This window comes from Monodelphis domestica, chromosome 5, assembly GCF_027887165.1.
Source record: "Monodelphis domestica isolate mMonDom1 chromosome 5, mMonDom1.pri, whole genome shotgun sequence".
Lineage (NCBI taxonomy): Eukaryota > Metazoa > Chordata > Mammalia > Didelphimorphia > Didelphidae > Monodelphis > Monodelphis domestica.
This window is the reverse complement of record NC_077231.1, coordinates 321,820,054-321,892,142: the sequence shown is the minus strand read 5'-3', so window position 1 is coordinate 321,892,142 and position 72,089 is coordinate 321,820,054. Positions and strand designations below refer to the sequence as shown.

Sequence of the window (72,089 nt, the reverse complement as noted above, 5' to 3'; positions counted from 1 at the left end):
TTTCTTCATTAAGTTGTCACTTATTGGAACAACTGTAGCTTCCAATTGCATTTCAGAACTTGCTTTAAATAGTCCATTCAAAATTACTTCTGGAAGTCATTATTCAGAGTGCAGGCAGTTCCAAATCCCCAAACTCCCAGAGAAGTTTAAAACATCAAGCCCACAAATCTCCAGCAAGGCTTATGACAAATAAAACCCATTCATTCCCTATGCTGGTCAAAAAGACACATGCAAACACATGACTACAACCTCTAGAATATGTGGCCAAAAAAGCTGTCAGCATCTGGTCAGCCAGAAAAAAAAGTACCTTCTTCCTAGTTCCCAACCTATTTGTATTTCCATTAGGGACCAGAGCCATAACAAAGGGTGGGAATATCATAGATTTAGAGCTGGAAGGAACCTTAGAGGTCATCTAGCCCAGCCTCCACATTTAAAATTGGAAGAAACCATCAGCCTTTCCTAGGGCCATCAGGCTGTACATCTCTTCCAGGTCACCAAGAGGCCTCCTCTTGCTTCTGGCAAGGCAGAAACCCAACAACCAATGCAGACTCCAACATATAATCCCGAGATGATATTGCCCATCCATAAACATCTTTCAACTTCTTGCTCTCAGGCACTCATCACCTCACAAGAGGAGATCCTTCCATAGTGAAAAAGGAGACTGTCAGCAGCAAGGAGCTAGAATTGGCAAGAAGACCCTAGAGGTCCCTGGGAGAACATGAAAATGGTAGCAGTGTGGAAAGTTTAAAAAGAACTACAGGGCACGAAGAGTTTAAGAGATAAAGATAGATAATGCTGCAAGCTTTTCAGCGTTGCTGGTTATGGTTAAAGGGTGATGTTTCTTGGGATCTTCTTTATTTCTGCTTGAAGATGAAATTACTAAATGCTTAACTTCTTGAAACATTTTGATACTGGTGATGTTTTATGCCAGTCTTTGTCTGCCCCTATTTAACAATTCCCTAGTAACAAGGAAAATCACATAAATAATAGTGAACAATTGCTATATGGTACAAGTATTTGATGGTGTGTGCCACATTCAACACCCATACTCCTTCACCTCCCTACCTAGGCTTCATCATCTGCCCCCTGGAATGAAGATACAGTGTGTTCTGGTTAAAATGTCCTGATATTCTACGCTAATGCACGAGCATTAATAAATTTAATAAAATAGGGAAAAGTGGGTCCATCACATGGACAGCTGCCCTGCTAACCTGAGCTCACTTCTTACCTTCCATCCATTCATTCCTGCTACTGAATGGAACAACCTGCTCCTTGTTTGGTTAAAAAAGGCCACTGATTGGCCAGGATAAAAGCCCCATGAGCTTCCTTGATCCATCATGTATATTCCATGACCACACCTTTCCTGCATCTCCCTAGTTGGAGAGACTTGACTTCAGTCTGGACAGGTGGCCAGAAGTCACATGAGACAAGAGGCAAGTATCCTCCAGGTTGCCAGGGAGTCATGAGGCTTCTGGTGTCCTTCTAGAGTTCTGCACATGCCTCCCTCATCCAGGTAAACTTCAGGACTTCTTTTAATGTGATCAAAGGATGGAAGCTGTACAAAAACTGAATTTATTAGAGAAACACCCCAAGAATGATCTCAGGGTACTAAAAAGGGGGTGCAAATTGGTGTTCAGTTATTGCCAGTGTAATTATAATTTACTTCATTATAGTATGTTATGTACATTATGACATTCTTTATTATAACATACACAATTATGAAGCCTACTTGATTCTTTATAATTTCAGAAGAATGTTCAGGTTTCTCTCAATCCCCGTATTCCTCATTTCTTTATTTTCAAAGGGATCTTTTGGATTTATTAGAATAGGAGACCTCCAGGGGAAGAAATTTCCTCTAAAAAGATAGGCTAGCACCTTTTCCAAAATTCAAAATCTTAGAGATTTGCCTGGAGCTTTGAGTATTTAAATGACTTGCCTAGGGTTTCCTAGAGAGGCTACAGCAGAGGCAGGACTTGAGTTCAAGTGTTGTCTATGCTAAAGATGCATATTTTATATTAAAAGAGAATACCTTGTTTAGACATTTCCAAATTGAGCCACATCCCCTTGCTTCCACATTTTTGGTACTATAAAAAATGGCTTCTGTGGATGTTTGAAATTGGCGATCCTCCTTGCTTCCTTTGATTTTTTTTTTTAGGTTAGATGGCTAGTAGTGAGATACTTAGTTGAAAAGGTCCAAACAACTTAGACATTCACAGAAGTTTACAGAAGGAAAAGAACATTGGCGCAATTTTGTTTAGCTTCCTTTTTATTGAAGAAGAAATGGAGGATCCAAGAGGTTTCTCTAAGTCTCATTGGTGTCATGGCAGAATTGGTACTAAAAATTCAAGCTTCAGTTCTTCCAGAAGGCAAGAACAAAGTTCCAGAAAAGATTTGATTAACATCTGCAAGTGAAGGGGTGTGTGTGTGTGTGTGTGTGTGTGTGTGTGTGTGTGTGTGTGTGTTTGTGTGTGTGTTTCAACCTGGTTGGGAGGAAGCAAAGACAATGATTTCAGCTTCTGGTACATGTAGATATGATTCAAGGAGGAAAAAAAATGATTGCTAGTCCTAAACCAGCCACTTAAGTGCAGTATGACCTTGGGAAAGTCTGTTCTACCTCTGTTTACTCAACTGTCAAATAGATACATTAATATCTTGCCTATTTTACAATGGTATTTTAAGAATTGATTGTGTTATCATTTGTGAAAATACTTTGATCATTATATCATTCTTCAAGGAAAAATATTGCATTACTGAAGTAAAAAATTAGGGACAGAGTTGTTCATCGATAGTTGTCAAAATAAAGTAGACAGAAAAGACAACAATAACAAAAAACAGTTTTAACAATAAAGAGATCTAAGAAAATTCAATTGTCTCTAGCCATGAAAAAAATCTCTACATCTCTCTTATCTCTTCTGGCAGCTTGGTGGCACAATGGAAGCATTAGAACTACAGTCAATAAAACCTGAGTTCAAATCTAGCCCCCCCACCCCAGACACTCATTTTCTGGGTGACTCTGGACAAGTGACAACTTCTGTTTGCTTCAGTTACCTCAATTGTAAAATGAGCATATAATACCACCTACATGCCAGTGTTGTTGCGAGAATAAATGATTTAAGAATTGCAAAGCACTTAGCATAGTGTCTGGTACATAGTCAATGTTAACTAGTATTATTATTACTATATTCATTATTTTTATTGTTATTATGCATCCACAGTATTCCTTGAATTCCTTTTCAGCCACAAGAGTTTTATGTGCCCGGCTCAGGGCCAAGATAGAAAGGTCACCTCTCTCATGAAAGACACTGTAACTGGTTAGAGCACAACCAGCCTCCTTTCAGAGCTGTGCCAATCAACCTTAATTAAAATCTTAATTGTGGGTGTCTCAAGAATACCGGAGGCATTTATGATATTTCCTTTTTTTACTTCTAGCAGAAAAATACTAACTCACTCAAGTCAAGCCTTTTTAGAATGGTGCTAACAGTAAGAAGAGAAGGAAGACTGGAAGGATCCCATGCCAGGCCAGTCATCAAGGCAAATGGGCATCTTAGTGCCCCTGCAATAGAAAGGAGAGTGAATGGTTCCAAGTCCTTGGGTGGTATCATGATAGACTCTCAGGAATAAGAAGGTTCTTTTCTTGAAGCTCAGTTCTAATGGATTCAATGCCTTTTCCTATTAAACATAACCATTTTTCCCCTCCAAGAGATGCTGGATTTGGGTTCCTTTGTTGGAGAATGGAGAAGAACAACACATGTTTGAAATAAAAGAAATGGACTGAATATAGAATCCATGTGGCATAATGGAGAGAGTCCTCAATTTGGCAACACGGGCAGCCAAGATCTAAACAGAGCAGCTGGCTGGCACAGTGGATAGAGGGCTGGACCCAAAGACAAAAGTCCTGAGTTCAAATGTCATGGTAGACACTTATCAGCTGTGTTCCCCTGGCTGAATCATTTGGCTCCCCCACTTTCCTCATCTGTAAAATGAAAACAAAGAAGACCAAACTTTCAAGATTGTTCTAATGATCTCATGAGATCATTGTGCAACACTCTGCAATTCTCGAGGTGCTACACACGTGGTCACCAGTACTATTACTCCAGCTTTAAATCCTGCGAGGTGTGCTATAGCAGAGCTGGGCAGAGAGTCAGGAGAAACAGGGTCTGCTTCTCAGCCATGGTCACTTACAAGCTGTGTGATAACAAGCAAGTCACTTGGGTTCTCAAGTCGTTTTAAAAGTAAAATCCTGAGCACTCTGCAGGCATTCAAGCTATAGACAAAGATCACAGTCACCCTATGAGTCTTACCAACTTCTGTCTTCATGGCTTTAGGACCATATGCCAGCAGTTCAGATGGAAGGGAACGGGCATGGATGGGAAGGGACTGATGCCTGACTGTGTGTCAGGCATTGTGTTAAACTCGTAAAATGTCATCCATTCGATAGTCACAACTATGAGGTAGGTACTATTATGGTCATGATTTTACAGTCAAGGAAAATGAGGCAAACAGGTTAAATGACATATCCACGGTCACACAGTCAGGATCCAAGGCCAGATTTGGATTCAGATTTTCCTCACTACAGATCTGGTGTTCTTTTCACTGCTGCATTTAGCTCCTACATAGGGTCAGAAAATGTTAAATTCTTGTCATTTGAAGAGACCCCAGAGGCATCTAGCCTAAGCTAGAAGTGGAAATGATCGTCCTCCATGGCATGGCTAACAAGTAGCCTTCTAGCTTTTCTGAAAAATACACCAGGAAATCGTGCCTTCTACTTCTGGAGGTAACCCCTTCCATTGGCACAGAGCCCTCGTTGTTAGGATAGTTTTCCCCAATTCCAAACTCAACTCTGTGTCTATGTAACTTCTACCCTTTCCTCCTAGTTCTGTCCCCATGGGGGGGGGGGAACCCTCTTCCAGATGACAGCCCTTCAAAGGTTTGGAGACAGCTACAGTGACTCCCTAAGCCTCCTTTTCTCTAAAGGAGATGCTCCAATTCCTTCAGACTTTCTTCATAATCCCAACTCAAGGCCCTCCACCATTCTGGTTGCTTTCCCCTGGACACTCTGCAGATCTCCTTTCCCAAGTGTCATACCCAGAATTCAGTGCATGGCTCCAGATACGGCTCCATGACTAGATGGGAACATGGTGGTAAAATCACCTCTTCCTTCCTGGATGGGACAATTCACCACTGGGGGAGTTGGCTTCTAGTAGCCAAGAGAAGGGTCTGACTCAAACCTATCACCACAGACAGAATCAGCAGTGGCCTCTGTCTTTGGTTGTCTCCAACAGTCTCTTACAGTCACTGTTGTAACAGAATCCCAGCATGCTCTAGCAGGGCCAAAAAAAGAAAGAAAGAAAAGAAAAGAAACTATCATAAATAGAGGACAGGTTTGCAGTTGTTTGGTCGGGGATTTAAGGAGCAAATATTGCCCCCCCAGCCCACTCTAAGGGGGGAAAAAACAACATATGTCGTACTCAGACACATAATCTACAGCTGTTGTTTGAACCACCGATTCTATTTACACTCCTCTTCAGGCAGCCTTTATGAAAGTATCGTTTCACCTTGATTACCTTCGTCCTCCTGAGGGGAGCAATTGCGGTGGAAAGGCACTTCCCCGAAGATGTCGCCGCAAGTGTTGAGGCAGGTCAAGTGATCTCTGAGAACTAGAAGGAAGAAGTTACTGCTGAGAGTCTGAGGAGGGAATTACCCTCTTTCACTCTCTTCTCTCTTTAAAACCCACTTTGAGCAAGTTCCAGAAACACAAACAGGTCTTTGGGAGACAGTGGAGGGAGAAAGTTATCAGTCAGAGCTGATTTGGGGGGAACCTATGGAAAAACTGGCAGATTTTCACTGTGTGTGTTTGTGTGTGTGTGTGTGTGTGTGTGTGTGTGTGTGTGTGTGTGTGTGTGTGTGTGTGCGTGCCCGTGATATCAGTACAACCCTGGACAAGTCACAAACAACAGGCTATGCTGGCAACTCCCTAAGATTGTCACGTTTTGGCAGGATTGTTTTCATCAAGTGTTCGGTAACCAAAGGATCTTTGTGCCAATTTCTCTGACCTTCCTGTCCCTCACATGTGCTTGTGTCAGAAACCCCAGCAGTCAGAGGTTTTGAGGCAGTCAAAAAGGGAAAACCTTTCCAGAAATATCCATTCCCCATGTTCATATGAACAACAGAGAACTAACTGCAAGTTTCAGGTTGCCACATGGAAAGATTTAAAGGTAATTTTACATTAAAGAATAATAATAAGTCTAGGGGGCAGCTTGGTGCCTCAGTGGCCTAAGAGCCAGGCAAGAAAGGGGAAGTCCTGGGTTCAAATCTGGAATCAGAAATTGCCTAGTTCTTTGCCAAAGTACTTAACCCTCATTGCCTAGTCCTTACTATTCTTCTGCCTCAGAACCAATACACAGTATTGATTCTAAGATGGAAGGTAAGGGTTATAAAAATAATAATATAATAATTCTGTATTATCGAAATGGTCTTGAATTGTGCTCAGCTCCTGTTGCTACAAAATACATTCACTCAAAATGGTATTCTTTCTAAAATAAATGCTATTTCTATAATAAATAACATGATAACATTAATGCACTGCTGGCGAAGTTGTGAATTGGTCCAACCATTCCAGAGGGCAATTTGGAATTCTGTGCAAAGGACTTTAAAAGACTGTCTACCCTTTGATCCAGCCATAGGACTGCTGGGTTTATACCCCAAAGGAAAAAGACTTGTACAAGAATATTCACAGCCACACTCGTTGTGGTGGGAAAAATAAGTTGGAAAATGAGAGGAGTCCATTGACTGGGGAATGGCTGAACAAGTTGTGGTATCTGTTGGTGATGGACTACCATTGTGCTGAAAGGATTAATAAACTGGAGGGATTCCATGTGAACTGGAACGACCTCCAGGAACGGATGCAGAGTGAAAGGTGCAGAACCAGGAGAACATTGTACACAGAGATGGATACATTGTAATACAATAAAAAGTAACTGACTTCTCTACAGCAATGCAATGGACCAGTACAATCCCAAGGAACTTATGAGAAAGAATGTATTCACATTCAGAAGAACTGTGGGAGTAGAAATATAGAAGGAAAACATAGGATTGATCACGTGGTTCGATGGGGATATGATTAGGGTTTTAATTTTAAAAGTTCACTCTACTGCAAGTATGAATAACATGGAAGTAGGTTTTGAATAATAACACATGTTTAACCCAGTGGAACTGTTTGTCAGCTCTAGGAGGGCAGAGGGAAGAGGTGGAGGGAATCATGAATCATGTAACCATGGAGAAATATTCTAAATGAATGAATAAACTTAAAAAATAAACTAAGTAGCATGGCATAGATGACAAGATCCAAAGGAAAGCTGGCCAAGAGAGACATATTTTGACAAATTTAAATTGTGCGATCATGGGGAAAATCTCTTCTATTTGCTACGCCTTAGTATCCTCATCTAGAAACTACGGATTTCTGTTGTTCCTATGCCATCAAGGCTTAGAAAAACTCATTTGAGCCTTGTTTCCTTTAAAATGATGTAGGTGAATCAGATTGCAAAGTTTATGTATCTTAGGCATGTTGATAATGCTTAACATACTCTTCAACTTTCAGCCCTCTAGATGAGAGGGATGAGAGGCATCAAATGATCCGGAGACAGTCTGCCAAGGACTCAGGCCCAGTCTTCACATGAGTTGTTCAGCTCTATTCTTCTAACATAAGAGGCAGTCTGGAAGACCGGAACTCAAATCTCATCTCAGACAATGAAAGGCTGTGAAAGATTGTTCTACTCAGAGCCCCCAAGCCTGCCTTCCAGGCCTGACTCAGCCATTAATTCATTTCGTAAGGTCATACAAGTCTTCATTCTTGCCTCAGCCTCAGTTTCCTTCTCTATAAAAGGAAAGAGTTTTGGTTGGTGCTTTCTAAAGCCCCTCTCTCATTCTCAGTTCATTTGAATGGAATTTCTCCGAGGGAAAGAACTTTGTAGGATTTTTCCATGGATAGGCCACAGCTTACATTGAGTGCTCAATCCATGTGACTAGCCGACTTCTTGTTCTATCTGCTATTCTTTATGGACCACCAGTCTAGTTTATTCTAATATAGCCCAACGAACATCTACTAAGCATTTACTATCTACATAAGGGCAGCTAGGTGGGACAATGGATATAATGCCAAGCCTGGAGGCAGGAAGACTCTTCTTCCTGAGTTCAATATAGTTTCAGACAGGTATTAGCTGTTTGACCCTGGATAATTACTTAACCCGCTTTGCCTCAGTTTCCTCATTTATGAAGTTACCTGGAGAAGGAAAAGGCAGACCACTTCAGTAGAAGCCAAGAAAACCCCAAATTGGTTGTGAAGAGTCAGACAAGACCAAACAACAACAACTACTATGTTCAAAGACATGTTCTAGACTTAGACAAATAAAAAACAGATCTTGCCCTCAAGTTGCTTCTTTTCTATTGGGGAAGAGGAGAAAGATAAAGAATCTCAGAAACTCAGCATAGACAGAATCATCTGAGGAAGAGAAAGAGAGCAATCATAAAATGGAAAAAATCAGGAAAGGCTTCTTACTTGTGGTCATATTTGAGCTAATCCTTCAAAGAACCTGGAGATTTCATATGATGGAAGTGATGACAAAGGACATTTCACAGCAACAGATGCCACCTTTATAAAGAAGTAGAGGTTAGAAAATTTAGGGCATAGGAAATTGAGTGGTTCGGCTGAAAATTAAAGAGAAATGAAGAATTCTCCAATCGTAGTGAATAGCAAGAATGCCCATAAATGCCAGACACCCAGTGGACAAAGAAGAATATTAAAGAAAGGTGGATGAAGGTAGAAAGTGAATACACTCCCTCCAAGATAAAGGAAGTAGATAGTATTGTGGCCTTGTGAAGAGTGATCAACCTCAGTGTCTCTGATATTGGTAAGGAAAGGAAAGTCACAAGGAGAAGGATGCCCAAGGAGAGTGAAGAGAATCAAGTCTTGCCAGGACACATAAACTTCCATGGATGTGAGGTAGAGATAAATGCCTCGTTTCCGTCCTCCCATGAAATGTCCTAAAATGCCTTTTTATGCTGGAGATACGTGACGTGGTCTACCTGTCATCAAGGAGAGCTGGTAATATTTGGAACCAGCTCACTGGGCACTGATTGATGCTTCTCAGGACCAGAGACCTACAATGACTCATTTTATTTGTGATTCTTTACCTCTCCCTGGGCCTGAAACCTCCTTGAAACAGGATAAAGTTTGAGGGGTTTCTGTAAAGTTAATTAATGTTAATTATATCATGAATTCCTTGAAGGGATCTGGTGAGTGATGGGCCTTTTGAAGGGGGTCGATACAATTTAATGTCCATGCGGGGATAATGCTGGTCTTGGGCACCATTTGGCAATCATTAGGACCATCCAGAAGCCTGTCAGGAAAGGCTTTGAAGATCAGTTCCTCATAGCAATTAAACCTATTGGAGATGAGGGGGTGTTACATTATACATGATGCTCAACGACTCCCAGTATGAACGAACTTTCAGGGCCATTAGTGAATCTCCACTTTCTCCTGGACTCGGCAATTTATTTTTCTTACTTACCTTCCTCTGGCTGTCTGTACACTTTGAACAGGATATTATTAATATTTATCCTATTAGCTCATAGAATGCTTCATCCTTAAAGCACTTTGCAATCTTAACTAATTAATCTTTATATCCTACCTAAGAGGTTGGTAAATACCATTTTAGAGTTAGGAAAACCAAGAGAGGGTTGGGGAAAGATGGGCTCGAGAGGGAGAGAGGGGCAAGAGAGGTTTCAGGAGATGGAGTTGGGAACGGCTTTCCAGTTCATCGAAGATGAAGTATTTCTTAGAGCCCACAAATCTGTGAAATATGCATTTTACCTGCAAAGTGTAGACAGTGAAATTACCCTCCAGGGTTCTTCTCCTTCCATGTGGGATCTTCATTGACTCAGGGAGCATTTATTCAATTCCTTCTGTCTGAGAGGGACCAAAGCTAGATATCTAAAGGGGGAGCTGCCCCCGTCCTCCTGAGATGCTACTGGGGGGCAACGTATGTGCAGAGAAGTAAGCAGAAACCAGACCCCAGTTACAAAGTAAATCTGAGAGGCATCAGCAAGAGGGCAGCTTCCGGAAAGGACTCCCATGGGATGGCACTTAGGAACATGCTGGGAACATGTGACATATGTCGGCATGTGTTTGTAGACAGGCAGGTGATCGCTGACTGATTGGCCCCCCACAAACACATAGTTGAAGTAGTCCTATATTTATATGATGGACAGATAACGAGGTATCAAAATAACTGGAAAATGAGTCAGTCAACAAATGCTTATTAAAGTGTGTTGCTTAGTCATTTCAGGCTCTTCCAACTCCCCGTGACCCCTTATGGAGGTTTTCTTGGCAGAGACACTGGAATGGGTTGCTCTTTTCTTCTCCAGGTCATTTTTCAAATGAGGAAACTAAGACAAATGGAGTTAAATGACTTATCCAGGATCACAAAATCAGTAAATCTCGGGGAGTAGATTTGAACTCGGGAAGGAGTCTTTCTGATTCCTAGCCAGTGATAGGTGCCTTGTACTTACTACATGCCAGGCACTGAATGCTAGGAATAAAAAGAAAGCTAAATAGGGTCCCTGCTATCAAGAAGATTACAGTTTAATAGGAGGGGCAACAAATAAATAAATAGGTACATATAAGATATATAATAGCTATATGTGATAAAAGGCAGCCTCAGAAGGAAAAGCTCAAGCAGGCTTCCTGAAGAAAGTAAAATTCAAGCTTAATCTCAAAGAAATCCAAGAGGTAGAGGTAAGGAGGGATGACATTCCTAATGTGAGGGATAGGTCACATCATACAAATGCATACAAATGGGAGCTAGAATCCTGTGTGAGGCACAAATGAGGATGCCCAGTACTAGAGTGCTGGCTTGACAGGGCAATAGAGGGGAGGAAGATAATGGGGACTGTTTGGGACATCTTCAGTTTGAAATGAAGTTCTTAAAGCTGTCAAGTTAGAGTCATCGGGCTCATTTCATGATTTCAGATTGGTTCCTTGTTTTAGGTGAGCTTGGGAGGAAAGTGTTGAGGAGCTTCCCACAGCATCTACTGGTCAGGAACCAGAATGAATGTCCTTCAGCCTGGATGGCTCGATTTCGGTCTCACACCTTTCAGTATCTTTTCTCACAACTCCTACTTCATTTCATCTCTCTACCAAATTATGAGAAAATCTTGGCTGCACTGGGCAGCGCTGGTGTCCTGAGGACATGTTGACCTGGTCTCAGATTGCCACATACAGATCGATTGTCATATAAAGACTGATGGTATCTGAGCTTGCTGGCTTCATCAAAATCTAGGCCAAGAATAAGGAGAGATCAATTCTTGAGCAAGGACATGACTGTGTCCTCAAAGCCATCTGCCATCTTCCTGCTTGGATCTTAATCCCTGTTTCCAGATCTCTTGTACTCTCTGATGTCCAAATCACCTCTAGACTCACAACGACATTAGAAATTCTGAAAAGTGTGCTTGGCATCATCAATCAGCCTTTCATTTGATGCCATGATACTGTTGGTCATTATATGGAAAGCCCCTTTGCCCTGTGGGGTGGGAGTCACCCTTTGTAAAGCCAGGGTCGCCAATCACCAATGCAAGTTACAAAAGACAAACTCTGTGTAACTCGTGTTCTGGCCAAAATCGGAACCAGAGAGTTGGTCCTTGAGCCATCCCTAATAACACGCATTCAATTCTCTATTAGATTATTCCCCAATGTTATTTTGTAAAGAAATTTAATAGAATTTAGTACTCTGCAATCCACTGAGCACTTCCTAACTTGATTTTCATATTCTGCATTTCCTGGGATTTACAATTAAAATGGTGATGAGCCAGACAGACACACAAGTGTTCATGTGACAAGGCTGAGTGGGTGGGTGGGTGGAACTTAAAAGCCAAAGGTACTAAAGTTTGCTTCTTTAAAAAGGAAATTATGCTAAGAATGGAACTTAGTAATATAAGAATACTGATTTGGGGAGTTTCCCCCCAAGTTTTAATCCTTTAACCCCACCCAAACACACACAAAGAGAAATAATTGATTTTATAGTCTATGCCAAAGCCAGATACTGTTAATAGAAAATAATGGTTCTGACATTTTGTATTCTCTGAAGATGATCAAATAAAAACAAATTCTACAGGATGACACAAACATTGCCATGAAAATGATCTCAGCCACGTTGGTGCTCTGCACAGGGGTAGCCTGTTACTATTTACCAAATTCTCCAAGTGATATTAGTCAGTGCAATAACTACTTAGTGTCTAACAAGTTCAAGACCCTTGCTCGTGAAAGGCTGACATTTGCTGGTGGAAATTGCTATTGATTGCTTGGCGATCTGTGTGCTCATATTACTAACATAGTCTTGGTACTTCCTTAGAGCATTAATTTTGTGTCTGAAAACAGGAAATAGTTGGAGACTGGGGATAAGATTGCTCTTTATTTCATTGTTACTGGACATTCTTTTTTGCTAAACCCTCAAGTCCCCATATTTGGAAGTGTCCATTGGATGTCCAAAGTTCATACAATTTTTCAAGACAGTCTGGGATGTATCTAATGAAGTCCTCAATAAATAAATATTATTGGCAGTGCCGTCCAAAATCTCTCTGTATCCTCATCGTGGCACGCAGGGCAAACTGGCTTCTCCAAGGCCAGACTAACGGAACACAACTTGGCCATCTAAGTGAGTGAAAAAAGACTTTGATTATGACGGTGGGTCATGGGTTATACCCAAGGCCAATCCATTAAGCAATTAAACACATATTACTCACAAGGAAAGCTTTAGGATTACAAAGCTGAGAACTGAAAGAACATTTGGCTTCAGTCTGGGCCAGGCCTCCGTCCTCCCTCCCCTGGCCTCAGTCACCCTCTCTCCAATTTCTAGAATGAATCCCTTCATAATTGGCTTGATAATTTAATGCCAGAAATTGGTAGCACATATCAAATAGACTATTCGGCTAAAAACAACCAACTTTTATTAAATTCTAGGTGCTAACGACCCAAGTTTGCTTTATTTTTGTGAAACAAGCACTCAAGAAATTATCCTAGTAACTTTCAATAGCCTATTTGGATGATCCAATGATCCAATGACATAATGAGTAAATGCAAAGTATATTTTTGAAAAGAACTTCATGGAGGAGAGACACACACAAAGACAAAGAGAAAGACAGAGACAGAAACAAAGGCGAGGTTTGATGAGTAAAATGACCCTTGAGCTGAGCCTTGATGGAAGGAAGGGATTCTAAGAGAGACAGAAATACATTCTAGTCTGAGAATAGCCTATGCAAAATCACAGAAAGTAGAAGATGGAATGTTTTACATGAGGGACTACAAGAAGGCCATTCACTAGGAAAAGAGTTCATAGATATGATGGTATAAGATTGAAAATGTCTGAATGGATGTGGAAGTCAGATATGACTCTTTCCTTTTTGTATTTCTATCCTCTACCCTTAGCACAGTGCCTAACACAGAGTTGGCACATAATAAATGTTTACTGGCTGAAGAAAAGTACAAAAAACAAATTATGGAATAGAGAAATAGATGTTATTAGGATTCTGGAAATCAGTTACTCACTGCAGTTAAGCACTAAATCTTTTAGGCAACAAGGCCCAAGAGGTCTTGGTGATTTCATAATAATAGCAATATCAGGTTCCAAAAAACCAAGAAGACACTCCAGATGAATGAAGCACAGCCTTCATCACCATGAAGTAGCTAGAGAAGATGGAATCTTTTTCATCAGAAATATAGGAGACGATTGATAAATGTTCCTCCAAAACAGACAGACCAGGTTAGAAATGTGCACACAGATTTTGTAATAAAAAGGCCACACAACAAAACAGTAGGAAAACTTCCCATAAAGTAAAAGGATTGACTTGATTTATGCTGACGTAATTGACTTTTGAGATGTACCTCTGCAGTAAGGGAGAGGCACACAGAGCCTGGCTGTATAGGTTTCTGGGAGATATAGTCCCAGAAAGAGAGTCATTTTCTTGTAATGTGAGCAGGAAGGGGCCAGCAGAGGGTGAACATTAGACTTCCATTGGGGCAAGAGGTTTTGTTTTTTTAATTAATTATTTATTTATTTTTAAAATATATTTTCATGTTTACATAGTTCATTTTCTTTCCCTCCCCTCTTCCCTTCCGCCTCCCGGATCCAATAAGAACTTCCACTGGGTTATACATACAAATGTTATCACTTATGCCTATTACCATATTATTCAGTTTTGCAATAAAGCAATCTTTTTAAAAACTAAAACCCCAAATCATATATCCATGTAAAAATGTTTTTCCTCTGTGTTTCTACTCCCACAGTTCCTTCTCATGAGTCCCTTGGGATTGTCTTGTATTGTTATACAATGTTTCACTTTCTGTGTACAGTGTTCTCCTGGTTCTGCTCCTTTCACTCTGCATCAGTTCCTGGAGGTCGTCCCAGTTCACATGGAATCCCTCCAGTTCATCATTCCTTTGAGCACAATAGGATTCCATCACCAAGAGATATCACAGCTTGTTCAACCATTTCCCAATCAAGGGACACTCCCTCATTTTCCAAATTTTTTGACCACCCCAAAGAGTGCAGCTTTAAATATTTTTGTACAAACATTTTAAATTATTATCTCTTTAGCATATAAACCTCGTAGTTGTATTTCTGGATCAAAGGGCAGGCATTCTTTTAAAGCCCTTTGGGCATCGTTCCAAATTGCCTTCCAAAATGGTTGGATCAATTAACAACTCCACCAGTAATGCATTAGTGTTCCAATTTTGCCACAACCCCAACAACATTAATTACTTTCCTTTACTGTCATATTGGCCAATGCTACATGTGAGGTGGTAACTCAGAGTTGTTTTGTTTTGCATTTCTCTAATTATGAGGCATTTAGATTACTTTTTCATGTGTTTATTGATAGTTTTGATTTCTTTATCTGAAAACTAGCAGAGTTTGAGACAAGTTTGTGACAATAGAAGGAGTTGGTGTTTCCAGAAGTAGTAGAATGCGGGTGCATTTAGAATACTTGAGGCAATGGAGCCATAGCTCTTACAGAAACCAAAGTACTGGGATGATGAGGACTGAGCAGCCCTCATCTCTTCTGTCCCTACCTACGCCCTGGGCTCAGGAGGCAATGGGGGTCCTGATGGAGCTTTAGTTGTAATGGCAAACTTCATGTTCAGTGCAACAATAGAACCAGCGGGTCCTGACTTTACATTTGTGAAAAGAAATAATGTTAAGGGAAGAACCCTCTTCCATCTTCCCTCCTATCTGCATAAGGAGGACAAAGGATTATTTCAAAGCTTTTTCTCTTTTATAGGGTTATTACCTGTCTAATTTCTGTTTAACTAGTTAGAATTCATTTGGATGGCTAGATAAATACATTTTCTTTATCTGTGCTTTGCTTATTTGCAAACCTCAGAGTAACAGTCTTGACTATTAGCAAGCATCTACATAGAATAGATGAACATTCAAGTTCTGGTACCCCAAAGTGCCAACCTTTCTACCAACTGAGTGATCTGAGCTTGAGAAAATGAAAAAAAATGTCTTGAGATTTTCATTTATGGGTATTTTTTTTCACAAATTTCTCCAAAGACATTACTAAAGTTCTTGCTTTGCAGAGATAAAAATGAACCAAAGTGAAATTTTTATTGTCTGGGATAAGCCTCAGACTTCAGGATGCATGGTGTCATCTTCTCTTTTCCCTATCCTGCCTAGTAGGCACAGTGAAAGGTGTACGCTGTGGTGGAAATAAAGGTGGTCATGGATAGGAACTATCCAATGGGAAGAGAACGTGTACGATGGGTCCTGGGTAACAGGATCCATATTCCACAGGTCAGTCAGAAGAGGGAGGAAGTGATTGTTTTTCCAGACGGGTTTTTCATTTTCCTCTCCCAAACTCACACGCAAACCATCATTTAGGCTATGGGGGGAGGGCCACTTGCTTACATTCTACCAGTATTGCCATATGGCAGGAAAACAAAGAATATAAAGGTCTCTGAGGAGTTTTAATAATGAAGATCACCTATTATCATGTATTATCCTATTTATTATATACAATTATATTATATAAATGTAAATTTTATATGATTATATTATATATGTAAATATATACATATTTATTGACCTACCCATGAGCAATTAAAATTTTTCTAATTATTTTGATCTGACTTTATTTGTGTGAAAAGTGTTTTATAATTGTGTTTATATAATTTCTGTGTTTACCTTGGCAAGGAGAGTCCCAGATATTTTTATTGTTTCAAGTAATTTTAAATGTAATTTCTCTATGACTTTGTTCTAATATATAGAAATGCTGATGATTTGGGTGGATTTATTTTATATCCTACAACTTTACTAAAGTTATTATTTCAACTAGTTTTTTAGTTGATTCTCTAGAATTCTCCTAGTATACCATTATATCACCTGCAAACAGTGATAGTTTCGTTTCCTCATTGCCTACTTTAATTTCTTCAATGTCTTTTGCTTTCCTCATTGCTAAAGCTAATATTTCTAATATAATATTAAATAATAGTGGTGATAATGGGCATTATTGTTTCACTCCTGATCTCATTAGAAAGTCTTCTAACTTTTGTTTCCAATTCAGATGAGATGATACTTACTGAAAGTTTTATATGTAGATATATTACTTATTTTTAAGAATGACTCTTTTATTGAAGTGCTTCCTAGTGTTTTGGTTCATTTGTAAGAGGAATGGGTGTTGTATTTTATTGAAGGCTTTTTCTACATCTTTTGAGATAATTATGTGATTTCTGTTAGTTTGGTTATTGAAATGGTAAATTATGCTGATAGTTTTACTAATATTAAAGCAGCCCTGAATTCCTGGCATAAAATACTCACCTGGTCACAGTGAGTGTAAAATTTTACCAGTACCTGGTAAAATATTACTGTATTGTCCTTGTTAATATCTTACTTAAAAATTTTTGTAACTCTATTCATTAATGAAATTGGCCTACAAATTTAATTCTTTGTTTTTGCTCTTCCTGGCTTAAGTAAGAGTACCATATTTCTTTCAAAAAAAGGATTTGGTAGGACTCCTCTTAATATTTTCCCAAATACTTATGTAATATTGATAATTGTCCCTTAAATGATTGATAGAATTCACTTGTGAATCAATCTCACTCTGGGGATTTTTTCTTAGGGACTTCATTGATGGCTTGTTCAATGTCTTTTTCTGAGATGGGATTATTTAAGTATTCTATTTCCTCTTTTGTTAATCTGGGAAATTATTTGTACTTTGGTAATTATGTATCCATTTCACTCACATTGTCAGATGTATTGACATATAATTGGGCAAAATAGCTCCTTATAATTGTTTTAATTTTTCTTCATTGGTGGTGATTTCACCCTTTTCATTTTTGATACTATTTGATTTTCTTCTTTCCATTTTGTAATAAAATTAACCAATGCTTTATTTTATTTGTTTTTTCCCATAAGCTGACTGCTACACTTATTTATTAGTTCAATGGTTCTTACTTTCAGATTTATGAATTTCTCCTTTAATTTTTAGGATTTCCAATATAGTCCTTAATTGAGGATTTTTAATTTTTAATTAATTAATTATCCTTAATTTCTTAGTTGTGTGCCTAATTCATTGATATATATTTTTCTATTGTATTGATGTAAGTATTTAATTATATAATTTTTTGCCTGAGTATTGCTTTGGCTGTATTCCTTAAATTTTGATGCTTTCTCTTTATTGTTATTATTATTAAGAAAATTATTGCTTGTTTCTATAATTTGTTCTGTGACCCACCCCTTTTTAGCATTAGATTATTTCATTTTCAGCTTTTTGATTTGCCTTTCCATGGAGTTTTATTTATTATGATTTTTATTGCATCGTGATCTAAAAATGATACATTTATTATTTATGCTTTTCTGCATTTGTTTGTAAAGTTTTTATGCTCTAATAGTCAATTTTTATGCAGAAGCTATATGCTGCTTATAATAATGAAAATTCCTTTCTATTCCCATTCATTTCTCTGCAGTGATCTATGAGTTTTAACTTTACTAAGATTTCTTTCAATTCCTTTATTTATTTCTTGTTTTAATTTATTTCTATCTGAAAGGAAGAAGTTGAGGTTCCCAACTACTACAATTTTTCTCTTTATTTCCTCCTGAAGTTCATTGAATTTCTCCTTTAAAAACTTAGTGGCTAGTGGGCAGGTGGGTGGCTCAGTGGATTGAGAGCCAGACCTAGAGACAGGAGGTCCTGGGTTCAAATCTGGCCTCAGACACTTCCTAGTTGTGTGACCCTCAGCAAGTCACTTGACCCCCATTGCCTAGCCCTTACCATTCTTCTGCCTTGGAACCAACACACAGTATTCCAAGGTAAGGTTTAAAAAAAATTACTGGCTATACCATTTGGTGCATATATGTTTTATAATGACATTTCATTTTTTATATGAAAACTCACCCATAATTTAACCCTTATTTACCCATCATTAACACATGAGCACATACTCACAATTCTCCACATCCTGTCATTAATTATATCATCACTCAATTCAAAATACATGTTGGGCTCAATATGCTGTAAATGTAGTTTAATAAAAACATTAATTTGTGAATCTAAACATAGAAGTTTAAATCTTCCTATATGCTGAGAAAGAATCAAGAACTTCTATTTCCTGGATCCATATCTAACAATAAGGTTTTCTTACTTTTAAAGGACAGTAGTTATCCTTTCATAAACATGAAATAACCTTCCTTATCCCTTTTAATAAGGTCTATTTTTGCTTTAACTTTGTCTGAGATTATAATTGCTCCTTTTTTTTTACTTCAGATGATGCACAATAAATTCTCCTCCAGTTCCTTACTTTTCTCTGTATATGTCACCCTGTCTCAAATATGTTTCTTGTAAACAATTTATAAAAGGATTCTGGTTTTTAATTCATTTTGCTACACTTTTTGTTTTATTTAGTGATTTCATCCCATTTTCATTCACATTTGTGATTCCCAACTGTGTATTCTTCTCCATCTTATTATTCTCTTTTGATATTGATCTTTTTCCATTCACACTGTTTCCTCTTACCATTATTTTTTGCTTTTCATCACCACTTTGTTCCACCCTCTTATTCCCATTCCCTGGCCCTTGTTTTATTCCTCTACTGCTTTTCTATAGGGTAGCATAGGATTATTTACTCCAATGAGTATGGTTGTTATTCCCTCTCTTAGCCAGTCACAATGAGAGTAAGGTTTAAGCATCGCCTGTCACCACCTTCATCCTCCCCTTCACTGCAATAGTTTTTTCACAACTCTTTAGGTGAAATAATTAACCCCATTCCATTTCTCCCTTCCTTTTTCTCACAGTGCAATCCCTTTTCACCCCTTGTTTTGTTTATATCATGCCATCCTAATTAACTTACTTCCACATCCTCTGTCCATTACTTCTAACTACTCTTTTATAATAATTTTTAAAAGAATTACAAATATCCTCTTTCCATGGAGGTGTGAACCTTAAAAATTCTCAGACCCTACCTCATAAGGTTGGGTTAAGACCATTCCCCATTTTAAACAATGAAGGAACTTAGATCAGGAATGTGAGACTTCTATCTACTTAGATCAGGAATGTGAAGACCTCTACTCCACCCCTACTTAAGCATGCTTTAGGGGAAGATAAAGTTGTAAACTCTTTGCTGAACAATGAAAAGTACTTAAACCTATACTTATAATAAGGGAAAAAGGTCTTAAGCTATGTCTATTTTTAGAACTAATACAAAAGTACTAAGTACCTATAAAGGTCAGGCAACTTGTGAACTTACAAGGAGCAAAGAGGTGAGAAACTTACTCAGAAGTTTTCTGGCATGAACTTAATAAAAAAATTAAGACTTCTTAGGTGTGAATTAAGAATGGTCTGTCCTTTGAAAAACGTCTACTGTGATTGGTAGATGGAAGAACTTAGGGGTGGTGACATAGAAAATTCACTTTAAATAGGAGCTCAGATACATTCAGACATTGAGATTCAGATTCAGATTCAGGATTGAGCTGGTGTCAGTTAGAGGAATCTCTCCCTGGAGAAGCATGGCTGGCTGAACTGGTGTCTATATTCTTGCTTGAACAGATCTTGTGGTGAGTGATTAAGGACTGACTGATCTCTCTCTCTCTTATTTTTTTTTAATTTTATAATATTTTATTTGATCATTTCCAAGCATTATTCATTAAAGACAAAGATCATTTTCTTTTCCTACCCCCACCCCCCCATAGCCGACGCGTGATTCCATTGGGTATCACATGTGTTCTTTATTCGAACCCATTGCCATGTTGTTAATATTTGCATTAGAGTGTTCGTTTAGAGTCTCTCCTCTGTCATGTCCCCTCAACCACTGTAGTCAGGCAGTTGCTTTTCCTCGGTGTTTCTACTCCCACAGTTTGTCCTCTGCTTATGGATAGTGTTTTTTCTCCTAGATCCCTGCAGATTGTTCAGGGACATTACACCACCACTAATGGAGAAGTCCATTACGTTCGATTATACCACAGTGTATTAGTCTCTGTGTACAATGTTCTCCTGGTTCTGTTCCTCTCGCTCTGCATCACTTCCTGGTGGTCGTTCTAGTCTCCATGGAATTCCTCCACTTTATTATTACTTTTTGCACAATAATATTCCATCACCAATATATACCACGATTTGTTCAGCCATTTCCCAATTGATGGGCATCCCCTCGTTTTCCAATTTGTGGCCACCACAAAGAGCGCAGCTATGAATATTCTTGTATGTCTTTTTCTCCATTATCTCTTTGGGGTACAGACCCAGCAGTGCTATGGCTGGATCAAAGGGTAGACATTCTTTTGTCACCCTTTGGGCATAGTTCCTGTCCTCCAGAATGGTTGGATTAGTTCACAACTCCACCAGCAATGAATTAATGTCCCTACTTTGCCACATCCCCTCCAGCATTCATTATTTTCCTTTGTTATCATGTTAGCCAATCTGCTAGGTGTGAGGTGATACCTCAGAGTTGTTTTGATTTGCATCTCTCTGATTATAAGAGATGTAGAGCACTTTTTCATGTGCTTATTAATAGTTTTGATTTCTTTGACTGAAAACTGCCTATCCATGTCCCTTGCCCATTTATCAATTGGAGAATGGCTTGGTTTTTTGTACCATTGATTTAGCTCTTTATAAATTTGAGTAATTAAACCTTTGTCAGAGGTTTCTATGAAGATTTTTTCCCAATTTGTTGTTTCCCTTCTGATTTTAGTTACATTGGTTTTGTTTGTACAAAAGCTTTTTAATTTGATGTAGTCAAAATTATTTATTTTACATTTTGTGACTCTTTCTATGTCTTGCTTGGTTTTAAAGTCTTTCCCTTCCAAAAGGTCTGACATGTGTGCTATTCTGTGTTTGGCTAATTTACTTATAGTTTCCTTCTTTATGTTCAAGTCATTCACCCATTTTGAATTTATCTTGGTGTAGGGTGTGAGATGTTGATCCAAACCTAATCTCTCCCACACTGTCTTCCAGTTTTCCCAGCAGTTTTTATCGAATAGTGCATTTTTGTCCCAAAAGCTGGGATTATTGGGTTTATCTTATACTGTCTTGCTGAGGTCGCTTTCCCCCAGTCTATTCCACTGATCCTCTTTCTGTCTCTTAGCCAGTACCAAATTGTTTTGATGACTGCTGCTTTGTAATATAGTTTAAGGTCTGGGACTGCAAGGCCCCCATCATTTGGGTTTTTTTTTTCATTATTTCCCTGGATATCCCTGATCTTTTGTTATTCCAAATGAACTTTGTTATGTTTTTTTCTAAATCAGTAAAGAACTTTTTTGGGAGTTAAATGGGTATGGCACTAAATAGATGAATAAGTTTGGGTAGGATGGTCATTTTTATTATATTGGCTCGTCCTATCCATTGGCAGTTAATGTTTTTCCAATTGCTCAAGTCTAGTTTTAGTTGTGTGGAGAGTGTTTTGTAGTTGTATTCATATAGTTCCTTGTTTGTCTCGGGAGGTAGATTCCTAGGTATTTTATTTTGTCTAAGGTGATTTTGAATGGGATTTCTCTTTCTAGTTCTTGCTGCTGAGCTGTGTTGGAATTATATAGAAATGCTGATGACTTATGTGGGTTTATTTTGTATCCTGCAACATTGTTAAAGTTGTTGATTATTTCAATTAGCTTTTTGGTTGAATCTCTAGGATTCTATAAGTAGACCATCATGTCATCTGCAAAGAGTGATAGCTTGGTCTCCTCCTTGCCTATTTTGATGCCTTCAATTCCTTTATCTTCTCTAATTGCTACTGCTAGTGTTTCTAGTACCATGTCAAATAATAGAGGTGATAATGGGCGTCCTTGTTTCACTCCTGCTCTTATTGGGAATGCATCTAGTTTATCCCCATTGCAGATGATATTAGCTGATGGTTTTAGATATATACTGCTTATTATTTTTAGGGATGACCCTTCTATTCCTATGCTTTCTAGTGTTTTTAGTAGTAATGGGTGTTGTATTTTATCAAAGGCTTTTTCTGCATTTATTGAGATAATCATGTGGTTCTTGTTGGTTTGCTTGTTGATGTGGTCAATTATGTGGATGGTTTTCCTAATGTTGAACCAGCCCTGCATCCCTGGTATAAATCCTACTTGATCATGGTGAATGATCCTTCTGATCACTTGCTGGAGTCTTTTTGCTAGTATCCTATTTAAGATTTTTGCATCTATATTCATTAGGGAGATTGATCTATAGCTTTCTTTCTCTGTTTTTGACCTGCCTGGTTTTGGAATCAGTACCATGTTTGTGTCATAAAAAGAGTTTGGTAGAACTCCCTCTTTGCTTATTATGTCAAATAGTTTGTATAGTATTGGGATTAACTATTCTCTGAATGGTTGATAGAATTCACTGTTGAATCCATCAGGCCCTGGGGATTTTTTCTTAGGAAGTTCTTTGATGGCTTGTTGGATTTCATTTTCTGATATGGGATTATTTAAGAATTCTATTTCTACTTCTGTTAATTTAGGCAGTTTGTATTTTTGTATATATTCATCCATATCACCTAAATTGGTGTATTTATTGCCATATAATTGGGCAAAGTAGTTTTTAATGATTGCCTTAATTTCCTCTTTATCGGAGGTGATGTCCCCCTTTTCATATTTGATGCTGTTAATTTGCTTTTCTTCCTTCCTTTTTTTAATTAGATTGACCAGTACTTTGCCTATTTTGTTTGTTTTTTCAAAGTACCAGCTTCTTGTCTTATTTATTAAATCAATAGTTCTATCACTTTCGATTTTATTAATTTCTCCCTTAATTTTTAGGATTTCTAGTTTGGTTTTCTGCTGGGGGTTTTTAATTTGATCGCTTTCTAGTTTTTTATTTGCATTTCCAATTGATTGATCTCTGCTCTCCCTACTTTGTTAATATAAGCATTCAGGGATATGAATTTACCTCTGATTACTGCTTTGGCTGAATCCCAAAAGGTTTGAAAGGATGTCTCGCCATTGTCATTTTCCTCGATGAAATTATTGTTTCTATGATTTCTTTTCTAACTAAACGATTTTGGAGTGTCATATTGTTTAATTTCCAATTAGTTTTTTATTTGGTCTTCCATGTACCATTACTGATCATTATTTTTATTGCCTTGTGATCTGAAAAGGCTGCATTTATTATTTCTGCTTTTCTGCATTTGTGTGCCATGTTTCTGTGACCTAATGTATGGTCAATCTTTGTGAATGTGCCATGTGGTGCTGAGAAGAAGGTGTATTCCTTTTTATCCCTATTTATTTTTCTCCATATGTCTATTAATTCTAATTTTTCTAAGATTTCATTCACTTCTTTTACCTCTTTCTTATTTATTTTTTATTTGATTTATCTAAATTTGATAATGGTTGGTTTAAGTCTCCCACTAATATGGTTTTACTGTCTATTTCTTCCTTCAATTCTCCTAGTTTCTCCATTAGAAATTTGGGTGCTATATTATTTGGTGCATACATGTTGATTAGTGATATTTCCTCATTATCTAAAGTCCCTTTTAACAAAATATAATTACCTTCCCTATCCCTTTTGATCAGGTCTATTTTTGCTTTGGCTTTATCAGATATTATGATTGCCACTCCTGCCTTCTTTCTGTCAATTGACGCCCAGAAGGTCTTACTCCATCCTTTTATTCTGACCTTGTGGGTGTCTACCCGCCTCATGTGTGTTTCTTGAAGACAACATATGGTAGGGTTTTGGATTCTAATCCATTCTGCTATTCATCTACATTTTATGGGTGAGTTCATCCCATTCATGGTCAAAGTTATGACTGTCACTGGTGGACTCCCTGGCATTTTGATATCCTTCCCTAATTCTAACCTTTCTTCTTCAGTTCTACCTTTTAGTCCAGTAATTTACTTTAAATCAGTCCCCCTTGTCCCCTCCCTTGATATGTTTCCCTTTTTAGTCCCTCCCTTTTTGTTCCCTCCCCCTCCCCCCTCTTCTTCCCTCCTTTTTTTGTGTTCCCTCCCCCTCCCCCTTGGTTTTCCCTTCTCCCTTCCCTTGTTGGGTAAGATACAATTCAAGATCCCAATGGATCTGGATGTTCTTCCCTCTCAGATTTGATTTCCTTGAGAGTAAGGTTTAAGTAAAAACTCTCTTCCTCTCCTTCTTATAGGAGTTTTCTTCCCCTCACCTTCCCGTGTGAATCTTTGTGTGAGAAAAATTATTCTATTTGGTCTTTCTTTTCCCCCTATTTACACATTACATTTTCCCCACATGTTAGTATACATAGATTGATATAAATGTAGTCCTTATAGAAGAGAGTTTGGGTAAAATAAAAAGATAACATTTTTCTCCTTTTCCCTTTTCTTCATATTTACCTTTTCAGGTATTCCATGCTCTTTGTTTTTCAATATCGAACTTTCCACAGAGCTCTGGTCTTTTCTTTGCCCAAATACTTGGAAATCTATTTTGTTGAATACCCATACTTTCCCTTGGAAGTATATAGTCAGTTTTGCTGGATAGCTGATTCTTGGTTGAAGACCCAGCTCTCTTGCCTTTCTGAAAATTATGTTCCATGCCTTATGGTCATTCAGAGTGGAACTTGCAAGGTCTTGTGTGACCCTGATTGGCATTCCTTTATATCTAAATTGTCTTTTTCTGGCTTCTTGTAAGATTGTTTCTTTTGCTTGAAAGCTTTGGAATTTGGCAATTACATTCCTGGGAGTTGTCTTTTGGGGATTTAGTGTAGAGGGTGTTCTGTGAACTCTTTCAATGCCTGTAATGCCCTCTTGTTCTAGGATCTCTGGGCAATTTTCTTTGATTATATCTTGTATTATGATGTCGAGTTTGCTGTTTATTTCTGGATTTTCTGGTAGTCCAATTATTCTTAAATTGTCTCTTCTCTCTCTATTTTCCAAGTCTATGACCTTGTCAGTGAGATATTTTATGTTCTCTTCTAATTTCTTGGTCTTTTGGTTTTGCTTTATTAATTCGTGCTCATTGTCTTCGAGTTGCCTAATTCTGACCTTTAAAGCCTGGTTTTCCTTTTCACTTTGGTCAAACAGGTTTTGTAGATGTGTGAATTTCTTTTGCATTATTTCCCACTTTTCCTCCCAGAAGATTTCCATCTTTTTGATCCTTTCCGATTTAGATTCTTCATGAGTTTGTGGAGAGTTTCCATTTCCTTTGGAAGGTTTTGGAGCATTTGCTTGTGTTTCCTCTTCTATCTCCTCTGTGTTTTGTATTTTTGCTCCAAAAAAAGTGTCCAAAGTCGCCCCCTTCTTCTTGTTTTTCTTGGAATTTGGGGGCTTTTGTGCTTCTGTGGAGTTTGCCATCTCTATATGAGTGGGGAGGACTAGCTTTTCTTATCTCTGCCTGGTGTTCAGAGGTTTTAGCCCTAGGCAGATTGTCCATTCTATGCAGTTGTTGTTCTGTCTTCCAAGGGAAGCAAGGAATTGCTGGTGTTTCTGTGTTACTGCCCTCCTCAGTTCCCTCCCGATGCTTCTCAGTTGCCTTACTTCCACGCTCTGAGCCTGGCTTGGCTCTTTCCCTGGGGTGTTTGTTTCTGTGCCTTAGCCAGCCAGAAGAGCCAGTACTCTGAGGGGGGAGGGTCCGCGGCTTCCTGGAGCTCAGAGGGCTCCTGATAGGATTAGCTTTCCCTGGGTTGAACTGAGTATGCCCTGAGGCAGGGACCTTCCCTGAGACTCGGATGGAAGGATCCAGCCAGGGGGTTACAAGCTCCCCCCATCTCTCTCTGTTTCCCTGCTGTCTGTGTTGGGTGCCCCCTCGTCTGAGTCAGGTTGTTTTCAGGAAGCGGCCTTCAGAATAGCCGGCCCTGAGGCTCTGAGGTTCCCTCTGCTGCCTCGGACTCAGTGCTCTGGGTTGGGGGGATGGGTCCTGGGACCTTCCTTCTGCCTGTCCCTTAGATCCGAGTGATCTCGGGTTCTGGCTTTTGGGGGGGGGCGTACCTTTTGATCCAGGTCCAGGAGGAGTATTCCCAGGGTCTATGCTGTTGTTTGTTTTGAATTTCGATGCCCTAGGAGCATATAGTTTGAGTTCGGTAGGGAAGGGTTTCCGGAGAGCTGAACTTTAGCTTTCTCTAAGCCACCATCTTGACCGGAAGTCTGATCTCTCTCTCTTAAGACTCAGGTCTAGACCCTTCATACTTATTCCTCTCTTACTCTTTCTCTCTTTCTTTAATTCCTCATTTGTATGAATTAAAATCTCTATAAAACCCAGTTGACTTGGGTATGTTTAATAATTGGGAATTTTTCCCTGGTGACCACCTTATATTTGATTTAAAACAAGACTCTGTCTTGAAACCATATTTTCTGCAGTCACAATTTAAACCATTCACTCTTGTATCTGCCACAATTTAACTCTTCCACTATTTTAATTATTACAGAGGAATACATACAATTTAACTTTGTTGAGTCATTTACATTTTCTCTTTCTTATTTATCTTTTTATGCTTATCTTGGGTCTTATGTTTGAACATATTTTCTGTTTAGGTCTAATCTTTTCATCAGGAATGTTTTGAAATTTTTTTTTACTGAATGACCATTTTTCCCCTGAAAGAAAATATATTCATTTACCTGGAGAGGTGCTTCTATAAACCTAGATCCTTTGCCTTCCAGAATATCATATCTCATACCTTCCAATCCTTTAATGTAGAGGCTGCTAAATCCCTGACTATAGCTCCATGACATTTTCATTGTTTCTTTCTGGTTGCTTGCAGTATTTTCTCTTGGAATTGAGGACTCTTACAATTAGCCATAATACTACTGGAACTTGTCATTTGGAGATTTCTTTCTGGAGGTTTTCTGTGGATTCTTGTAATTTCTATGGCATTCTCTTATTTAAGAACATCAGGACAGTTTTCTTTGATCATGTCTTATATTATAATATCGAGGCATTTTTTATCATGGCTTTCAGGTAGTTTAAGAACTCTCAAAATGTTTCTCCTGGATCTATTTTCCAGGTCAGTTAGTTGTTCAATAAGATTATTTCTCCTGCATTTTATTCTTTTGGTTTTATTTTATTGTTTCTTTATGTGTCATGAAGTAATTGTCTTTTAGATGTCCAATTTTAATTTTTAAGAAATGATTTTTTTCCATGAGCTTTTGAACCTACTTTTTCATTTGGCCCTATTTTTCTCCCATTGCTTTTACATGTCTTATCCATTTTTTCCTCTGCCCCTCTTAATTGATTTTTGAAATCCATTTTTAGCTCTCCAGAATCTGAGACCAATTCATATTTTTCTTTGAAGTTTTGTATATTTGCTTTGCTTTCACTGTCTACCTCTGTGTCTATACCTATGTAATTAGAATCTGTTATACTAAAAACTATGAACCCCAACAAAGCTATAATCTCCAGACAAATTATGATTCCCATCACTCCACTACCTTTCTTTATGTGCTGACATAAACAGGATATAAATTGTGTGGATTTCCATCTCTTGCTCTCCTTCCTTCCTGTCTCTGGTTTGGTGGAGTGGGGATTTTTTAACAGATAGAAAAACTTAGTCACATGGTTCTGTTTTGTCAGATAATAAACTTTATAAAATAATACTTAAAATAATGGACATTAATTAAAATCTTACATTTATGACAAATATGAAGAGATTTCATAACCCTTAATTCTCTCTGAATAGATTAGTTTGAAAAGAGACCACATTTCTCCTTCCCCACCTTCAGGGAACCCTCTTCAGAGTTTTCCTGGCATTGCTGCTGTTGCTGGCTGTTGCTGCCTATTCTGCCTCCTGCTGCTGCTCCTACTCCTACTCCTACTGGTAATGATTGCTTTTACTGCTACTGATTGCTGCTAACAAGCTGGGAGATTTTGGAGCCACTCTCTGGAAAATGGGAAAGTATAAATCCCTCTTTCCCTTACATTGCCAACACCTGAGTGCTTGCCCACTACTTGCCTTGGAAGCTTGGGTGTGTTTCCCTTAGACCATAATTAGCCTCCTAGATGATTTTTACCTGAGGAGAGCTTATACCTACTTAACTCCCTGTCCATGTGGCAGGGAAAGCAAACTGCTCCCTGGTGGTTTTACCCCTAGGGGAAAAAGGAAGGTTACTCTTCTAAACAGGAAGTAGAATTGCAAGCATGACCTATGAAAGAGCAGTGTATTACCAAAGTTTTAGGATGTTTTCTCTTCCTGCCGTTCCTGGGTGCTCTGGTCCTTGCAATTAGCTTAAATAATCCTGAGATTCAGGGGAGAAATTCATCTCTCTACACCCCCTTCCCATTCTGGCCTGCCCAGTCTCTACAATACATCCAATATGGCATTCCTCCACATTATGTTCAGTTTGGAATTCTCTCTAAATATGGGAGATACCAGAGGTGTGACCAAAAGGAACCAAGATAGATGATGACATTGGGGAGGGGAAGGAACCTTAAAAAGCCTAGAGGTGGATTTTAAGCCTTGTCAGACTCCATTGTTTTATAGAAGTCTTTGTATCGGAATTGGAAAAAAGAAATCTTGAATTCAGTACCTTTATCCTGTCACATATATTTTATCTGCTGCTTTTTGGTTTAAGATTTTATATTGTTTGTTAAGTTCTGTTACACTATGTCACTTTAAGTTACTGTGTTTTAATAATTAGCTATATATTCTGTTACATTGTGTTTATTTATACCTTTCCCATATAACTAAACTGGAGAAGATACCATTGTAAAAGTACTTTGAGTTGTTTATAACAAGAGGTAAGAGTCCATTTAGTAGCTGAAGTGAAATTCTATGACACTACTCCTTGCCTCCACCTTAAAATGGATCAGACATATGAAGGACATGCCTTTTAGTGCTGTATTGTCCCATGCCAAAGGAGGGAGCAAACCCATGGGGTTGGTTACCCCATGATGGGTTCTTATAAAAATTTTCCTAAGGAGCACGATACTCCTAAATGGCCCCCAAGAGGGCATATTTGAGCCAAATTGAAAGTCATGAGCTTCAGTGGCTACTAGAGTGGATCCAAGTGTTGATCAACACCCTCCTCAGGAGGAATTGCATAATTGTTATAGGGATTGTATAATTGTCATAAAACTAAAAAGTCTTTTAAGGAAGAAACATTTCAGGAAAAGAAGCTAGATAACTCTTTGAAGATAGAAGATTAATTGTTTGAAGAAGGTCCCATGAAGATGCCTGAAGAAACCTCCATAGCATCAGAAGACCCAGAATGAATAATAGGGTATAATTCATTGAACTGTGAGCAGTTGTAATACATTTATTTTGTATGTATACTCTTAGGCAAAAGGGGACTGCCCATAATTGGCTTTTTGTCAACGTGCCTAGCAACCATTAGTTTTGTTCTCTTTCCCTTTTATCCCCAAATCATTGTATTTTATAAGTTGATTATGTTTACATGATCCAGTGGGGAGACTAGTCTCCCAAAGGATCTCAGGGGTATTGTGCAATAAGAATATATTACCCTAAAGACTATGATCCTGAGCAAAACTATGATTCCCAGTACTCTACTCACTTCCTATCTTTATATGCTGGCATAGACAGAATACAAATTGGGTGGAGTTCCATCTCTTGCTCTCTTTCCTTCCTGTCTCTGGTTTGGTGGAGTGGGGATTGTTGAGGAGGTAGAAAAAACTTAGTCATGCGGTTCTGTTTTGTCCTTGCCTCCACATTAAAATGGATCAGACATATGAAAGACTTGCCTTTTAGTGCTGTTATAGTCCCATGCCAAAGGAGGAAGCAAACCCATAGGGTTAATAAACCCCATGATAACAAACTTAATAAATATTATTAGATAATATTTATAATATTATTAATAATATAATGAACTATAATAAAACTTCATAATAAACTTTATAAAATAATACTTGAAGTATTGAGCATGAATTTAAATCTTATATACCTTTCTCTTTGTCTCCATATTTTTTTCCTATGCTTAGGCATTTTTCTTTTATGTTTAGTTATTTCCCCAGCCTTTTTCTTGACTCTTCACTTTTATGTTAAAGGTAGTCTCTATTCTCAGGAAGAATAGGACATTTTCTTAAATTTCTGCTCTTCCTTGATGCTACATTTAGTCTTATTTCTGGGTTTCTGCAAGTTTCAGCTTTCACCTTCCACTGCTCCTGAGACTTCTGAGGTCTCAAAGTCTAAACTTTGTCTTGTGGGGGAGCTTTTGGATTTTTTCTGGGCTTGATCAGGGCAGGCCTACTGTAGAGTTCCTTGCCCTAGGGATCAACATTGAGCTTTTGTAAGGACTACCTAAGTTTAGACTCCCTGGAGACTCTCTTCACTAGAAGTCTAGGGGCATAGATTTGGGTTTACACAGGCCTGGAGTGCAGCACAGAATGCCTCAAACTCGAATTCAGGTCCTCACTACCAACTTTTGCTGAGACACTTGGTCTCACTCTGGGCTTACACAGATTAGGAGAACATCACACACTGCCTCATGCTGGAATTTGAGACCTTAGTGCAGGTTTGCTCAAACTAATGGAGTATGTGTTGGGTTGCACTTGCTGTTCACTTAGGCACAGCCTCAGAGTCTAGATGTTTGCTCAGATCCAGGTTCAGGACCTGGAACAGTAGATATGATATGTGTGTGGGGGGGGGAGGAGTTACTGCTAACTTGCTCCTTACTCCTTGTTGTAGCCTCCTGTTGATGGTTCTCCCTCCTCACCCTCTGCCTACTTTTCAAGTTGTTCTCTGAATGAACATTGTGTCACTCCATCTCCCTGTTGGTTCGTTCATTTTAATATTCATTGTATAGCATTATTTTTAAGATTGGTTAAAAAGAATTCTCCTGGTGGTTTAGACCTTTCCCTGCTTCTACTCTGCCATTTTGACTCTGGCTTCCCATTTTTTAAAAGCTTACTGTGGGGCATATTGTTGTAAGTGTAGAGCACACAAAGGGGCCTTAAAAGACTCTTCCCTCAAGGAGCACACATTCAATTTGTTAAGGTTGGGGACAGAGGATACTTAAATTACTAGGAACCTACAAACTATCTGAAGTTGTGTCCCAATTACTGTAACCTCCCTGAAGTGGGTGCATGTGTTTTAATTCATATTACTTGAAAATATAATTAATGCTAAATATGGTCATTGGTTCAAGTATGATGGAAATACCCAATAAGAATTCAATAGCATGATGAAATCAGAGGATTGGTTAGTCACACTAATTACACAGAGCTATACAGAGTAGATAGGAATAAATTTCAGAGTACAAGGGGAAAAAAAGTGGGAAGTCAGAGAAGACCTCCTTATTAAGTAGGAACTTAGTCTGAAAGTAATCAAGAGAAATAGAATGGCAGAGGTGAGGGGAGAGACCATTCTATATAGGAGGCCCAGCCTGTACAAAAGCATAGCATAGTCAGGATAGGCAGGAACTTTGGGGAGGATCAGAATGTAGTCCATTGTGTCTGGGTCATAGTGTTTGCTGGGAAGTATAGTGTAAGGTGCTCAGAAACGTTGCAAAGAGTTTTCAATGTAAAATTAGACTTCATTTTGGACCCCAGAACTAATAAGGACTGACTCAAATTCATTGAGTTGTTTGGCAGCTTAATCAACATTTGATTGGAATGGGAAGACATGTAAGGCAGAGAGATCAAATAAGAACTATTGTAACAGATTGGCAAATGAGGCTGTGTTGTCTCAAAGAACTTGGCTTTAAAAAGAAGAAAAGAGCAACTTTTTCTAAGCAACCTAGAAGATAAAAAAAAGATTATAGGGATGAAAATAGTAGGCATTGACTTAGTATCTCATTTGGCAAAGGTCATTTCATTGGGTCCTCACAGAATCCCTGAGGCAGATATTACTAATTCTATTTCATAAGTGGAGAAACTGAGACACAGATAGATTGTCACTTGCCTCAGATTATATAGCAAACAAATGTCTCAGGCAAGACCTAGATCTTGACTACAAGTTTGGTTACATTATCCATTATGTCCCTTTCCTACTCCTAATGAAAAAACACTTTTACTTGCATTCACATTTGTAAAGTATTTTACCTACATTTTCTGCTTGAAACATTACATTGACTATGAACTAAGTGTCATCAGTTTAATTATTCATTTTGCAGATGTGGAAACTGAGGCTGAGAGAGGAAGTGACTTGCCACACAACTACTACCTATCATCTAGGAAGTATTGTTCCTATTGTGTGTAAGTGCATATGTGTGATAAAAGCATGCATGCAATTTCATCTGGAGAGATGTAGTACTTCCTGGCAATGAATTATTTGATGATTGTTTATTGCCTAAATCTTTATCTACAAGAGACTTTTTAACATAATGGACAATGTGTCCACCTGTGGTTTCTCTAAAGAAACAGAAACCTTGCTCATATGGTCCTTTCTTATAGAAAGCATCCATAAAACTAAAAGGCATAACATTAAATCTAATCTTAGTGAAGTTGAGATGATCTAATCCAGATAACTGACATTCTAATGATATCAATTAATAAAAAGACGGAGCTGAGAGATGCTCAGTGAATGGAAAAGTCACTTGCTCCTAAGTCAGTCTTTCTCCAAGATGAAATACCTAGCATAAGTCTTTGATAGATGTCCATTTCTATTCAATCAATAATTTATTTTTTTAAATGTGAACCTGATATGCCAATATTTGGTGGAATTTGTTGAAGAGGACTCCCTTCCTTTTTATACAGTGAGCCTGGAAAGGCAAATACAATTTCCCAAATAAAAACTAGAGAACTTGAGTTCTTATTTGAATAAAAGTTTAACTTTCAAACAAGGTGAACTTTTAGGTTCCCTTTGGCTATAGCCAATTTCCTTAAGATGGTACCTGGGAGTCTGAGCCATGGAAATGGAATTAAGTGAGCATTTTACTAAGCTCTCTTAATACACCTCTCTAGACAACTTTAAAAATCACCTGTAGATGAATTATGAGTTAGAAAATTTTAAAAGTCACAGTGAGTCATTTTACCACTCTGGGAATTACTAGGAAGACAGAAAGAGAGGTCCAGTGGGGATTTGCTAAAGCAAGCAATGACAGAGTGGCAAGGACTATGAACCTTAGAGGTATTAACAGTAGCAGTTCTGTCCAAAGATGGTAAAGGGATTTAACACTTGGTCAAAAAAGTCTTTAAAGGGCCATAGGGCTAGCACTGGACATAAGATCAGGTTCAATTTGTCAGCTCTGTCATTCATTATCCATTACCGGGGTAAAAAGGAGTGGTTACAGTTATGAGGTAAGGACCAAACCATCGTTCAGGTGAAGAGTGAACACATCACTCCCCAGATCATACCACCTCATAAACACCAAAAATTTATAGGTACTAAGACCTTGCTGTGAGAAGAGCAGGACATAAAAGTTGGCACATCAAGCCATATATCTCCCCAAACCCTAGAGGTGGTCAGAACACAACTCTAACATAAAGTCCAAAGTCAAGAAATTAGCAGAAAAAAATGAGCAAACAAGAGCTTGACCATGAGAAGATAGTATGGTGACAAGGAAGCTCATGAAACAAACCCAGAAGAAAACAATGACTTAAAACATCTAAAAGCAAAGTTGTAAATCTAATTGGACAAATATTGAATAAGCACTTACTGTGTTCCAAGCATTGTGCTTAACACTAGGGATACAATTAAGAATTTTTTAAAATGTCTTTGCTTTAAAAGAGATTATACTGCAAATGGAGGAGACAACCCATATAATGAAACATGAAAGTTGGAGATAATAGAATGGGATGCAAAGATTTACTTGGTGTAGAACTTTACTTTGTTCTGTGGCATTAAAACCAGGTAGAGCAGCAGATGCAAAGTGGAATGATATGATAATCCAATTTCTTCTCTTTATAAAGGAAGATATTAGGAGGAACTTAGTTCTCCAGCCTTTAGACCTCCAATCAGGGATGAGAGGAGGCTGGGGGATGTGGGGTAAATCAGGATTTGAGTTAGCAATATGGTCATGAATTTTTAAGTGATGAATTTATCCTTGGAGGGATAGCTTGTTTTGTGGAGTTGAAATCAGGAAAAGCAGCAGATCCAAAATGGAACTACTTGAGATTCCAATTTCTTCCCTATATAAAGGAAGGCATTAAGAGGAATTCATTTCTCTGCTCTCCATCAATCCATTCAGAAGGTAAAGGAATCTGAAGAAGATGATGTCAATCTGGGCTCAAGAAAGGTCTAGATTGGGAAAAAGTCCAATGTAATTCCAAGAATAGCTAAAGAAAGAGATAAAAAAACCCCTCAAAATGTTTTAATCAAGTAAGTGTGGTAAAGGTATTAAATTCATGAGACATCAAAAATAATGAAACAAAGTCAAAAGAGATAGATATACTGATATACCTCATAGGAAAGATTTTGAAAATAGATTGAGAGATAGATTTTAAGATTTATTGGGCAATCTGAAAGTCATGATAAAAAAAAGAACTGAGTTATCATATTTTATGAAATTATCAAGAAAAATTACTCAGATATATTTGTGCCAGAGGACAAAGTAGAAATGGAAAGAATACACTGATCAGCTCCTGAAAGGGATCAGAATATGAAAACTTCCAGGAATATCATAGTAAAAATATCATGCCAAAAAAATAGTTCAAGGAGAAAATATTGCAACCAGCCAAAAAGAAAAAAAATCAAGCAACATAGAGCTACAGTCACAATTACACAAACTTTAACAGTTACTAGTAGAAAGAAACAGTGGGTTTGGAATATGATATTTCAAAGTGTAAAGGAGGGAGAATAACAACTAAAAATAACCTACCCCCAAAAATAGAATAGATAGACAGAATCCTAAAAAAGAAAATGGATATTTAATGAAAGAGAGGACTTCCAAGTATTCCTACTAAAAAGACCACAGTTAAATAGAAAATGTGACATTCAAACAAAAGATTCAGGAGCCTATAAAGAAAAACATGAGTGAAAAGTCATGAGACTTAAGTTATTCCTATGTGGGAAAATGATACCCATAAACTATAAATTTTATCAACACTGGAACAGTTGGAAAGAAAGTTTATTTAGATGGAAGACAAGAGTATGAGTCAATTATATTGGGATGAAGGGAGATGAAATGTGGGAGAAATGATTTTATATAAAAGAGAAGGAAAGAATTTTTAAAATACAGTGGAAAATAGAGGGGTTTAGATAAGATTTGAACCTCACTCTCATTTGAACTCATTCAAAGAGCAAACAATGTGTGTATTTGTACCTGCATATACAAATATGCATATATGTATGTTCATATGTAAAAAATAGACTCGAATCCAGGACTTCAATCCCCAGAATTCCTTGCTCCACTTCCCCAAAATGCCTTGTAATCTCACCTGGGCAGAGAGCGAGATGATTTAACCTGTTTGGATAGGCTTTGGGGTCTCTTTTGGATTTCCGTTTTGGAGCAGACACATCTCTTCCATGATGTGAGGTTATCCTGTCTAGGTCTCTCTGGCCTAGGCATGTGTTTTCTTATTCTGTATTTTCTTTAATCCTTAACCTTTAATAAACCTCATAAAAATATAATACTCCTTGAAGAGAAAAACTAATTTCTACCTGCCTCAGTCTCCCCTAAATTTTAATCTTTACACACACACACACACACACACACACACACACACACACACATATATATATATATACACACACATATGTGTGTGTATTTGTATACCTTTCATGGGATACATATATTTTATTCATCCATTTATATATAACATATCTTTACATATATTTTCTTATAAGTAAATCTATATATATACACACAAACATGTTTATACATATGTACATTCATGTGTTTATATAAATATAATCTATGTACCTTTATATGTATACACTGTTGGGTAAAGAAATTCATTTTATGTGACAGCAAAAGAGGAGAAAGGGCTAAGAGAAAATGGGGAAGTGATTAAAGATTATCCTATTTATTTTATTTCTTCAAGTATCTCTTGGTGCCATCTTTGATTCTTCCCCTCCCTTTTTCTTTTTTTGCATATCATCTTACAGCACTCATTATCCCAATCTCTTCCCGTGAATGATTCTTCTAATTACTATAATAATGAATATAATTTTGAGAGTTACAAATAACATTTCCCCATATATTAATATAAATAATTTGATCTTATTGAAGCCCTTAAAGAAGAAAGATTGAATAAAAAACATTTTCTCTTTTTTCCCTTTCTTATTTACCTTTTCATGTTTCTCTTGATCTTTGTGTTGGCTATCAAACTTTCCACTTAGTTCTCATCTTTTCTTTACAAATACTTGGAAATCTTCTATTTTCTGAATGACCATACTTTCCCCTGGAAGTCAGTTTTGATGGATAGGTGATCCTTGGTTGAAGACCTAATTCTCTTGCCTTTCTGAATATCATATTCCAAGCCTTGTGGTCCTTTAGTGTGGAAGCTGCCAGATCTTGTGTAATCTTGATTGGTGCTCCAGGTATCAGAATTGTCTCTTTTTGGCTTCTTGTAGAATTTTGTCCTTAGCTTGAAAGCTCTTGAATTTGGCAGTTACATTCCTGGGAGTTGTCTTTTGAGGATTTAATATAGAGGGTGTTCTGTGAGCTCTTTCAATGTCTATTTTGCCCTCTTGTTCAAGAACATCAGGGCAGTTTTCTTGGTTGATTTCTTGTAGTATGATGTCAAGATTTCTGTTTATTTCTGGATTTTCAGGTAGACCAATGATTCTCAAATTATCTCGCTGTGATCTGTTTTCCAGATCTGTCATCTTCTCAGTGAGTTTTCTTCTATTTTGTCAGTCTCTTGCCTTTGCTTTATTAATTCTTGCTGTTTTGCAAGATCATTGTCTTCCAATTGCCTAATTCTGGATTTTAAAGACTGGTTTTCCTTTTCAGTTTTGTCTATCCTGCTTTTTGTAGCTTCCAGCTGTTTCTCCAATTGGGAGTTCTTGTCCTTTAAATTTTTATTTTCTCTTTGATTTCTCACTTTTCTTGCCAGAAGGCTTCCATCTTTTTTATAAACTCCAATTTAAATTCTTCAAGAGCTTGTCGACAATTTCCATTTTTCGGAAGGTTTTGGTGCATTTATTTGAATTTTCTCTTCTATTTCCTCTGTAGTCTGGGTTTTTCCTCTGTAAAAATTTTCCAGGGTCAACCCCTTCTTCTTGTTTTTTCTTGGTCCTGGGAAGTTGTTGTTCCTGGGCACTATTTGCCATAACTGTGGAGAATTTTCCTTCCCTTTTTAGTCAGAAATCTGAGTGAGATGGGCAGGATCTCTGTTTATGGAATTAAGGAGCAAGGATTTTGCCTGAGACCAGCTCTCAAATCTTCGCAGATTCTGCTTTTTGCTGCCCTTCTCTGTGATATCTTCCCACGAGCACCCATGGTCTGCGCTTGCTAGCCTGCTGGAGTTTAAGGTCTAGCTGCTCTCAGGGAGTAGGCAGTTCTTAGTCCACTGCCAAGGACCCAGAGGTGCCCCCTTACTCACTCCAGAGGTACCCCTCGCTCACTCACGGATTCTAGTGTGTGCTGGCTCTGACTCTGGCTCTGTAGATGGGGTGGGGGAGGGTAGATCAGTTCGCATTTTGGTGGGAGCTTTTTCACCCCCTTATAGTGTGGAAATGCCCAAATCCCATGTTTTGCACCCTACTGTAGAGTCCCTTCATTCATATGAATTTCATTTTTTTTTTTGGTCTTTTGAGGTAGTCTATATTGGTAGGTGCTGAGAAGAGAAAGAGTTCCTGCATCTAGACTGCCGCCATGTTTACCCAGAAACTCTGTGGAAGTGGTTAAAAGGAAAATAGATTGAGGGAAATAATGGTCAAATATGAAAGACTTTTGAGGCAATGAGGTACAAAAGAAAAAAATAATTAAAATAAAATGAGAAATACATAGTCATAGCTGAATGTGACTGCAGTGAACTCACCTATAAAATGAAAAATAATAGCAGAATATATTTGAAACTAAAATTCTACAATTTGTTGTTTCAAGAGATATACTTGAAACAGAAAGATGCATATACAATTAAAATAAGAATCTGGAGCAGAATTTATCATGTGTGACTGGATTTTTTTTTCAAAGAGGGATAGCCATTATGAGCTCAGGAAAAGAAAAAAAATCAAAAATAGACATAATTAAAAGAGATAATCAGGAAAACTACATGATGCTAAAATGTACCATAAATAATGAATCCATATCAATCCAAATCAGAGTTTCATGAAATTTTATGTGACCCAAATTTTTTAACAGAAGTTACATGAGTTACAGAAAGAAATGGAAAGTAAAACTATACTAATCAGGGATTTCAATTTGCCCCTCTAAGAACTAGACAAATCTAAACATGAAATAAACCAAACAGAAGTTCAGGAGATGTACAGAATTTATATATATATATATATATATATATATATATATATATATATATATATATATATATATATATATATGATAGAGGTCTGGAGAATAGTGAATAGAATTGGAAAGAATTTCTGTTTCTATGCTGTATATATCACCTTCTCAAAAATTACTATCAATTACAGCATAAAACTTCACAAACACATGCAGAAAAGTAGAAATATTAACTGCATCCATTTGGTACCCTGATGCAATTAAATTATATGTAAAAAGTGCCCCTAAAATAGGTTAAAAACTAATTAGGAACAAAATAATTTAATCCTAAAGAATGAATGGGTCCATGAACAAATGATAAAAAAAAAATAATAATTTCATAAAGATAAAATCCACAGTGAGAAAACACACCCAAATTTGTGGGATATAGTCAAAGCAGTACCTATGGGAAAAGTCACATGCATATAGCAACAAATAAGGAAAAGACAAGATTGAGAAATTTAACATGCAACTGAAAAAATCCTGTAAAGAAAATGAATTTAAAATATCCAATTCAACAACAAAATAGAAATCATGAAACCAAAGGATAAATTCATGAAATTGAAAGTATAAATAAAGCGAACTAATAAATAAAATGAGAAGCTGCCTTTATGGAAAAATGCATAAATTATTTTAATTGATTATATGCCAACAAAACTGACAATTTAAATGAAATATATGAATATTTACAAAATGCAAATTTTCCATAATAACAGAAGATAAAATAGAATTTTTAAATAATCCTCTCTTAGAATAAGAAATCAAGCCAACCATAATTTGATTAAAAAATAATAAAAGCAAATTGTCTGTACAGTTGGTGCAGCTAGGGGCTGTTGTGGATAGAGTAAATGGACCAGGAGTTAGAAAGACCTGAGTTCAAATCTTGCCTCAGACACTTACCAGTTGTGTGACTTTGAGCAAGTCACTTAACTCTTTGCCTCAACTTCCTCATCTGTAAAATGAACTGGAGAAAGAAAAGGAAAATCAAGCCTTTATCCCCCCCCCAAAGAGGATCACAAAGAATCAAACATGACTGAAATTATCATATAACAACCTGTTATTAAAAATGAAAAGTGATTCTGCAACCCATTTGGATGAAATTAAAGGAAACAGAAACTATTTTCACCAATTATTTGCAAGTAAAGCTGAAAATTTAAGTGAAATATATGAATATTTACAAAATACATATTTTCTGGAATAACAGGAGGAAATGTAATGCTTAAATAATCCTCTTTTAGAAAAAGAAATCAAATAAACTATATATGAACTCCCTGGTGGGGGGTGAGGGTGGGGGTTGTGAACAGATCCCAGATGGATTTACAAGTGAATTCTACCAAACATTTAAAGAAAAATAAAATCCCAATATTATATAAATGGTTTAAAAATAGGTAAAGAAAATGCCTTTCCAAATTCTTTCTATAACACAAATATGGTTTTGATTCTTAAACCAGGGACAGCAAAAAGAGAGAAATAAAATTGTAGACCAATTTCTTTAATGAATATTAATGCAAAAATTTAAAGAAAACATTAGGAAGGAGTTTACATATATATATATATATATATATATATATATATCACACATTATAACCTTGTCATATTCATGCCAGGTCTGCAGAGATGATTCAATATAGGAAAACTGTCAGCATAATTGACTTTAGCAGTAACAAATATCATGTGATTAAATCAACACATGCAGAAAAAAGCAAATCCATTACTATTAAAATCACAAGAACACATAGGAATAAATATTGATTTTTTAAATGATTAGCACTACCTATCTAAAACCAAGTGCAAGCATTATCTGCATTGTGGAAAAACTAGAAGCTTTCCCAATAAGATCAGAGGTGAAGCAAGGATGTATATTATCACCATTATTTTTCAATATTGTACTAAAAATGCTAGCTACAGCAATAATACGAAGAAAAGATAATGAAAGACTAATCATAGGTAACATGGAAACAAAACTATCTTTTTGCAGATATTATGAGGGTATACTTAGGTAATCATAGAGTCAACTAAATATAAGTTGAAACACATGAGCCACATGAGTAAATATACAGGTTATAACCCACAAAAATCTGTATATTTCCTACAAAATGAAGCAGAATGAGATAAAAAGAAAAATTGCACTCAACATAACTACATACAGTTAAAAACAATACTTGGGAGTCTACCTGAGAAAACACACACAGGAGCTACATGAACACAATTACAAAAAACAGAAAACAAGACATCTAAATACTGTATAAATATTAATTTCTCATGAGAAGGCCAAGCTAATATAATCACAATGACAATTGCACTTTAATTTACTTATTCAAGATGATACCATTAAACTTCAAAACAATTACTTTACAGAAGTAGAAAAAATGATAAAATTCATATGAAGGAATAAAAAGTCAAGACTATGAATGGAATTGAAGGGGAAAATGTGAAAGAAGGGGCACTATCAGTACCACACTCCAAAGAATGTTAAATAGCTATAATCCTTAAAATCAATTGGTAATGAATGAGAAATAGAATGGTTGGTTAATAAATGGAATAGAGTCAGTATAGAACATAAAGAACAAAAGGAAGAGAGTAGGCTACTATTTGATGAGCCCATAGAGTGCAGTTATTCAGGCAAAAACTCACTTTAAAAATATTGGGAAAGCTGGAAAGCAGTCTGGGAAAAACAATTCATAGTCCAGCGTCTAAGACCACCTACCACCTCAAAATAGGTTTCTGATTTGTACATAAGAAGTATTATCTTAAGCAAATTAAAGGAGTGTGGAATAAATATCCTTCCACATCTATAGATAGGGGAAGTGTTTGAGAACAAACAAGAGATAGACAATTTCATAGGAGGTAAAATAAATAAACTGATGACTTAAAATTGAAAAAAGATTCTGCATAAACAAAAGCAAGGTAGTTACAATTAGAACAACAGGGAAAAAAGAGAATTCTTTTTTGGCAGCCAATCTCACCAATAAGGATATAATTTTACAAATATGTAGAAAAGTGAGCCAGATTTATAATAATAATTTCATTCCTTAATTGATCTATGCACAAAGGGTTAAAAAACTGCCCATAATCTGTGAATAATCATGGACTGCCATGATAAGTTTGTATCCCAAAGAGATCAACAAAAAAGGGGGAAGGTTTCATATATTCAAAAATATTAATAATAATTCCTTTTTGTTGTGACGAAGAATTGGAAACTGAGGACATGCCCATCAGTGTGGGAATGACTGAATGAGTTATATAGTACATGAAATGATGTGATATTACCGTGCCATAAAAAATAAAAAATGATGGTTTCAGAAATACATAGGAAGATTTATATGAACTGATTGAAAGTAATGCGAGTAGAACTTGGATAACATGATCTACAGTATCAGAAGCTTTTAAAGATAATTAAATTTGAAAATCTTAGTATCTCTGATCCAAAGTTTATATGATGTAAAATACTATCCACCAACAGATAGGGAACTGAATGAGCTCGGGGCATAGATTGAAGCATTTTTTCTTCTTTTTAAACAACATAGCTAATATGGAAATATATTTTGAATGATTTCATATGTATAATGAATACCATATTTCTTCTCAATGGATGGGAGTGAATCTGGAAGGAGGATGATGACTTGGAACTGAAAATGATTTTCTTGAAAGAAAGTATTTAGAATTTAATTAAGTATTTGGAAAAAGACTTGGTTCGACATTCCATAGATCTAGTCCATGGAAAAGCTTATTTTGACCTTAAAAAATTCATAGGCAAGTATTACAGATAAACTCCTTTGACAGTAAGACACCATAGAATGATAACTTTAGAAGTATGGTTTGGAGTAGACTTGCATCCTGACTGGATCTCCTAGGGTGAAGGAGTCACAACATCCTCAAATGGAAAAATTAATTGATATCTTAGCTTTGGCAAGTAATCTTGTCTGTTTGCACCTTGGAGAATGTCTATCAGCTCTTACTTGGGGAGTCATGATTTCATCCATGCGGGTTTTCCCTTACCTATTCTAGACATTAACTCTGCCATTTGGAAGGAAATAGTCTCCAAAATTCATTGTAAGGAAATAAAAATGCATTAAAAGTGTGGCCAACATGTTAAGTATCTCAAGCAATGGGCTTGTACTAAAATTAGCCATCACCTTGTTTGGACTTCCATAAACTGGACTATTAGAAGAACTGTCAAGAACATAGTCATCTTCCCACCCCAATGGAGGATTATGGAATAATGTCCATGGATATCTAACAATTAGTCAAGAAACATCTAGCAAGTGCCTACTATGTTCTAGGCACTGTGCTAGGAAACAAAGGGAAAAAGAAAACTAACAATTTATTTTGGTTTCATTCAACAAATTATTAATGGGAGCTGATTTCTTGCAAATCCCTGTGCTTGAAGATCTGAAGAATCTCAAGAAAGATGACTAAGGTTTTTTCCCTGGCCTTTTTGAGGTTAGAGTTTAATGAGGAAGGTAGAGCATACCTATAAATGAATGTATGAATGAATGAATGAATTTATGAACAGATGGATAGATGGATGGATAGATTGATGATTGACTGCATGCATGGATAAATGGATGGATGGATGGATGGATGGATGGATGGATGGATGGATGGATGGATAGATGGATGGATGGATGGGTGGATGATGGGATGAATGATTGGATGGATAGATGGGTGCATAGAGGATGCATTTATTAAGCACTTACTACCTATAAAGTTTAGATTTGGAATATTGGATAGTGTACTGGACCTGTAATGAGGAATATTCATCTCCCTAAGTTCAAATCTGACCTTGACATTTACTAGCTATGTGACCCTGGGCAAATCACTTAATTCTGTTTCCCTCACTTCCCCATCTGTAAAATAATCTGTAGAATAACATGACAAATAGCTCCAGTATCTTTGTCAAAAAAAAAAAAACCCAAAAGGAGTTTGGAAGAGTTGGGCATTACTGAAAACGAATGAGCCACAACAATTATTTACAAAGAACTATGTTATTTTCTAGGAATATAAATAGAAAATAGCATTCCTTGCTCTTGAGAGATGTCTGAGAAGCTCACATTCCAAAGGGAGAGATAGCACATGGGGAAGCTTTCAGATTCAAATCAGATGAAGAAGTCCCTAGGTCCTTAGGGTATAGCAGCAAAGTAGAAGCTAATATTTCTTATGTAATGACATTTCCATTGAAAAAATCATATTACTTTCAGATGCAGCATCATTTGACAGTGTCAAGGACTTCAGTAACCAGCATTTGCTTGTTTTCCTGAATCTTAAATTGGCATTTTCTTGGCAAGGATACTGGAGTGCTTTATAATTTCCCTCGCCAGGTCATTTTACAGATGAGAAAACTGAGGCAGATAGTTTTAAATGATTTGCCCAGGGTGACACAACTAGAAAGTGTCTGAGGCCAGATTTGAATTGATGAAAGCTCATCTTCCTGATTCCAAACCCAGCACTTTGTCCACTGAGCCACCTAGCTGCCAATTATTATAGGAATGCAAGGTCATAACAAGATATTACAAGGAACTTATGGATGACCAAAAGAATTTTTTTTTAATTCCCTTATAAAGTTTTAACATTTTTATGTGGATGTGAAGCCTTACACAGCATGATGCAAAATGAGAAGAACAGAATAAGAAGCATTCGTATGTAATCATTTTCTTCAGTATTCCCAGGATTTGTCAGGACTGGTCCTCACCTCTCTATAGGAAATGCATGGCCCCACTGTAGCCTAGGAGACAGTCTTTGAAAAATGCTATCATGAAACACATTTGCAAACACATTCAACAAAATTAAACTGGCTAAAGGAAGGGCCTCACAGGGATTTGAGTCATTTTCTAAAACCTTCCTCTGGACCCATAAGTGATATTGGGCATGTCAGAATTATTAAGGTATTGATGACAGAAATTATCAACAGAGCAAAGATTCCTCTTTGGGAAGCCAGCAAGCATTTATTGAGTGATTCACTTTTGTCAGGTGTTGTGACAAATACTTGGGCTTATAAAAAAAAAGCAAGATACATTCCCTGATCTTCCAAGAGCTATCAGTCTACTGGGGAGAAAACGGGGAATAAGTGATTTCTAAGCAAGCTATCCATGATAATTCAAGATAATCTAACATCATGAAAGGCTTCTTTAAGAACTGTTGGAGTCAGAATCAAGATCAATGCATATTATGTCTCATGTTAGTGTGTGTTTTTATTTGGGGGTTTTGGTTTCATATGTGCATTGTCTTAAAACAAAAACCAGCATGGAAGTATGTTTTGCAGGATCACACATGTATAACCCAGATCAAATTGCTTTCCATCTCCAGGAGGGAATGAGGGAGATGATTTGAATCATAATTGTGGAGGATGTGTTGAAATTTGTTATTGTTTTGTTCAAGGAAGAGCAAGGATAGCAGGATCCATGGATCATAGAAGGTACAAGTCCAAAGACATAATAAGGAAAAAGATGTACAAAAATATGCATAGCTGTGTACTTTGTGGGGGCCAAAAATTGGAAAATGAGGGGATGCCCTTCCATTGGGGAATGGCTGAACAAACTGTGGTATCTGATGGGGATGGAATACTATTGTGCTGAAAGGAATGATGACCTGGAGGGATTCTGTGTGAACTGTAAAGACCTCCAGAAACTGATGCAGAGTGAGAGGAGCAGAACCAGGAGAACGTTGTACACAGAGACTGATACACTGTGGGACAATCAAACGTAATGGACTTCTCTACTAGCAGCAATTCAACAATTCAGGACAATCCAAAAGAACTTATGAGAAAGAACTGTGGGAGGAAAAACACAGAAGAAAAACCTAGGATCAATCATGTGGTTAGAAAGGGATATGATTGGGGATTTTGGCACTAAAAGATCACTCTAGAGCAAATGTGCGTAACATGGAAATAGGCTTTGAACAATGATACATGTAAAACCCAGTGGAAGTGCTTGTCAGCTTCAGGAGGGTGGAGAGAAGGGGTTGATCATAAATCATGTAACAATGGAAAAATATCTTAAAATAAATAATTAAAAAAAAAAGAAGTAAGGTACAAGAAGACTGGAAAGGTAGGAAGAGGGCAGGACATGTAAGATGCTCAAAGCCAAACAAAAAGAGTGGGGACTTCATGAGAGTATAAAATTACTTATAGGCAGCTAGGTGGTGCAGTGGATAGAGCAGCAGATCGGGTGGTAGGAAGACTAAAGCTCAAATCCAGTCTCAGACACTTACTAGCTATGTGTCCCTGGATAGGTCAGTTAAGCTCTGCTTGCCTCAGTTTCTTAAATTATAAAATGGAGAAAATAAGAGTAAATACCTTATAGGGCTATTGTGAAATAAGGTTTGTAAAGCTCTTAGATCAGTGACTGTACAAAGTAAAGGTTTAAAAGATACTCACTCCTTTTCTTCATAAGTACATATGCCCCTACAGGGCTTGACTGTATGAATGCTAAACCCATACATTTCCATTGAGACCTGGGACATTGCTTCTACTAATAGCAATATCAATTGGCATAGACATTTACCTTTGATATTGCTGGATTCTGGAAATTACCAGGGCTGGACTTTGCTGTTGGGTATCTCTCCAATACATCGCGCTTCTCTAAGTAATAATGCCATAGCCATTGGAATTCATTAAAACGCTTGGGTCCGTAAAGCCGGTCATTTCCATGATTTCATTTGGGCTGCCCAGTAAACCTCCGAGAGGAGGGATATGATTTGTCCTCTTTTATAGATGAAACAAGTGGGCTTCAGAGCTAAAGTGGCTTGTCTGGCCAAATGGCTGCCCAGTTTCAGGGTAAGATTTCTCCCCAGGTCTGCCTGAGTCCGAGCACAGCACTGTCTCCATTACGTTACGCATCCAACAGGAACGGCCACGGACTTGGGTAGAGGGCTGACGATCGAGGCTCCAAAGGAAGATGGCGTTGCTTTCCACTCTCCTCTACCCTTACAGATAAGTACATATATGCAGCTGCGCGTCGTTTCAGAGCCGCTCGATCAGGGGCTTTGAGGCTGGAGTCGGTCTGTGGATGGATGTCAGAAGTGAGTTGTATATGCATTTATGGCCATTTAATTTGTTTCTTTTTAAATTCAATGTAATTTATCAGATACATTTAAAAGCACTGCGCTGAGAATGGACTCGGGTATCCCTGGCTGGCCCAAGGGGTCTACGATAGGGTAAAAGCCTTGGCATTCGAGGCCAAGATCCAGCTTCCCATGGTCCCCTGCCTCTTCTTCGCTTGGAATTCCCTGGCAAAGCAGGAGGGGAGGAACGGTAGGGGTTAAGATGTGGGGCTGCTGGCGCTGTTCACTAATCCTTGAGATGCTCAGCCCATCTACTCCAGAACAGTGACGCACATGAAATTAGCCAGCAAGCAGAAGCCAAGTTAATTAGGGTGCCGCTCTCTCCACACTGACTTCCTTTCTTTGCCCACTGCAGTTAGGAAAGTGCCCATTAAGAACAGAAAACCTCAAGGCGAAGAATTACCCAAAAGGAGTCCAGGCAGGCAGGGAGCGATGGGAAGGAGAAAAGCAGGGACATTTTTCACATTGCATTGTCACAGAATGTTCCAGCTTAGACTTTACATACCATCTGGTCTTTGAGGCTCAAAGGGATGAAGTCACTTCAATCCATCAATGAGTAAACACTTATTAAGCACCTACTGGGCGCAAGGCACTGCGCTGAGCTAGCAAAGCAGCAATGACAGCACTCCTGCTCGGGGCTCCAGACCCATAATCTTGGCCCCTCGCACTATCCCAGGCTTCTTCCCAATCATAACAATGAGGGATGGAGTTGGATCTTACTATTTTCTTCCAGAGACATAATTTTAGGGCAGTTGATCCCATGGGATGGAGACCATGCAGTGCTTTAAGCTGCAACTACCTGCTCTTATATGTTTCCTGGCATATTTACATCATGCACCAAGTCAGAGGGCAACCAGGTTGTCATGCTGCCTCCCTGGTTTCTCAGGGCAAAGGACAGATGGGAGAAGAGCTAAGGGAAAAAAAAGACAGATAGACAGAATGAGAGAGAGACAGAGACACACAGAGAGAGACAGAGACAGAGAGAGGGAGCCAGAGAGAGAAGCAGAGAGAGAGACAGACAGAGACAAAGACAGAGACAGACAGTCAGATAGACAGAGATAAACAGCTAGGGCGAGAGAAAGAATCAGAGATCTAGGCAAATAAAAAGACAATGAGGCAGAGAGACAGAGAGATCAAGTCAGAGACAGAAAGAGACAGAGACAGAGAGACAGTCAGAAATAGAGATGGAATATGAAAAAGAGAACCCTTAAGGAAAGTTGAGTACTCACATGTCTAGGGATATCACTGAAACTCACTGGAAAAAGGGGGAACAATTTGAATACTTCCATTTCATTTGATAAATCCTGGAAATTGAATAAATTAGGGTACAAAAGGAATATAATGATTGCCGATTGAAGGAGAATAAACAAAGCTAATGGTGAAATATTACCTGCACCCAGGTCATTAGCCAGAGCCTGGCAGTAGTCCACTGGCAGAAACACAAAGGTCTGGAAATCTTGCTGCACAAAACCATGGTGATCAAGAATTTTACAGAGACCTGCATAATGTTTGCTGTGTTTGAGTTTCGTCAAATAACACATCTCCCTTCCCAAATTCTAAATAGGTCTCTTCCTGAGTCAGTGAAAAGGCTGGAAAATAATGAGAAGTTGTGTTGATATGGCGCCTTGATGTTTTCAGAGCACTTTGTAGTATTAGTTCCTTGATCCGCACGATAACTCTAGGAAATGGAGGCTATTATTATTTTCATTTTACAGATGGGGACATTTAGGGTTAACCAGTCAAGAAAATAGCTGCGACAAGATATGAACTCTGGTTTTCTTGACTCCAAATCTAGAGCTTTAGCCGCTCAATCACCTATCTGCCTCCTATGTGTCTTCTCCCATTTATTATACATTTTTCATTGGTAAAATTGAAGCAGATCTTCAGGAAAAAAGAAAGAAAGAAAAGGATGTGAAGGGCCATAGGAAACCTTACATTGTAGGAAGAGAAAGGAAGGATGAAGAATAACAGAGCAAAAACAGAAAGAAGTACCACTGGCCATTGGGAATCAAGTGATAGGTGTGAGGAATGTCCTAGAAAAGGGGAAGCTGGACCATGTAGGGAAGAAGTAGCTTTTGTTCCCCAAGGAATGATGATGTTCATCTATGAATGCCATCGAGTCAGTGATCACCTAGGTATAAAGGCTAGAAGAAAAGAGGAGACATTTGAAGGCTGAGGAAATCTAGAGGATGAAGACAACATTAAGCATCTAGATTCCAAAAAACCACTGGACAAAAATGGAGGGCATAAGAGAGGGAGGGGAAGTCAATAGGGGGTGTGAAAGTCATCTTGCGGTCAGTGAAGTGATTCGATGGTCAATAGGAGAAGCAGTGGGATGTGTCAAGAGAAGTTAACATTGTCCCCCACCCTCCAAGAACCTAATGGCCCCACTTCAGAGGATGTCTGAAAGGCTGAAACCAGCTGCAGATGCCACATTTTAGGAAGCCCACATTTCTAAGGTTCAGAGACAGAAAAATGAGACGACTAGAAAGGGTTCCAGCCTATCTCTGATGGAAGAGATTGAGTTGATTGGACTGAAGAGAAGATCTGGAGGTTAAGGAGTCACCATACAGGAATCCCCTTCTTGAATTTAAGCAGCTGCCACATGAAGCGTTCTGCCTCACCCCAGAAGATCTGGAAACAATGGGTAGAATTTGCAAAAAAGCAGATTCCTACTTCGGATCATCGGAAAACAAGTGTTTATTTGGGAGGGGTCGCGGAGTTAAACCAGGTAATTTTATAGATGAGGCAAATGAGGCAGAAGGACATGGAAGGAAATTCTTCCTAAGCAACACAACGATTCAGTGGTAGGATGGATTGTCTGGAGAGGAAGTGCGTTCTCCCCTGATGGAAGTCTTCAGGGCAAAGAGAGCAGATCACTTGTTGGGTGTTTTCTGGCATCTCGTCTCAGTGTACTGAGATCCTTCGAGCCTCAACTTGTAATGATTTGAAGAATTCTCAGTTCAAAGATTCTTCCATTCCGAGTTCTGCCTCTGTCTTCCCTGGTCCTTTTCAGCCCAAAGTTAAACTGACATTCAATCTTTTCATTTCCTTTTTACTGACACAGAAAAAGAAAAGGTGAATTCTGCTGGGTGAGAGGGAGACAAGGAAACGACCATTTAGGGAAGAGATACGTGAAAGAGGGTCCTTCTGGGGGCAGCCAGGTGGCACAAGTGGATAAACTGCCCCATCTGGAGTCAAGCAGCTCTTGTCCCCGAGTTCAAGTCTGCCTCCAGACACTGACTAGCTCTATAACCCGGGCGAATGGCCGAACCCTGTTTGCTTTGGTTTCCTTTGGTTTCCTCGTCTGTAAAATGAGCTGGAGACGGAAATGGCAAACCGCTCCAGTGTGTTTGCCAAGAAATCCCTAAATGTCATCACAGAGAGTCAGATGTGCCTGGAAAACAACTGAAGAAAATGGTTTCTATGGCATTTCTGATTCTCGTGACTTAAAAACAATTTCTTCTCGCCATAGTGCATTCGGTCCAGTGATGGTGAAAGGCCGCTCCCACTTCTGAAAAGGGGGCTCCAAAATGTGACCCTGACCGACAATGAGACCCTTGGACCCGCTCCATTCTTTGGTTTTTATTTTAATGTTTTCTCAGTAACAACTCTAAGGCAGAGGGGCACAGACTAGGAAAATGGGGTAAGTGACTCGCCCAAGATCACACAGCAAGGAAGTGTCTGAGGCCACACCGGAACCGAAATCCTCTCTACTGCAGGCCTGGCCCTCTCTGTCGTGGGCTGCTCTCTGCCTCTTGCTCTCATCTCTTGATGAAAAAGGGCCACCACTCTGCACTGCAGCACATGCTTCCTGCTCCTCTAAAAACGCATTTACAGCTTGTTAGGCAACTAACAAACCATTTAAAAAGCATTGAGCTCCTGTTGACACAACGTCCCCTATCGCTCTCAGATGGCCTCCGAGTATTGGCTAAAGAAGAAGCGAGCATCAGGAGGAGCCTCAGTCAATATTTGCAGGACCCGCTCTAATGGCGCGGACAGAAACCGCCATTAAATGATGATTTTCTGTTTGGAATCTTTCCGATCCGGGAGGAAAGCCGAGATGAAAACAAGAGTGACCCTCCCCGGTGAGGTTTCTATGGGGAGGCTGAACAGGGCGACCCCATTAACTTGGCAGCTGTTCTGTGGCCGTGTGGCCAGAGACGCATAAAGAAAATAGCCCATTCAATGGGAAACTGCCATGGCGGGCAGCGGCCCGATTTTCCGAGACATCCCAAGCAATGCGGGAAGTTCTGGCCTTTGTTTTGATCCTCTGAAGGCAAAAAGACTTCCGGCCACACTTCCGGGAAAGGGAAACTGGGAAAAGGAGCTCGATGGTCCAATCGGAGCGCGATGCTGCCTTTTCTTCACCTTCAACAGGCCCAGAACTTCCAGGCTCCCTCATTCAGCCCCGCAGAGAGAGCGAGACTCCAGCTGTCCTCCGAGGAGGGGAGGAAGCAAAAACCGAGCACCCAAAGGTGCTTCTGGCAAGTTGAGAAAGAGCTGCTGCAGAGCTAGGAGGACGGTGTCCAGGCAAAGGAGTGGTCACAGGAGAGATCCCGAGGGGAGAGGGAGAGCCGCAGTTATGGACAGAGAGCTGTCAGGCACATAGCGAGGTGCTGGGCAGAGTCTAGCACAAAGCAGGGGCTTGGGAGAGGCCAGTCACACATGCTTCACCCAAATGCCTAGACGGGCACAGCAAGGTAGACACACAGAAACCCATGGTGACATGGGGATGGCGGGCACCTGCTTCACTGTGTTCGACAAGCAGCTCGCCCAAGCTCTGCCCAGATCTCCCAAGCTAGGAAGGAATCCCAGGCGGAGCCCACAAATGGTCCCTACCTGGCCGCGTCCCACATTTAGCCAATGGAAGTTCTGAGAGAGTCATCACTAGATCAGCCACACGGGGGCGCTTCTACCAATCACAAAAACTCATCGATTGTCTACAAAGTTGTAGGGGAGGATGTGATCTGGGCTGGTGTATACAGAGTATGCAGAAACATATAGATGTAGATGTAGATTTAAAAAGTGGATGAACTCTATTCTCTGTCTCTGTTCTTCTCTTTCCCTGCCTGCTGCATTCTCTTTTCTCTCCTTCTCCCTTTCTCCCTCCCTCCCTCCCTTCCTCCCTCTCTCCCTCTCTCTCTCTCTCTCTGTCTCTCTCTCTGTCTCTCTGTCTCTCCCTCTCTCTCTCTCTCTTTCTCTCTCTCTGTCTCTCTGTCTCTATCTCTCTCTCTCTGTCTCTCTCTCTCTCTCTCTCTCTCTCTCTCTCTCTCTCTGTCTCTGACTCTCTCTCTGTCTCTCTTTCTCTCTCTGTCTCTGTCTGTCTGTCTCTGTCTCTGTCTCTTTCTCACTCCCTCTCCCTCTCTCTCTCCTCTCTCCCTCTCCTCTTTCTTCTCTCTGTCTGTCTCTCTGTCTCTATCTCTCTCTCTCTCTGTCTCTCTCTCTCTCTCTCTCTCTCTCTCTCTCTCTCTCTCTCTCTCTCTCTGTCTCTGACTCTCTCTCTGTCTCTCTTTCTCTCTCTGTCTCTGTCTGTCTGTCTCTGTCTCTGTCTCTTTCTCACTCCCTCTCCCTCTCTCTCTCCTCTCTCCCTCTCCTCTTTCTTCTCTCTGTCTGTCTCTCTGTCTCTGTCTCTGTCTCTCCCTCTGTCTCTCTGTCTCTCTGTCTCTCTCTCTCTCTCTCTGTCTGTTTGTCTGTCTCTCTCTCTCTTCCCGCCTCTCTCCCTCTCTCTCTTTCTCCCTTTCCTTCTCCTCTTTTTCTCCATCTCTCTCTCCTTCTCCTTCTCTCTCTCTCTCTCTCTCTCTCTCTCTCTCTCTCTCTCTCTCTCTCTCTCTCTCTCTCTCTCTCTCTCTCTCTCTCTCTCTCTCTCTGCCTCTCTCTGAGCTTGAGCATAGAGTCACAGAGCTAGTGGGTATTGGGTGAGACTCAAACACAGGTCCAGCTGTACCCCCTGAGCCTGAACAGCTTTTCAGACACAAGAGCAAGTTTTTTGTGTGTTCAGGAAACACGCAGATACTGCCATGTGTACGGTGTCCTTATATGAATGTCTGTGTCACCTATATGAATGTGTGATCACATGACTTGGGTGCTCCTAAATTTTCCTCCTTGGCAAAGCCGACTCGGCTTTGCATGTTAATGGAATCAGATGTCGGCCTTCCCTGGCTGGGAGGAATTCAGAAAGCATCCACTTGGGAGATTGATGAAATCATTTTCTCGAACTTTTTCAATTTGCAGTTCGGGAGCAGAGAAATTCTCCCGCACTCTGCACTTTGCTGCGCAGATTTGTGAGCCATTAGCAAGCGTACAATTGAGCTCACCGGCTTCTCGAATGGCCTTGCTTCCTCCAACATGATGGCGTGGGGAGGGTGACAAACCCTCCCTTCTAACAAGCGCGAGTCAGTGTTAAGTTTGTGGGAAGTGCCTGAGCCCAGCCCCTGCTTCAATAGGAAACAGGAAACAGCACTACAATTTGGAAGTGTTGGGACTCTGGAGAGGGCCGTCAAGAACCCGAGATCTCCCTTGAATGTCTCCAAATGGTTTCTAGCAATCAAACCCAGATCAAGAAGTCAAAGAAGTGGCTCTTGCTTGGGAGCGTCCATGGCGGTTGTTAACACAAGGATCATCACATCCTTCAAGTGCTATGGAACAAGACGCGAAGTAAGATATCAAGGATGGGGATCATCATCTCTGCAAGTGGTGTCCAGGCATGAGCTCAGGGGAGCCTCGAAATGCCCCAGCAAGGCAGCTGGGAAGGGCATTGCTATCTCCAGTGGACAGACAAGGAAACCCAGGGGCAAAGGCATAGAGAGACTTGACAAGGTTCATATAGCTAACAAAGGTCCAAGGTGAGATCAGTGGCTCAGTCAGTCAATAGGGATTTCTTGAGCACCTCCTTGTGCCAGGAACTGGGCCAGACTCTGGAGATCAAAGCAGGAAGAATAAAAAATTCTTCCCCAATGAATTTACATAGTAATGATGGAGAAAAGTACAGAGGAGATCTAGACATCAGAAACCTGAGGGAAATTAAGGTACATATTCACGTGTGTGTTTGTGTGTGTGTGTGTGTGTGTGTGTGTGTGTGTGTGTGTTGTGTCTGCACACACAAAGTAATTCCATATAAGGCAGTTTGGGAGCAAAAGTAGTAACACTGAATAATCAGCAAAAGTTTCTTGCTTCCTCATGATGTGACCTGAACTCCATCTTAAAGAAAGAGAGGGATTGTTTGAGTTGGAGAAAGGAGGAAATGGTTTCCAGGCATGGCAGATAGCCAACGGAAAGGAAAAATGAAGAGGATTTGGAGGGATATGTGTGAGAAATCCAAAGGAGGGCACTTGGGATGGGTTATAGACTATGGCAGGAGGAACAATACCCACTTAGGCTGCTGGGACTAGCTTGTGAGAAGTTGAGAAACTAAACAGAGGAGTTGAGATTTCATCATAGAGGAAGTTGGAAGCCAGCAGGATAGAATAGTAATATCTGGGCTTGAGGAAAATTGATTTGCCATCTGGATGTCAAATTGTCTACACTGTGGACAGACTTGAAGAGGGATACCAGTTCTCTAGTTAACTAGTTCGACTCTGCAGGACATCCCCTTAGGATTATAGCTGGGAGTCAAGAGAAGGCGCCAGAGGCAAGGAAAGCCATTGAGGTAGAATGTGGAATTGAAGGAGAGTCTGGGACAATATGAAGTTATAGACTCTAGACCCCTGATAGTGCTTTCAATAGAAAGAAGAATATTTGGAAGAGAGAATAACTTAGGAGAGGGATTTCTTACCTTTTCACATGTATCCTGTATACTTCTGCCAGTCTAGTGAAGCCTTTGGATCCCTTTTCAGGAAAAAAAAAAGTCTTTAAATAATAAAATAAAATTTATACACTTACAAAAGAAAAAAAGTATATTTGAATACAGTCCATGGAGAGGATGACTACAATCATGTGCAATCAATCTACTATGAAATCTAAAGACTTGATCTATTTCTTTTTTTATTTGAAAATTTTTATTTAATTCATTAATTTTGAATATTCTTCCAGGGTTTCATGATTCATGCTCTTTCCCTCCTCTCCTCCCACTCCCCTCCCTTAGCCAACAAGCAAATCCACGGGGTTTTACATGTGTCAATGAAACTTGATCTATTTCTCTTTTTTTGACATTATTTTTTATTTGGTCAATTTCAAACATTATTCCTTGGTTACAAAAATCATTTTCTATTCCTCTCACCCTGCCCCCCACCCCTCCCATAACTGCTGTGCAATTCCACTGAGTATTAAATGTGTCCTTGATCAGAACCCATTTCCATGTTGGTGATATTTGTAGTAGATTGTTCATTTAGAGTCTGCATTCCCAGTCATATCCCCATTGAACCATGTAATCAAGCACTTGTTTTTCTTCTGTCTCTCTGCACCCACAGTTTTTCCTCTGGATATGGATAGTGTTCTTTCTTATAGATCCCTCTGGGTTGTTCAGGATCGCAGCATTGCCACTAATGGAAAAGTCCATTACATTCCACAGTGTATCAGTCTCTGTGTACAACGTTCTCCTGGTTCTGCTCCTCTCACTCTGCATCACTTCCTGGAGGTCTTCCCAGTTCACATGGAATCCCTCCAGTTCACTATTCCATTGAGCACAATAGTATTCCATCACCAACATATACCACAATTTGTTCAGCCATTCCCCAATTGAAGGGCATCCCCTCGTTTTCCAATTTTTTGCCACCACAAAGAGCGCAGCTATGAATATTCTTGTACAAGTCTTTTTCCTTATTATCTCTTTGGGGTACAAACCCAGCACTGCTATGGCTGGATTGAAGGACAGACAATCTTTTAGCGCTCTTTGGGCATATTTCCAAATTGCCCTCCAGAATGGTTGGATCAATTCACAACTCCACCAGCAATGAATTAATATCCCAACTTTGCCACATCCCCATCAACATTCAGTACTTCCCTTTGCTGTCACGTTAGTGAATCTGCTAGGTGTGAGGTAATACCTCAGAGTTGTTTTGATTTGCATCTGTCTGATTATAAGAGATTTAGAACACTTCTTCATGTTCTTATTAATACTTTTGATTTCTTTTACTGAAAATTGCCTATGCATGGCCCTTGCCCATTTATCAATTGGAGAATGGCTTGATTTTTTGTACAATTGATTTAGCTCTTTATAAATTTGAGTAATTAGACCTTTGTCAGAGGTTTTTGTTAGGAAGATTGTTTCCCAGTTTGTTACTTCCCTTCTGATTTTGTTTGCATTGGTTTTGTTTGTACAAAACCTTTTTAATTTGATGTAGTCAAAATTATTTATTTTACATTTTGTGACTCTTTCTAAGTCTTTCTTGGTTTTAAAATCTTTCCTTTCCAAATATCTGACATGTATACTTTTCTGTGTTCACATAGTTTACTTAGAGTTTCCTTCTTTATTTTCAAGTCATCCACCCATTCTGAGTTTATCTTGGTATAGGGTGTGAGGTGGTGAGCCAAACCTAATGTCTCCCACACTGTCTTCCAATTTTCCCAGAAGTTTTTTATCAAACAGTGGATTTTTGTCCCAAAAGCTGGGAACTTTGGACTTATCATAGACTGTCTTGCTGAGGTCATTTACCCCAAGTCTATTCCACTGATCCTCCTTTCTGTCTCTTAGCCAGTACCAAATTGTTTTGATGGCCACTGATTTATAGTATAGTTTGAGATCTGGTACTGCAAGGTCTCCTTTCTTTGCATTTTTTTTCATGATTTCCCTGGATATCCTTGATCTTTTGTTCCTCCAAATGAACTTTGTTATGGTTTTTTCTAATTCAGTAAAAAAAAATGTTGGTAGTTCGATGGGCAGGATGGTCATTTTTATTATGTTAGCTCATCCTACCCATGAGCAGTTAATGTTTTTCCAATTGCTCAGATCTAGTTTTAATTGTGTGGAGAATGTTTTGTAGTTGTGTTCATATAGTTCCTATGTTTGTCTCAGCAGATAGATTCCTAAGTATTTTATATTGTCTAGGGTGATTCTGAATGGAATTACTCTTTCTAATTCGTGCTGCTGAAATGGGTTGGAGATATATAGAAATGCTGATGACTTATGTGGTTTTATTTTGTATCCTGTGACTTTGCTAAAGTTGTTGATGATTTCCACTAGGTTTTTGGTTAAATCTCTAGAATTCTTTAAGTAGACCATCATATCATCTGCAAAGAGTGGTAGCTTGGTCTCCTCATTGCCTATTTTAATATCTTCAATTTCTTTTTCTTCTCTAATTGCTACTGCTAGTGTTTCTAGTACAATGTTAAATAATAGAGGTGATAATGGGCATCCTTGTTTCACTCCTGATCTTATTGGGAAGGCTTCTATTGCAGATGATGCTGGATGATGGTTTTAGATAAATACTGTTTATTGTTTTTAGGAAAGACCCTTCTATTCCTATACCTTTGAGTGTTTTCAATAGGAATGAGTGTTGTATTTTGTCAAAGGCTTTTTCTGAATCTACTGAGATAATCATATGAGACTTGATCTATTTCAAAGTAGTATTGAATGTAAATGAGCTTTTGAGATAGCTGACATCTCTGGGGACACAGTCATAGATTTGCTGTAGGTTGTTGCCTACATGACGAAGAAATGCTAACCTTGGAGATCAGTAAAAATAAGGATTCCTGCCTCCCCATACAAGTTCTTGAACCCCCAAGATCTCTGGCTAACAGGTTATAAACCCTTAGTTTAAGATGAAAGATTAGATCAGTGTAAGATAAATTGAGTTTGCTATGTCTTTGGGAGATCTAGTTTAAAATGTACAAGAGACAATTAGTGATATGGATCTGAAGTTTCCCAGGACATCCTGGTTATGGATATAGTCTGATTAGAGGTACTAGTTTGCCCTCAGGAGCTAATTGGATCCTGTATTCTCCTAACTCTCAGGTCAACTCTCTTCCCACTGTCAACCTTTGCTTATGGAATGAAATCTACCAGGAACAAAAATGGAAATTTTGTGTTAAATGAATCATAGGATTCTAAAAAAGTCTTCATCACAATAACTTACTAAAGGCTGACACTGATTCTTATTCAATTCAGTGCTAGGGAGCCTGAGAAAGTTCAAGTTAAGTAAAATGAAGAAGAAAGAAAGTTCTGCCACAGAAATTACACACATGTTAATCCAGTCAGAAGAGAACATTTAGATACAAACCGGGAACTTAGAGGGACATTTTCAAAATCAGTCTTTAACACTTGGAAAACATAATAAATGTTTGTCAAAGATTGACACACTCTGAGACTAGTGAGACAGCAAATCAAATCTTGTGAGGTCTAGCAGAGTTGTTAAGGAAAAAAACATATTCTCAAAAATGTTCATTAACAAAACAGAGAATTAAGAAGTCAATGCCCCATGTCAATCACAAAAGCAACTAATAAAACAACAAATGGAAAATGCACAGATAAACAGAGCAAGAAAAGATGGGAAAACATGGGGAAATTCAAAACAGAAAACTATTATAACACATAAAATGAGTTATTATGTTGGTGGGAGTTTCTAGCATATGTGTTTTGGATTCATTCTATTTTTTCAGAGATACAGTTAAGAATTTACCAACACGCTATGTATATTTTATATATGTATATATGGACCTGTATGTTTACATACACATATATATTTGTATAACTCCTTAACCCTTCTGACCACTTTTTCTCATTCTGAATGAGTTTTTAAAGATTATTAAAACAGATAATGAATAACTTGAAAAAAGTACATCATCAATATTAAAAATAAAAATAAAAAATTTCATAGATAAAGAAGTAATAAAGGAAATTGATAGAAACTATTTGGTCCCATTATATGGCAAGAAAATGCATCATTTGAGAAAGATAGATTAATAATTATTAAAATATAAACTATCTTGACTTATAAAAGAAATGGAAATTTTAAATAATGAAATTACAGACATACAATTCAACATAAACTCCCCAAGAAACAAAATCCTGACCCATTTTAACTTCTAATTCAACTCAATCAAACCTACAAAGAACAAGTAATTCTGAAACAACAAAACTGGTTAAGAAAAATGAAGATTAACCAAATATTTGCTATGAAATAAATATGAACTTTTCACCCAAACTCATGAAAGATAAAATTTTATAGCAATAACAAATATAAGTATTTAGGGAAATTATTGACTAAAATATTATAAAATTGTATACTGTAGCATCTTAATAATTACTATTATAAGGATGCATGTGTGTGTGTATGTATATATATATATATAGACGTATATATATATATTGGGAGAGAGAGGCAGAGAGGAAATAAGGGGGTGCACTGACATTAGGGAAACTATAAACAATGTCATATTAATAATAAAAAGGACATGACATTATCAACAGCTGCAGAAAAAGGACATTTGACAAAATAGTGATTCTTTTTAAAACACACACATAAATAGAATGAGAAAGCATAGAAATGAGTTTACCTTTCCCAAATTGGTAGTCAGTATCAAATAAAACCCCAAACTAGCATCATTGGGATGAAGAAATTTCAAGGCCCTTTCAGCAAGATTGGAGAAATCAAGTTTGTTCATAAGCATCATTATTATTTAATATAGTTAAATATTTACCACAATTCTAATTTTCTTTGTATAATTTAAATAATATCACCTATAAAAAATAAGACAAAAAAGAAAAGAAAGAAAGAAAGAAAGAAAGAAAGAAAGAAAGAAAGAAAGAAAGAAAGAAAGAAAGAAAGAAAGAAAGAAAGAAAGAAAGAAAGAGAGAGAGAGAGAGAGAGAGAGAGAGAGAAAGAAAGAAAGAAAGAAAGAAAGATAGAGAGAGAGAGAGAGAGAGAGAGAGAGAGAGAAAGAAAGAAAGAAAGAAAGAAAGAAAGAAAGAAAGAAAGAAAGAAAGAAAGAAAGAAAGAAAGAAAGAAAGAAAGAAAGAAAGAAAGAAAGAAAGAAAGAAAGAAAGAAAGAAAGAAAGAAAGAAAGAAAGAAAGAAAGAAAGAAAGAAAGAAGAAAAAGAATGCAAAAAGAGAAATAAAAAAGAAAGGGACAGAGAGAGGGAGGATTGGAGGGAGGGAGGAAGGGAGGAAGGAACAAACAAAAGAAGAAAGGGAAGAAGGGAGGGAGGGAAGGAGGGAGGTAATAAATAGCCAAAGAGAAAATAAAGTTATCTTTATTTGCTTATCAAATTATGGTATATCCAAGGAACTCTAGAGATTCAAGAATAATCAATTCAGCGAGTTGCAGGTTATAAAATAATCCCACAAAATTATTAGTATTGCTGTAGGTTATTAATGAAAGGCAGGAGGAAGACAAAAGAAAAAAGGAATTTTATTCAAAGAAAATATGAAATATACAGGCAATATAAAATCCTTGGGAATCTATCTTCCAAGACAAACCCAAGAACTATATCAATACAATTTAAAAAACACTTTCACTTTTCACACTCATCAAAAGAGTTCTGAACAACTGGAGAAATATCGATTGCATTTGGGTAGAATGAAGTCATATTTTAAAAAAACAACAAATTTGCTCATTTAGTGTTGTAGCAATTAAAATACCAATTTTTTTTTTTTTATAAATCTAGAAAATTTACCAAAATTCATTAGAAAACACAAAAGGTCAAGGATCTCAAGGAAATCAATGGGGGAAAAAAAACTCAGGATTACCAGGTTTCAAACTGTATTACAAAGTGGTAATCATTAACACAATCTAGAACTGTCTCCTGCTTCTTTTGCAATATGGCTAATATGGGAATGTGTTTTTTATTTGTTTTTTATCATTTCACATACATAATTGATATGATTTTTTGCCTTCTCAATAGGAAGGGGAAGGCAAGGAGTGAGGGGGAATATTTGGAAGTAAAATATAAAGAATAATAAAAACAAAAAAATGATGTTTTCAAGCAAATACATAATATTCACTCTCCAAGAGTTTGATCTACAAAGATATAATCAAACTGGTATGGATACAAGTATAAAATATTTTCAACATAAAGACAAATAGAGCAATATTACTCACAGGTGGTTGCAATGTAATATAATTAAAAATGAAAATAATAACAAAATAGATTTAAATATTTATTGTGATACCAGTCAGTTATTTAGTAGATCTAGACAAAATAAAAGAAAAACATTCACTTGAGGAAGCAAAAACTCGAGAATATCAATGGGGAAAAAGTAAGCACTGGCAGGTGGGGGGTGGGATGCTTCTGATTGAGTCATGTCAATATAGTAGTAGTAGTCTCTTGGTAACCAAAGATGATGATTGTCTTTGTGAGCTTTCATCTGTGATGTAGATCAGTGTGCACAAAGACACTTGTGCGTGAAGGAGATTTAATTGGAAAAGTCGATGCACAGAGACAGTCCCACTCTCTCGGCGTTGGAAGCCTGGGTCCAGTGGCATGAAAAATAGTTACATCTGGAGACTTCCTCAGCTGCATTGGATGGCCGTGTTGTCTTTTGTGCTCCAACACGCCCTAAGCACTCCACAGTGCTTCGCTGCGTCGCCCTCTCAGCCATTGAACCTTCTTATTTGTTTCTTCCTTCTGTTCAGCCGAAGCAGTCTTCACATGCTGGGTGAGCAAAGCCCTGGTTCACCAGGGGTCGATGACCCGATGGCTACCCTCACAAGGTTTAGCCAGCTTGTTGAAGCCATTGCCCAGGGTGTGGCCGCTGCCACATGCTAGCAGCTACTGAGAGCCCCAAGTGAGAGCTTGGTGTCAGGTGGGGGTCAGAGGCTGGAGAGCTGCCCTAGGAGGGCAGGACAAGCCCTCCATACCAAAGATACTACCCCTCCCTGAGCACCCCATACACCCCATGTCAATAAAATTACCCAACTAACTAAAGTGAAGGAGTTCTAATTCCTGTCCAGGAGCCAAGGACATAGTTCATGGAGATTCAAGGATCTACCAATAAGCAAGTAGAAAAGTTCCATTATATCTAGAGGCAATATTTTGAGCATTCTACCAAAAGGACTTCTAACAATTATGAAGTACTTCTCTGTTATGTGTGCTCCCTGTGCTCAAGCCCCTTCTTCCATGGATTTTTATGTCTTTGTGAGAGAGCATCACAGCCTTTGGGAGGGATGCTTTGTACTAACTGTTCCCATGCTTCCACCTTAGTAAATACCCTTTTCTAAAAGTGACTGAAGAATGGCTCACTAATTCATTTAAAGCAATAATTTTGCAGGAAAGCACATGCTCATGAGATACATATTAGAAGGAATACCCCCCCCAAAAAAACACCTAGGCATACCTCTAGGGCTCAGAGTAGACAAGTAGCAGTTATCTTCTGGATCCTCAAAATGGCAGTGAAATTGAGATTCATATAGAAGCACTATAGACTGCACTGGAAAATGGTGAATAGTCATAATGAAAGGAATTGTATCAACCACAGGTTGTGATCTATGCCATAAAGCAGTGCTTGCTAAAGATTCAGTTGGAAGAGATGAAGGAAGAGATGAGGATGATGGCTGTAATGAATGAGGGATAGTTTGGAGAGCTTCAAGAAATCAGTCTCATATCACTTCCCAGCCATCATTTCCAGGTACTGCTAGCCTTGGAGAAACTCCTCCTACCTCCAACTCTCTTACTTCCCTTTCTGTGTTACCATGAAAGCTCACAGAAGGCAGAGACTATCTTTTGTCTTTCTTTCTATGCCTGGTACTTAGCATGGCACTTAACACCTTGCAGATGTTTAATAAAGGCTTATAGACTGTCTAACTATCTTACTTGCTTATGTGTATATCACCAATGCTTAGTACTGTGCCCCATCTGTACTAAATGTTTACTAAATGGTCTATCTATCTATCTATCTGTCTATCTATCTATCTATCTATCTATCTATCTATCTATCCATCCATCCATCCATCCATCCATCTATCCATCCATCCATCCATCTATCCATCCATCCATCCAACCATCCATCCATCCATCCATCCATCCATCTATCTATCTACCTATCTATCTATTTATCTATCTATCTATCCATCTATCTATCTATCTATCTATCTATCTACCCATCAATCTTTTTTCTCTTTCAGCAGTATGTATATGCACTGGGAGTGGAAGGGAGGAGGGGAGAAGAAAATGAAAGTTTGGAGGAGGAGGAAATTGGGAGGTATATCCACTTTAAAAGATGCAAATAGTTGCTTAATGCAGTTTTCTTACAGTCTAGTAGGGGATGGGGCATGTGGACAAAGAAATCCAGGACACAATAGCACCTGAGAAGTGTAAGAAAATTTGCTGAGAGGTAAGAAAAGGTGAATGGCAAAAGGAAGACTGAAGATTGTTTCAATAAGGAAGCAGAATTTGAATGGAAAATAAAAGTAGAAATTAAACATGACAAAGGTTAATGCAGGTGAGCCATGTAGAAGGCTATAATGTACTAGGCTAAGAGTCAGACAAGCTCAGTTCAAATACTAGCTCCAACAGGACCTTTGTGGGCATTTGGACATATGCTTTCTTTCCTTCTACACCAAAAGCTGCTTGAGAGCCAGGCCTGGGGAAGTCTTCAATTTCACATTCCTAGAACTAAGCATGGCACTAACGTCCAAAAAATAAAATGGCCAAAAGAGATGTTGATGTACTGAAATGATCAGGGTGAATAAGATCATATTAGAATCTGAAAAATCCCAATTAATTGGGATTGGGATTTTTCAGATTCTAATAAACTCAAGCAACCATTTTATCTAATATCTACATTTCACATATGGAGAAACTGAGTCTCAGGAAGGGGAAGTAACCTCCTTAAGATGACCTAAGCAGTAATGGAAGAAAAAGGGTTTAAACTCAGGCCAGTTAACTCTCAGTCCAGGACACTTTCTTTGGTATAGAATCTCAACTTCAGTATGTTTCTCTATATATTATACAACAGGACAGCTTACCAATGCTGTTGTTTTGAAGACAAATTTGTGATAGAAGGCAGATCAGTACAATTCAAAGACAGGAAATCATCAAATAATAATAAAAAAGTCAAAAATTATGTTCATCTTAATCTCTTTATGCCTGAGTCAGAGTAAGGCTCACTTGTAATGCAGGCAATATAGTAATAAAATCAAGAGATGACATTTAAGTTGTTCTTTATGTTTTACAAAGGGCCTTATGTCATCTGTTCTTCCCAAAAGCCCTTCAGGGTGACCAATTTGATATCACTGTCCTCGTTTATAAAATGGAGACTCAGTTAAAGAGGTCTAAAGACTTCCCTAAGGTCACACAGCTACTCAGAAGTAGTGTCAATTCTGGGAATAAATCCAATGCCTTCTTCTGGTGCTGCAGTGACCTCTACTAAGACACTGATTCCCAATTTAGAAGCTGAAATGAGTTCTTAAAACACAGATCTATGGACAATGGGGGTGGGGGAAGATTGAAAAAAAGGGAGCTCAGAAAATTCATGGCAAGAGATGTCATAGGAACCTCTGATCCTAGATCTTTAGCTAAAAGGGACCTTAGTGGTCTTCATCACCCAACCGCCATCTTTTTTACAGCTGTGGCACCTGACATCAAGATCAAATGGGGATAGTAGGAGAGGCAGATTTGAGCCTACATCCTCTAATTCTAAAGCCTGAGCTTTTTCTAAATGTTCTGGATAATAGGACACACAATATTTTTGTGTACGTGAACATGCATGCTATCTATTTACACTGTTGCTAACTAAAGAATCAATTAATCAGATGCCTATGTGATAATGCAATGGGTAGAGTGCTGGACCTGCAGTCAGAAAAAACTGAGTTCAAATACAGCCTCAGACATTTCCTAGTTATGTGACCCTGCACAAGTCACTTAACCTCTGTTTGCTGGACAAAAATGATCCATTGGATCCGCTGGAGAATAAAATGGCAGAATTCTTGCTAAGAAAACCCTTTGATTCAGATCTGAGGAGTCACGAAGCGTCAGACATAACTGAATGACTGAACAAAAGCAGTATTAAATGGCAAAACAATCACCTGGCCTTGCCAAGTTTGAAGGCTCCAGTCCCATTCACTTGAAAAAAAGAGCTGCATTACGGTGACAATACTGCCTGTACCTTCCAGAGGCAAACTTTGTAAACCACATAGAGTCCTAATGGAAATCATACACTCTAAACCAAATTGGTTCTTCCTTGAGGCATGCAGAGATCCTGATGTCAATTTTAAGTAGCAATGACGTGAATAAGGTAAGAGTTTAAAGCCCTCACTGTTTTAATATTTAAGTTCAAGTCCAAATATTCTAAATAGTCTTCCAAAACAATGTGGAATCATTTTAAATATAATACATCTGAGCATAAATGACCTTTAAAACTTTTTCAAATCACTTTTGGCTTCTGCATTGACGCTTTCCAACCAGATGTTGACCTTAGTAAAGTACCAAGACTAGATGGTAGAAAAACATTTGGTTGCTCCCAACACTGTGAAATACAACATTGATGAGTATTTTAAAGTTGTTCTGTTAATATTTTTGTGTATAATTGTTTTCATTAGCTAGTATGCAAAAATACATATCATAAACTTTTAGCTTTTTAAAATTAATAATTAATCCAGCAAATGGATGAATAAGGGATAATTCCTTTTAATTACATCCTTTGAAGACAGTTGATGTGAAGAAATGAGAAATGGTGCTTCATTTTCAGGAAGTTATAGGAAGCCTTAAATTCCTTGATTCCAATTGATTATTTGGGGGACTATTTATTGAAAGCCCTCTAAATAGAAGCTGGCTTCTCTTTTATCCTCCCCCTTAGAAGCAGGTGATATCATTTCAATATTTTATTTATGAAGAACCTGGCAGTAACCATTCTTTCTCTGGCAGGGAAAAGGTCTAGAACCACAGTTTGTTTATCTGAATGAAATTTGAACCATCAACTTGACAGAACTTTTCAAAATTTCCAGAAAATGGCAAAGAAAAGGCTTATTGGTCCAGATAAATAATCTATAAATGTGAGGGGAAAAAAACCTTTCTCTTTCATATCTCCTTCTTTAACTATATTGGATTTCAAGGACAATTATGGTAACCACTGGATTAAAATGTCTGAGTTTTCAAAAAGAATTTATAAAAAAAATTTTTTCAAAATAATTTTTGGTATACTTTGACAAAATAAGGAGGATATTAACTATGGCATAAATAGTATCCACAAGTCTGTACAATATATGGGTTATCTATTGCTTAGGAAAATGTATACAATGCTGAGTTTATATTAAATGACTACTCATTGAAGAATGAAGCATAGTAATTCAATTACAGAGTTTGAAATAGCTTTTAATTTCATTATCCAAGATGCCACTGCCAGTGTCATTGGTAATGTTTGGCACCATAAAAATAGAGTTGAATCAACCAGGAACATATTTGAGAGGTTGATTTCTCCAGAAACCATGTCGACCAGTAATGATAGAACATTATTTTAAGTCTATTCTTGGGCACTCTCCTCTTAACATACTCTGGATTACCAATAGATTTTTTTAAAATACAGTGACCAAAGTGACCATAATCTTCCAAATGTGATCTGATCATCTTAGCATCTAAAAGGACTACAATGTCCCTCCTTCTATACACCAAACTTCTGTAATGTTGTCTGATCATATGAGATTCTTTTTTAAATTTTATTGCCATATATTACTTAAAAATATTAAACTTGTTATAGTTTTTGTCTTCATTGGAAAAACTATTTTCTAGACAATAATTCCCCATTGGGTATTTATACAGTTGATTATCAAGCTAAGGAGCAAAAATATACATTTATCCCTATTATCTTTTAATTTCTTAGTTTTATTTCATTCTTCGAGTCAATTGAAATCCTTTTAGATCCAGATTTTGTCATAGAGACCATTACACATTGTTCACAAGATCCTTATTTGTAAATTAATAAGCACAAAATCTATGACTTTATCCAAAATGTCAAATAGAATGAGGCTGAAGAAAGAGGACTATAACACTTAACTAGAGACTTGCCAACCTAGTTTCAAAGTTCAAGAGTAAGCAAGGACCTCAGAGCATACTTGACTGAATTTTACATATCAAGAAACTGAGGCCCAAAGAGATTAATGGAGTCTTCAAAAGTCACATAGGTATTAAGTATCAGAAGGAAGATTTTAATCCAATCCTCTGAGTCCAGTCAGCGCTCTTTCCCCTGAATTAGAGTTGCATAAGTTGAAATCATTTTGACTATTGCCCATATTTAATGCATTGTTGATTAATCATCAGAGGTCATGTATTTTATTATTTTCCTGCTTTCTGGATGGTCCCATTGTTGATCATCTCTACTGCTACTAAGGGGCAGTGTAGCATAGTGCAGAAAATATAGAAATTAAGATTATCCAAGACAAGGGTTCAAATCTTTCCTCTGATATTTACTCAACAATGACAATGAGAAAATCATTCAAGTTCTGAGTTTCAATTATCTCAATTGTAAGACACAGATAATAATACTTGTATCTAACTTACTTGTTGTGGAGAAGAAATAAAATAATTAATATAAAGCATTCTGTATGCATGAACATTTCATGTGTGATGGTTATATCTTCCTTCTATTTAAATTTCAATTCAAAGCCCTTTAAATCAGATCTTCATTCATCTGAACAAATATATTCTAACATCTAGTCCATTTAAGTCCAAGAGCCTGTCCATCTTATAGTATATGACTTTGATTCAGAAATCTAAATCTCATTCTTTAACACCATCTTCTTTCCTAACCAGCTGTATATTTTCCACCTTCTTTCTTTTCTAATGTCTCCATCTTCAACTGGCACTAACTATGAAATCACCTGTGTTCCTGCTGTCTCCAGTTTCCTGCTCATGACTTCATCATTCCTAGAGAGGTTTCTTGGTTTCCTTCTAGTGGCATCATTTGTCCTCACATGAATTAGAAGTGTTGGTAATCAGGTTTAATGAGCCCGTCTACACTGGATCCAAACCCCAAAATAGAGCATGCCCCTCTTTCCTCATCGTAGTTTGGCCTGTGGTCACTTCCCTTTCCTTTAGCTGGGAGGCCTGAACCACTATCATTTTCTTCCTGTGGTCAGTGATGACCACCCTCTCTCCTTGCTGGATCTGCCAGCCATGGCCTTCCTTCCGTAAAGAGTAAAGACTTTCTTGCTCTTCACAGATTTCCCTCCTCTTGGGGGAGGAAACTTGAACATATTCTAAAACTCCAGTGATTATCAGCCCTTCCTTTGACCTTCATTCAATGTCTCTCAGTCACCTCCTTTTCCCTGAAAAACCACAGAGAAATGAGGATATCCTTGACCTCCCTCCTTTTCTTACAGTAGGGAGGTCAGTGTGAATTCTGTCCACTTCATTTTTAAGTAATGACTAGATCATTCCCTTGTCTTCCCTATTGAGACCAAGACAACAACCCTCAGTTCTCTTTGGCTTGCAGATAATTCCAATGATTGAAATTCCTATTTCACATCTCGCTTCACTATGCCCAGGACCTCTGATGAGGGACTTCCTAAGTTTGGCTTTGTTTTATAAGTTTTCTGGCATTTATTCAGTTTATCTGGCAATCTGCCCAGATTCCTATAATCTAGTCAACAGTCAACATTTTCATGAGCAGGATAGTTCTTCCTTTTCCCTTTATTTTGTAAGAGTGTGCACACTTGTTTTGTGTGTTTATTAGTTTGCTTTTATCTTTGATCCAATGGGCAGTGGGGTGGCATAGTGTATAGATTATGGAATCTAGAGTCATGAAGATCTGACTCCAAGTCTGGTCTTAGACACTTATCGACTGTGTGATCCCGACCAGGTCACTCAACCCATTTGCCATTTTCTCATCTATAATGTTTTTCTAATAACAGTTCCTACCTCCTAGAGGTCTAACGAGGAACAAATGAGATGATAATGGTAAAATACTTATTACATTTCCTGGAATAAAGTATGTGCTTTATAAATGGTAGTTATTATTTTTTATCTGTATCATCAGTCCCTGGTAGAGTTCCTTGTTTATGAAAGGGGCATAACAAATGGTGGATTAATTAGAATTTGTATGAAAAAATATTAATACATTATGTTTCTTTTAAAAAATATTTCTTAATTACATGTAAAAAATTAACATTCTTTTTTAAAATTTGCATTTCAAATTCCTTCCCTCACTTTCTCCTTTGTTCCTCCCATTGAGAAGGCAAACAGTATATTAAATATGTATGCAAAGTAATGCATAATATATTTGTTGCAAAAAAAACACTCAAAAAAGCAAGAAAAGTAAAGAAAATAAAAAACAATGTATGTTTCATTCTGCCCTCAGAATTCATCACTTCTCACTCTTGAGGGGGATAACATTTTTCATCCTTGAGCTCTTTGGAATTTTCTTGGGTCATTGTCTTGATTGGAATAGTCTTTCACAGTTGATCATTGTTGCAATATTCTTCTTGTACTTCACAGTATTCTGGTTCTACTCACTTCACTTTGCATCAGTTCAGAAGTCTTCCCAGGTTGTTGTTGTTTTCTGATACTGTCCTGCTCATCATTTCTTATAGCACAGTAGTATTGTATCACAATTATAAGACACAACTCAGGCATTCCCCAACTGATGTGCATCCCCTTAATTTCTAATTCTTTATCATCACAAAAAGAATTGTTATAAATACTTTTGTACATTTAGATTCTTTTTCTTTTTTTCTCTCTCTCTTTGGGATAAAGACCTATTAGTGTTTCTGTTAGGTCAAAGGATGTAAAGAATTTTGTAGCCTTTTGGGCATAGTTTCAAATTATTCTCAAGAATCTTTGGACCAGTTAGCTATACCACCAATACTGTATTAATGTTCCATTTTTTCTGCATCCATATAGAATGCCTTTTTCCTGTTCTATCATGTTAGACAATCTGATAGGTGTAAAGAAGTATCTCAGTTATTTTAATTTGCATTTCTCTAACCAATTGTGATTTGGAACATTTTTTTTAATTGACTGTTGTCAGCTTTGATTTTTTTTTCTAAAAACTGGCTGTTCATATTCTTTGACCATTTATCAGGTGGAGGATGGTTCATATTTTTCATAAATTTAGCTCAGTTTCCTATATATTTGAGAGAGTCCTTTATCAAAGAAATACTATTAATTTTACCACTGGTACCTGCTTTCCTTATAATCTTGGCTGGATTTATTTTGTTTGTGCAAAACATTTTTTTTAATTTTATGTAATCAAAATTATCTATTTGACCTCCAGGACCATCACTCTATTTTGTTTTGTCATAAACTCTTCACTTGTTCATAGATCTGGCATATAAATATATATATATATGTATGTATACATATATATATATGTCCATGTTCTTCTAATTTCCTTGTAATATCACCATCTGTCTTGTGAAGTCATTTCATACTTTGTTTCTGCCAAACTACTTTCCAGTTTTCCCAAAATTTTTTTTCTCAAATGATGAGTTCTTATCCCAAAACCCTGGATCTTTGGGTTTATCAAACACTACATTACTATGATCATTTACTACTGTATATTGTGTCCTTAATCTATTCCACTGATCTACTAACTTTTTCACCAGTATTATATTGTTTTGATGATTACCACTTTGTAATATATTTTGAGAACTACTCTTGCTAGGTCACCTTCCACCACATATTTTTGAATTGATTCCCTTGATATTCTTGATTTTTATTCTTCCAGAATAGTGTGATTATTTTTTTCTAGTTGCATAAAATTGTCCTTTGGTAGTTTGATTGGAATGGTGCTGAATAAGTAAATTAACATAGGTGGAATTGTCATTTTTATTTTGTTATCTCAGCATAAGCAATTAATATATCTCCAGTCATTTAGCTCTGTCTTTATATGAAGATGTTTTATAATCATTTTCATTTTGTCTCAGGGCTTCTTAACAGGTAGGATCCCAAGTTTATTATATCATCTGCAGCTACATTAGATGGAATTTCTCTTCCTATATCTTCCTGCTGTGTTTCAAAGATAGATATATAGAAATGCTGATGACTTATGTTGATTTATTTTATATTCTGCAACTTTGCTAAAGTGGTTAATTGTTTCAACTACTCTTAGTTGATTTTTTAGTGTTCTCTAAATATACCATTATATCATCTGAAAAAAGAGATAGTTTTGTTTCTTCATTGCCTTTTTTATTCTTTCAATTATTTTTTCTTGTCTTATCGTTAAAGCTAGCATTTTTATATTATTGAATCATAGTTGTGATAATAGACATCCTTGTTTCACCCTTGATCTAATTGGGAAGGCTTTGAGGTTATCTTTATTATAGATAATCTTGTTCTTGGTTTTAGATAGATAGAACATCTCATTTTAAGAAAGGCTCTACTTATTCCTACACTGTCTAGTTTGCTTGTTTTTCTTTACCAAAAATAGGTGTTGCATTTTGTCAAAGGCTTTTTTTAATTTTCTATTATCTATTGAGGTATTTGTATGATTTCTGTTGTTTTTCTTACTGATGGGACCAATTATCCTGATAGTTTTCCTAATATTGAACCAGCCCTGAATTCCTGGTGTAAATCCTAGCTGATCAGAGTGTGTGATCTTTGTGATACATTGCTAAAATTTCCTTACTAGCATTTGATTTATTGTATGATGTTTGATAAAGAAAACAAGCTCCTAGCTCATTCTTATTTCTTCCCTTCCCTTCTTTGCCATCCCAACTAGGTTCCACCTCCTCCCAAGTCACTCTGACTGTCTTTGCTCTTAGCTGCTCCCAGATGTACCTAGGACCCTCCTTCTTCCTTCTGAGCTCAGGAAGGATCTATCCTGACTTTCCTAAATCTGAGACTCTAGGCTTTTACCCTCTGCCTGCTCCCAATTCCCTCTCCCTCTTAAGGAGCAGTAGAACTAACTGATCTACATTTTATAGTTTTCTTTATACACTTCTCTACCTCTCCTATGGGCCCCTGACAGCCTACATTTTCACACTTTTGGCAGGGGAAAACTGCTTCTCAGAGGGACTTTACCTTGTTGTTGTTGGGATTTTTTCTTTTTTATGATCATAAATATAACTTGAACAAAACCTATGAAGAAGCTGAAGAGTAATTTCCTCTCAATCTGGAAGAAGCCTAGCCTGCTCGCCTGATGCTGACTACATATGAAATTGATTCCCCAGAATTACTCATATAATTCCCTAAGTGGTTGTTATGATGTCATGTTGACAAAATTATCTCGATCGGGTAATTTCTCCAGCGGTGTGCGCTAACATGCGCTGCTGCTCGGAGATGTAGCTCTGAAAGGAGGGCATGGTGGCTGAGTGCTGGAGCAGGTTTTAATGCCCTCAGTGGATGAGTTATTCCTTTATATTTGTTTCCTGTTTCAAAGGGTGAGCTCATTCTTGCCATTTGGAATTTGTTATTTCCTTCTGGTTCTACTTGATTTTCCCTTTTGTAGCAAAAAAAGACTTAATTCCCATCTACTGAAGATTCACTAACCTGCTCTGTCTCCTTCTGACCTGACTTGCTTTAATAAAGTTGATTCC

At 37.9% G+C, this 72,089-nt stretch overlaps 1 long non-coding RNA gene across 1 annotated transcript; it reads right to left on the bottom strand.

The window, feature by feature from the left end:
* Positions 1–40,292: 40,292 nt before the first annotated feature.
* Positions 40,293–51,571, bottom strand: LOC130454690 (uncharacterized). Its single transcript, XR_008912546.1, has 3 exons — positions 47,975–51,571; positions 47,545–47,655; positions 40,293–46,684 (listed from the first exon to the last, which is right to left on the bottom strand). It is a non-coding gene; the product is annotated as an uncharacterized LOC130454690 (long non-coding RNA).
* Between the last annotated feature and the right edge of the window lie 20,518 nt (positions 51,572–72,089).